Genomic DNA, 65,785 nt, shown 5'->3' with positions numbered 1-65,785 from the left:
GCAGACAAGACATCGTTTTCTTTCAGATAAGTTATTTTTATTTTTTTTATCCGACTCATTATATCGTCTAATCTGGAGTCAATTTTGACATTAAAATGATTTTTGCCCCCTTCTAATTGCAGTTGCGGATGATCGAACCGTAGTTTTTCTTATCAAGTTTAATGTCAATTAATACTACTAAACTAACTAACGATCGGTGAGTTCAGTTGTTTTAGCTTCTCAGACCGATTGAAAGCAGCTCTCTCAAAAATAAGTTTCCCCAAATAATCAATGTGTCCATGCCGAGCAATAATTGTATGTAATCAGAGTATCTCCATCATATGGCTGGTCTTTGATGGTCCAGTATGTGGATGTACCTTTAGCCCAGTCCAAATTGTTGTGTGAAGCTGATTATGTTTTATAATTTTAACATGTCATATGCAAGACAAATGCAAAATACCGAAACAACTTGGTATCAACTATCAACTACGCTGCTGAATCAATGACTCTGAGAAGAAGGAAAACTTAAAATGGTTTAGTTACTTTTTATGAAAGAAAAAAAATATTTACATATTCATTATAGTATACTATTGTATTTTTTTCGAAAGGTGTTTCTTATAAAAATGATCGGAGAGAGTATTTTTTTTATATATGCCTATGACAAATAAGAGACATAATGGAACGGGTCATATATTAATGAAGCTAGAGTTATTTGTTTAAGTATTATTCTTGTATATAAAATTAAATTTTAAAGATTTAGCTTCGTTTCTATTTTATTCATAAATGCTTGCAAGATAAAATTAAGATAGATGCTCTAGGAGCCACCATTGTCATAAAGCCATCTCTAAATAATACTCTTGGCCAAGAATTTTGTATAGCTATATAGCTATAGGGTTCAATTTTTATTGTTTGGGCTGAATGTGTAACGTTTTGGGAGTATTCCTTGTACAACTGTTGTAAGAGTTTAAGTTTTATTATCCTTTAAGTTTTCAACTATTGTTTATTAATCGAATTTACGTATTTTGTTGTTTTATTATCCTTTAAGTATTTTTTTTATGCAACTACTCTTTATTATCCTTCAAGTTTTATTTAGATATGTGAGTTATTATTTGTTTTGAGAATTTGAATGTAAACTCTAGTTTCAAGAACATAGTTCATGTGTTTTGTTGATTAATATGTGATGCTTTTGGATTTATTTATATTATTAAATTTTTATGTGCTGCAAAATTCTTCTCCATATTAAAAAAAAAAAGTTGACAAGAAAGGTGGATGTATTTGTATTTGATGTATTAAAATGTCTTTCAATAACATTTTTTTTTTATTTTTTCCGTCAAAATAAAAAAAAAACTCAGATTACTTTTAATTAATTAATTATAATGAAAAGACATCCATCAGATAAGGTAATTAAATTAATTTATGGTTCATTAATTAGATAAGGTTATTAAATTACTTGATGGGACACATACACATTACAATTGCTTAGCAGCTTCTTGATTAAGGTTGTTTTGTTCAACTAATTATATAGTAATAATTTTCATAGCAGATAAGTTTGAATAATAGGTTATCTAAAAGATGTCATATAATAAGATGCAACTTTCTTTATCTAGTTCGTTTGTTTGAAATTGAATTTGTAGAAAGTGCTCATTCTTTCCAATTTCCATATGTAAGACTTTTAATTAATTTTTAGTGTTTTGCTTTGTTATATATTCAACTTGGATAATCCAAGGATTAGGATTAAGGTTCTCTATAATAAGTATTATTAAAATGAGAATCGTGTCATTGTTTGGTTTGCAACTTGAATGAGATTGTTTGCTATGAAAAGAAAGAGGACTTCAAACGGACTGCAACGTCTCTTCTAGGCGGATAATGAAGATTATATTGCGGTTTGTTTCACTTTATTTTAAACAATTTATAAAGATATTTGCCGTTTCACTTTATTCTTTTTTAATACAAAAACAAACATTATTTATAGTCTCAACAATAGTGATTAATATTGACATAATAGAATAAGCGAACAGCTGAAGTCATTTAATGTCAGAATTAATTTCTGAACTAAACTAGTTAAAAGATCTCGCATTCGCACGGGTTTATTGACTTTTATTTGATATTTAAGTTTCTCATTATATTAATAATATAAAAAATTGATTTAGATTAAAATATTTAAAAATTTGTTATATAATATTGTTAAAATATAAGTATAATTATTGTGTTATTTCTTGTAAAACTTATTAAATGAATAAATTATCAATGACAAATATTCATCCAATTTTTTATGTATCATTGACAAATAATGGTCCCGTGTATATTTTTTAATAAAAAATTAGAAATTTGATTAGGAGTATTCAGGGTAATTTAGTAAATTTGATAGTAATTAACTTTATTATTATTATATTTTTTTAATAACTTTATTATTATATTATTATTATTATTAATAGTTAGTAGTAAATTTGGTAGTAATATTGTTTATTATTTTTTTCAAAAATATTGTTTATGTTTCTATTTCTATAACATATTCATCTTATTTTTTTTATATTATTTTCTATAATTTTTTTATTGACTAAACTTTTTATAATCTTTTTATTGTTTTGTTCTTATTTTTATGCATAGATTCATATATACTATTTTTTTTAGTGAAATTTTTATGCGTAAAGATTGTTCTGTTTTGTTCCTATTTGTATGCGTATCATCTTTTTATTGTATTTATATATTCTTTCTATATATATATTTTTTATTTTTTTTAGTGAAATTACAATGAAGGATATAAAACTTGCAACGTGGTTAAAAGTAATAAGAATAAATTAGTCACTTTGGTGGTAATCGATTTTAATATATTAGTAATAGATTAGGTGATCCAGTAGAACTAGATATTGGTGGTGAAAAAAACGAGTAAGTGAATTGATCAAGTAGTCAAACTTTGAGAAAAGATCATTACTCCCTCCGTCCCAATTTGATTGACACAGTTGACTGTTGTGCACTATTCACACATATTGCTTTGACCTTATTTTTCTACTAATAAACAAAAATAAATATTAACATATAAGATGTTGTTTGATTCGTCTCGATGAGTATTGTCAAAATATCAAATTTTTATAATTTTTACTATTATACAATTAAAAATATTAATTGTCAAAGTTATGGATCGGCATGCGTGAAATAGTCAATTGTGTCAATCAAATTGGGACGGAGGGAGTATTTATCTTCCAAGACCATGCATATTGAACGTGCAGCTGTGTTTTCTCAAAATTTGTAGTTTTGCGCAAGGCGCAGCTGGCAGATGCCTAGAGTTCAAAAATCATCGAGACTTCTATAATGACCATGTTCCAAGAGAATCGCTTGATTAATTCATCGTATAATAAACATAGTACAACTACAAAATTGTCTGGTTAAAGTGATTTTAATATGAATTAAGAATCTTCTACGTATAATAAACATTTTTTCAACTTCTTGCAAACTCAATTAAAGCATTCCTAAACTGACTCGATTTGACTCAAAATGATACTAAAACACGCTAAAAAGACTCTAAAATATAATATGATGGTGAGTCATCATTCCGGTCAAATGTAATGGGACCAACGTCTTCTTCGCTTCCCTCGTAGATGCTGAAGTTGACGTGGGTTCATCTTGCAGTTGGGGAGTTCAACACATTATTGGTGTTGAGAGGTTATGCAGCTGTTATAAGGATGAGTGCGAAGTCCCTTTGTACGAGTTCCTCTTTAAATATCTTCATGTCCGGTTTTCTCTCAATTCTAGCTTGGGATCAGATTAATTCGTTCCAATATTAGTGTGAATGGGCAATAGTATTCCTGCCATTCCCTTCTTTTTCAATATTTTCGTCGTGTTAAGCAAAAGAAAACGTTTCATTCACTCTTCCGTCTTTATAGATCATTCGTTATGTTTTTTATTTGTTGGGACAATTTACTTAGTTTGATACTAGTTTATGAGTGTGAAACTTTATTATGGTGATTTTCTATATGTTTGCTTTATAATTGAGTTGAAAGTTTGAATTATTGATGTATTTATAGAATTATATAAGTATATCTGTCATATATAAATTAATTTTAATATTATTTTAAGTTGAGATGAATTCGACAAATTTACGTAACAAATTTATGTGTCAAATATACCTAAACAAAACGAAATTAACTTAAATTTTCGAATTTGACAACCTTGGTATTAGTAAGTACCATATTTGAATGGTCCAAGTACCATATGAGAGTGATTTTGTACCATATTTGAGGATGTACTTCTAGAACGGATCTTATCGTACAGTAGGACTTTGATACAGAGTTGAGCTATTTTATCTTGAGAATGATGTGATTGATAGTCTACTTGCACAATTTTAAAGATTGTCGCGAAATGCCATAAAGAGAGCGACATAATCCACAACTCATCCTAATAACATATTCGATTTTATCTCGGTAACAACATAAAATGATAAATCATTATACCCATACTATCATATCTTGTAAATTAAACTGATATTTATTTGGACATACTGTTTTCTGACATTATTTCTATATAAAAGATATAAGACACAACGAGAACAAACAACAACATATGATGAAAATTAAGAAGACAGACCAATATAAAACTTAAAATTAAACCATATAAATATATTGTGTCATAAAAACATTTCTTCAAATTAAATCTGTTTGGAAGGAGTAGTTACAAATTTTAAAGGATTTAAAATTCTAAGCAACTCAAATGATTGTATTTGAATTATCTTCATTTATTTGTTTTTGGATAGAGTAATATGAAATTTCATTATCAACAAATTTGGGTCACTTTTATAAATTTGAAAATAGGAACCAATTTGCGATGTCCAAAAATTTAAATGACCAATTTGAAAATTTGTAGGGACCAATTTGCAATATTTAAAAAAATTTAGGGGTCAATTTAAAATTTTAAAAAACATTATTGGGATCGATTTGAAAATTTTGAAATATATAGGAGGAAAGAAATTTCAAATTCCTAACTTTTTGATATCATTTAAAAAAAATAAATAAATTGGACAAAATACTTAATAATTTTTACAAATTAATCTTCTAAACAAAAAACTTTCGACCGAATAATTTAAATTCCCTAAAAATATTACTTTTAACTCAAAACTTTGCCCCATCTAAATACAGTCTAAAAATATGGCGGCTTCTAACATGGACCATGAAACCAAGTGGTCCATGATGGACTATGAGCACTCATAAATTCTCTTTCAATTTCAACCATTGGATGCAAGGAGTGCATAGAGATTATCATAGGCTTCCAACATTGAATAAAATACTATTTGAATTTTAATTATTTTATACACAAAATTGAAAAAGAAAAAAACATAATTAATTTTTTATTCCCGGTAATTTATTTATTTTAATTTTATATCACTAATCTAACAACACAGTTTGGAACAACCACCTGCACCGCGAGACTGTTATTACGATATGTTTATGCATCCGGAGTTCGATTATCAAAATTCTTTTTCTCATTTGTTTGTTTAGTCCAATTAGGTGATATTGAACGACCGGATTGATAAAATTCGAAATCTCGAGTCAGAATCAGTAGTTTTAGTCAAACTTCATGACCATTTCATTAAGACTAAGTTTCCAATGAGACCGTTATTACGATCTGTCTATACATCTGGAGTCCTATGATCAAAATTCTTTTTCTTATTTGTTTGTTAGTCCAATTAGGTGATATTGAACGGTCGGATTGATAAAATTTGAAATCTCGAGTAAAAATCGGTAGTTTTAGTCAAACTTCATGACTCTTTCATTAAGACTAGGTTTCCAATGAGACTGTTATTACGATCTGTCTATACATTCAGAGTCCGATGATAAAAATTCTTTCTTTCATTTGTTTGTTAGTCCAATTAGGTGATATTGAACGGTCGGATTGATAAAATTCGAAATCTCTAGTCAAAACCAGTAGTTTTAGTCAAACTTCATAACTATTTCATTAAAACTAGCTTTCGAGTGAGATTGTTATTACGATCTGTCTATACATCCGAATTCCGATGATCAAAATTCTTTTTCTCATTTGTTTGTTAGTCCAATTATGTGATATTGAACGGTTGAATTGATAAAATTCAAAATCTCTAGTCAGAATCGGTAGTTTCAGTCCAATTTCATGACCCTTTCATTAAAACTAGCTTTCCGGTGAGGCTGTTATTATGATATGTCTATATATTCGGATTTCGATGATCAAAATTATTTTTCTAATTTGTTTGTTAGTCCAATTAGGTGATATTGAACGGTTGGATTAATAAAATTCGAAATCTTTAGTCAAAATCGATAATTTTAATCAAACTTCGTGACATTAATACACTGGCCTATATTTTTGTAATTTATACGCATAAAAATAGGAACAAAACAATAAAAAGATTATAAAAAGTTTTAGTCAATAAAGAAAAAATTATAGAAAGAATATAGAAAAAAAAAATATGAGTATGCAAAAAAATAGGAATATAAAAAAAATAATATGAGTATACTCATATATTAATACAAGGTTTATTTTTTGTAATTTATACTAAATTCTATATTTATGCTCATATATTAATATGTACGAGGATCAATATTTTAATATCTCAATTATTTAGTTTTAATACGTGAGCTTATATACTCATATTAATACGAATGCCTGTTTTTGTTTTGTTAAATATATTTCACTAATAAATTAAATAAATTCAACAAAATAAAACCAAATTAAAATATTCAAACAAAAAAAAGTCTTTTAACCTAATTTGGATCCAAAAAGTTTGCACAATTGAAATAAAAGGTGAATGCTTAAAATTGATGAGTATGATCAACATTATAGAAGATTTATAATTTAAATACATCTTTACATGTCGTTTACTACAAAATTTCTATAAAATGAGGTAATAACCTAATTGTTTTTACACATATTTATTAAAAAAATTGTATTTATTTAAAAGGAATCGGTTAATAATTTTTTTGTCTTTACAAAATTGAACTAACTCGGTTTTAATCCCTATTAATAAAAAGATCAGATTTTATCACGTAAATTTAAGTCATTTGGTAGGAACATCACATATATTATGTACGAGCTGAGATTCGAACCTTAGACGCTACATTTATTTACGTTTAAGGTAAAATTTCTAACCACCAAAATTATTAGGAAAAAAATGTTTAGATTTTTTTCTCTCTAATTTAGTCAATGTATAAACCGAACATTCACACGTTTCCACTTGATATTTTTTCACTTAATAATTATTTAAAAATTAAAGTCCCGTCATGACAAAAAATAAATCAACAAAGTCTTACGAGTTTAGTTCAGTTGGCTGACACATTACATTATATATGTAGAGAATGAAGTTTGAATCTTGATCTTCCCAAGTGAAATTTTTAGTCAATAGATTACTTGACAATTTTTTTTATTTTCAAAATAAAATACATTAATGGTGTTCCTATCATCTTCATAGTTTTCCTTCAATTCCTTTCCATGACATGTGTTAAAAATGACAATTTAAATTTTTAAAAAATGATATTTAATTAATTTCATTAACTAAAACAACAAAAAATGAAACGTGAAATTAAATTTTTAAATGAAAAAATATTACAAATAATAAGTGAAAAAGTAAAAAATTAAACTCAACTGTTCACAATCACAAACCCAGAAAAACGATGAGTTCCCACTCACACGACAATTTCACAAATCACAAACAACTTGATGTTCAAACTCTTCTTTAAAAAAATCGAAATCCGATAGGCTCCATGCTCATCCAATTCCTCATGTTTTCTCTTCAACACCTCGGCTGAATGCTTTGTGGCTTGTTATTTAATTTTTTTCTTTGTCGTCCTACATCAACAACAAAACTTCGATTTCAGGTATCTTAGGATAGAAATACAATATTAAAGCTTCATTAAAGCCTCCACTTGATGATAATGATTGGGTGAAAAGTGGGGTTGAAGAAGATAAAGTGATATTTGAGATTTATGGGTGTGTAGAAGATGAAGATGTAGGAAATATGGGTTTATGGGTGTACAAGATGATATGAAAAACTAAAAAATGAGGGTACATTTTTTTGATTATAAAATTATAGTAATACTAAATTTTATTTATCTACTAAATTTTTTAACAAAATTTTAATTTTCAAGAATGAAACAGAGGAGAGAGATGAGTGATAGAGAGGAGAGAGAATTATTAGAAGAGCAATCAAGTATGGAGAGTGTATAGTATTGTTGTGGGTGAAAAATCAATCCAAAGGTAAATAATCATTGTGCATCATGGACCACTTGCTCAACCAGTCCATATTAGAATTAGTCCTAAAAATATATCTATCGGTTTAAAACCGACAATGGTTCATTGAAACTTTTACTTGTGGGGTATGAAACATAATAATTAGCAAATAAAATAAGATATACTACTAATAAGGCCACTCCCTAATAATTGCTCAAATATAGTAGTAGTGTTTTTTCTCTACAACAGTTTCCATCTCAATAATGCTGGGTTTCACACTCTCACTTCACACTTCACATTTCACACAATGACCCTCTCAACCACCTTTACCTTTGTCACTATCATCTTCCTTTTTCTCACACTCACTACCAACCCAGTCCTTTCTCAGTTATTACCTCCATTTGCTTGTGATTGGTCAAACCCATCAACCAGATCCTACCCATTTTGCAACCCAAAACTTCCCATCTTACAAAGAACAAGAGACCTTGTTTCTAGACTAACATTGGATGAGAAACTAGCTCAACTCGTTAACTCAGCACCTCCCATTCCTCGACTAGGTATCCCTGGTTATCAATGGTGGAGTGAAGCACTTCATGGAGTTGGTAATGTTGGTCGTGGTATCTTCTTCAATGGTACTATCTCTTCTGCAACTAGCTTCCCTCAAGTTATTCTTACTGCAGCTAGCTTTGATTCCCATCTCTGGTACCGAATCGGTCAGGTACAATTAGCTCAAATTCACAACAGCTACGTAAGTCGGTTTATATTATTTGACTTTATTTATTTGAGTTTATATAAACCGACTTATGTGTATATGTCTAATATTTCGATCACAATTAGTCCCATACCTACGGGTACCTGCAAAAATAATTCATAGGGGTAGGATGAAGACCTGCATTACGAGAATGAGTACGGATACAGATAATTACCCGCAAAATTAGGTTGGTATGTGTGCAGGGTAGGTACGGGTACTCTAATACTCACCCCGCACATTATTAATATAAGTTTCTTTATTCTAAAATATAAGGAAAAATTGATCAAATAAAATTGATGTATTTAGTCCAAATTTCTAATCAAATACATCGATTTTAAATATAGAATGAGAAATATTGTTATTGATTTAAGGAAATGGGAGGTAATGTATTAGGCTTGCAATGATGTAGAAATGAAAGTGTATTTCTAATTGTTTTGAATGTGGAAATGAATGAACTAGGCAATTGGAATTGAAGCAAGGGCAATATACAATGGAGGGCAAGCAATGGGGATGACATTTTGGGCACCAAACATAAACATATTTAGGGATCCAAGATGGGGTAGAGGACAAGAAACAGCTGGAGAAGATCCTCTGATGACTTCTAATTACGCTGTTTCCTATGTTAGAGGAATTCAAGGTGATTCCTTTCAAGGTGGTAAATTAAGGGGACACCTTCAAGCTTCTGCATGTTGCAAACATTTCACTGCCTATGATTTGGACAATTGGAAGGGTGTTAATCGCTTTCTATTCGATGCTAAAGTAAGTAACTACACCTAACTAGCTATGTTTCTGTTTTGACCTTTTGACTAAGGACTCAATTTAAACGTGGCCCAGTTTAATGGTACAAAATTATCAATTTTTTTTATTTTTCTATTTTTTATAATTTTCAATCATTATCTGGCTTATTGGACTACCTAATTTGATTTGGGGTCAGTTTTGACATTAAGTGTTTTCAACCCCCTTTCGATTGCAGTCGTGAGGAATCGAACCGCGATCATTCCTATTAATTCAGCATCAATCATCACTGAACTAACTAACGATCAGTTAAAAATTATCAATTTAGTCCTACAATTTCATAGGAGTGACAAATTAGACCCTCCATAAAACCAACAATTTTGATCTTTCAAGAACTATTTAAAAAAATAAATAAAAAATACAGATACGAAAATTAAAAATTCACTACTCCCTCCATTTTAAATTGAGTGATCCAATTGACTATTGTACACTATTCATATATTTTGTTTTGACCATATTTTTTTACTAATAAATAAAAATAAACATTAGCATATACGATGTCATTGAATTCGTCTCGATGAATATTTTCAAAATATTAACTTTTTATAATTTTTACTATCATAAATGAAAAATATTAATCGTCAAAATTATGCATTAACATGATGCAATTACCTGTATCACTCGTTAAGGGAGTAACTTACAGGAAGAAATTAGATATTTAAGTTCAATCGACATTGTGTCCACTAAAAATGATAACATGTCAGTTCCATTTATCAACCGGAAAAAAATGCTAACATGTGAATAATTTTGACCAAATTAACCCCTCAAATGTACTTTTGAGTTTTGACTTTTGACCGGGTTTCTCACTAATTTGGCCCAAAAATTATTGGATCTGGATTACCTTATTTATTTTTATTTTTTGGAGAAGGTTAACTTGTGCCTTTAAGGACACGTCACACATGTTAAGGAAGCAAAAATGAAAATTATTAAATGCTAATTTGTGCATTTTGACTTTTGAAACATTAAATTTATTGTATCAGTTGAATTTCTATTTAGGGCACATGTTAACAAGACCCTTATTTTTTTTCACGTCCCTATTTCTAAAATCACACGGTCCCCACAATAATTAATGTTAGCTGTTGATTGGAGAATAGACGGTTCAAATTACATATCACCAAATTAATTATAAAACATATTGTCCATCAATTCTAGATCAGACTGTCTATGTCTAAGTGAGTAACTACGTCACAGAGTTATTGCACTAAATCCATTTCGAAAATTATTTACACCTTTCGTATTTTTTCTTCACATTAACATGTATCGGAGACTAATCTAATAGTAATACATATGAAATTATCAGAAACTAATTTGACACTGAGTTAGTGACCACATTATAATTGTGAAAGACTAAATTCGGTCTTTAGTCTTACCTTTGTATTTTATGATTACTAAATTACCTGAATTTTATGATTCTTGAGGTGAGTTTGCAAGATTTAGCAGACACATATCAACCACCATTTCACAGTTGCGTAAAGCAAGGACGAGCTAGTGGGATAATGTGTGCTTATAACCGTGTAAATGGAGTTCCAAGTTGTGCTGATTACAATCTCTTAACTGAAACAGTTAGAAAACAATGGGAATTCCACGGGTGATTATTTATTTACTTTTATCTATTTAATTTGAAGTAATGAATGGTTGGTAATTAGTTTAGTTGTTAATTAAGTGTAACGTTTTGGGGTGAAAATAAATCAGGTATATTGTGTCAGATTGTGGAGCTGTTGGGATCATACATGATGAACAAGGATATGCAAAATCTGCAGAGGATGCTGTAGCAGATGTTCTTCATGCTGGTAACCCTCTTGTCTTTTTAGAGTGTTACTATTATCTTTTTCTTACTTTGCTTTGTTATGTTGATTAGTCCCTAAGTGGTAGTTCAACAGATAATGCAGATATTGTTAGGTTAGATTTTTTTTATTTAAAAAACCCGGTATCTGGTTCAAAGACAGACTAATTTGAGAGGATTGCGGGATTCTATTTAAAGCCATAGTTTTTTTGCTTTTATGGACTAGTCCATCGAAATTGACAAATCGAACCTGAAACCTTGAGAGCAACACACTCCAAAGTTACAAACCAACATGATATCTTAACTCATTGGAAATTAGGACTTTGCAGTGGATATGAGTTTCAGTGATATTAAGTTGATTATGAGTGATGATATCACAAGCTATGTGTCGCTTATGAAGCATTTGTCACTCTTTCTATGTCGGTTATAACATGCATGGCTTTGAATAAAAGAATTAATTATAGTAGGCAAAGTCATACGGTTTGGACCACCTGTAGTCGTGTACCACTAGCCATGTGGCTCTCAGTCTCAGCTAACCATCTCCTTCAAATTCAATTCTGTTTTTTATGCTGATTAAATTATACAATCAGATTATTTTATTTATTTATTAATAAAGAGTAAATTCTTTAATATAATTGTATTGTATCTAACTATAAGTTCTTGCATTTAATTGCTATGCACTAACAATATGAAAAAAACTACATTGAATTTCAATTTTGGATTTAACTACTGCGTAGGCACTAACAATATAAAAAAAATTACATTGGATTTCATTGCTTAGTTAGATATTTACACAATTTTTTTGAAGAATAATATTATGACATTATCATGGTGAAGTCTAATTCAGACCTGTATATAAAAAACTATACTATCAATGCATAATTATCAAACTCTAATCTTTTGGAAGTGTTTAAGTCTAACGATAATTTGCTCAAATATATCTTAACTATATTTATTTTGACTTCCTTTACTATAGGATTGTCGTTGTAATTGTAATTTAGATGAATCATAATGAACTTGCTATGTAATTTTGCAGGGATGGATTTGGAATGTGGAACTTATTTAACAGACCATGCAAAATCAGCAGTGGAGCAGAAAAAACTACATATATCACAAATTGACCGTGCCCTTCACAATCTATTTTCAATCAGAATGAGGCTAGGTCAATTTGGCGGAAATCCAGCCAAGCTTCCATTTGGCATGATTGGTTCCAACCATGTCTGTTCTGAAAATCACTTGTATCTAGCTCTTGAAGCTGCACGAAACGGCATTGTTCTTTTAAAGAACACTGCTTCACTTCTTCCGCTTCCCAAAACAAGTACTATTTCCTTAGCAGTGATCGGTCCTAATGCCAATGCTTCACCTTTAACACTTCTAGGAAACTATGCTGGTCCTCCTTGTAAATACATTACTATACTCCAAGGGTTTCGGCATTATGTTAAGGACGCTGTTTTTCATCCTGGTTGTGGCGGTGGACCAAAGTGTGCTTCGGCACAAATAGACAAGGCAGTGGACATTGCAAAAAAAGTGGATTATGTGGTTTTGGTTATGGGATTGGATCAAAGTGAAGAAAGGGAAGAGCGTGATCGCGTTCACCTTTACTTGCCAGGCAAGCAACTTGAACTCATTAACAGTGTTGCCAAAGCTTCTAAGCGACCTGTTATTTTGGTGCTTCTTTGTGGTGGCCCGGTAGATATTAGTTCCGCAAAATATAACAATAAAATTGGAGGTATCATTTGGGCTGGTTATCCGGGTGAACTTGGAGGCATTGCACTTGCACAGATTATCTTTGGTGATCACAATCCGGGTGAGTTTTCATCTATAACTTGCACTCATGAACCATCGAACAAACATTGGGAGATGATATATAAATTTGGTTCATGAAAATGAGAACTTTAAGTTGACATATTTAGATACTAATTTGTATACACCACCTTCTTGAGGGACTAAAGAACACATGTTGCAATTTTCAAGACCAAATTATACCAATTTAAAGTACATATACGTTGGATTGTGTAAAACTTTTTTAGCCATCCAATTTTTACTTTCCACATTCATGTTGTAGAGATATTTTAGGAACTAATATAACAAAGTGGTGTCATGATGAAATCCGATTGGACTGCATAAAAATGTTTTTCTATTAGTATTTTAGTACATAATCTTCAGAAAACCGAATAGTTTGTAGATTTACAATTTTTCCACTCAATTTTAGTCTTCAATGCAATGTAGGAGGAAGACTACCAATTACTTGGTACCCAAAAGATTACATCAAAGTGCCAATGACAGACATGAGAATGCGAGCTGATCCCTCAACCGGCTATCCCGGAAGAACATACAGATTTTACAAGGGTCCTACTGTGTATGAATTTGGCCATGGACTAAGCTACACAAAATATTCCTACGAGTTTGTTTCCGTTGCACGCGACAAACTTCATTTCAATCAATCATTCACTCATTTGATGGTTGAGAATTCAGAAACCATACGGTACAAATTAGTTTCAGAGTTGAGTGAAGAAACCTGCAAAAGCATGTCGGTCTCAGTCACAATTGGAGTTAAAAACCACGGAAACGTGGTTGGGAGACATCCTATATTGCTGTTTATGAAACCACGAAAACAGAGAATTGGAAGTCCTGTGAAACAATTGGTTGGTTTTCATAGTTTGTTGTTAGATGCAGGGGAAATAAGCCATGTTGGATTTGAGCTCAGTCCTTGTGAACATCTTAGTCGAGCGAACGAGGCTGGTTTAAAGGTCATAGAAGAAGGGTCTCATTTGTTGCTTGTGGGAGAAGAAAAGTACCTAATAGATATCATTGTTTGATGCTTCATATTTATTCTTCAACAAGGTAAAGCTAATGTAGTGAACATGTTTATGAAACATGATTTATTTGGGGATTACTAGACCAAAAAATGTACTGTAATGTGATACCAGATTCATGGTATATGTATATGATATTTATTAGATGATCTTTTTCAAGTTCTTTACATTACTTTCACTTTAAGTTGTGTTATTCAGTTAAAAATTTTGAAGTCTTTAAAACTTTTAACATTTTCAATTTTGTAGTATTTAATTGCATTTCTTCATTTTTACAATATTTGTCATTTATATTTACTGCAACTTTTACCTTTCGTTGTCATCTAAATACTATCATTTGTTTCCAACCAATGCAACCATCTTCCCAACCATCTTAATATGTCTTACTTTAAATTTTTGCACATTAAGTTCTTGTATTGTCGTACACTTGCTTTGCAAGTTTGTGACACGTGTTTCATAACACAATTATTTATTTCTAGTTTCTAGTTGAAATCCAATTACATCGTTAATAATTGGTACGCCCTTTGAGACAAGTTTACAGCAACCCGTTATTATCAAAAATCATTATAGGACAAGAAAATTGATGTGTTTTTTGAGGAATGGGGGAGCTCGGGGAAAAACAATTTGATCAATGCTCCAGGACCACAAGAGAGACACGTTACATTTTCATCCAAAATTTTAAGTCATTAGGTTAATTGATCATGATGACATGATGGAAGAATTTATTTGAAGAGAATCTGTCGGCATGTATCGTGCCACGATGAGCTTATCTGAGATATCGTCCCATGATGGGATATATCGTGGCACGATGAAAGCATATCCAAGCCCCCAAAGAAGGCTATAAATTTCAAAGCTTCACCACCATAATTTATGCATCTCAGAATTGGAGAAGGAAGGAGAGCAAGGACTCTCGAGAAGGAAATCTCCCACCATTTGGAGTAGTTTTCTTAACGCTTTATCAAAGTTACTTCGTATGTGTAATTTTCTAACTCTTGTTATAATTATGTTTATGGGTAACTAATTACTTAGGTTAGGTCGAGAAGATGAACTCCCATCGGAATATTTGATACATGTAATTGATTTGAAAAAGTTTATATTACTTGCAATTATATTTATTATTTTTAATTATCTTCTGTTCATTCATGTTATATTCATAGGTAGACGTATTTATGAATTGTTATTAAGAATTATATGTTTTCATAACAAAATTGGACCCCGAGGCTAGAGACAATATAGGTTAACGCTTACAAAATTAATGCTCGCATTATTTTCTAATGGTGTTAGTGGCCGATGTCTTCAATTGCATAGAGTGATTTTAGTATGCGAAAACACATTTCACCATATTAGAGTTAATTTGTCATGATAATAAAAATAATTGCAAGGAAATATAACGCCATATTATCAAATAAGAATAGCGGAGAGATTCGAAAGCGCCTAACCATCTTTCTCTTCTTGAATTCTCCAAATTTATCAAAATCTATCTTTATCAAATTTATAAGAGAATGCAATATTTTACTTTTCTATTATTTTCTTAAATTATTACTAGTTATCTTCGACGATCCCCATGGAGACGAATCTTTATAAATATAATTACGCGACGATAAAACTGGTACACTTGTTAGGGGTCAGTCAATTACCAAATTGCTTATTCTAGATATTGATCAAATTCTTATCTCAAGAAATTTGAACAATAATATTATTAGCTTCTTAAATTCATCGAATAATTCATAAACGGTTTATCACGCAAATAATCCTCTTTCGATAACGTTTGGGAAAGACAATTAAGTCAATTTCAAGTTGCTTCCACAGCCGAAATTTTTTTAAAATTCAAAATTTAATTTATATTTTGACCTATTATCACCCCCTCTAGTCGCTAGGGATGGCAACGGGCGTCCATGGGTGCGGGTTTGACACTTACCAAACCTACACCCGAAATCATCACCCAAACCCAAACTCAAAGGCTGCTCGGGTGGCAAAACAACACCCACACCCATTGGGTTCGGGTTTTTTCCACCCAAACCCGCAGCACATTTGAAAATAATTTGCAAATTTAAGAAATTAAATTCCAACATAGACTTTGAATTAAATTACAACTAAAATTAAGGTCTTCCAAGAAAATTCAAACATAGACTTTCAAGAAATTACAACATAGACATTCAAGAAATTAAATTACAACTAAAATTTAAGGTCTTCCAAGGAAATTGAGGGAGACTATGGGGGTAATTAGGTAATTATAAAATATTTCGGGTGGCTGTATGGGTTTCGGGTGTGGGTTTGATTGATACCAAACCCACACCCATATTATCGGGTGTCACCCAAACCCAGTCAAATCGGGTTTCGCCCGTTGACTTGGATTTCTAACAATTTGACTGGGTTTAACCCACACTCAAAGGCTGTTTGGGTTCGGGTGACACCCGATAATATGGGAGTGGGTTTGGTATCAGTCAAACCCACACCCGAAACTCATACACCCACCCGAAATATTTTATAATTACCTAATTACCCCCATAGTCTCCCTAAATTTCCTTGGAAGACCTTAATTTTAGTTGTAATTTAATTTCTTAAAAGTCTATGTTGTAATTTCTTGAAAGTCTATGTTTGAATTTTCTTGGAAGACCTTAATTTTAGTTGTAATTTAATTCAAAGTTTATGTTGGAATTTAATTTATTAAATTTGCAAATTATTTTCAAATGTGCTACGGGTTTGGGTGGAAAAAACCCGAACTCAATGGGTGTGGGCGTGGGTGTTGTTTTGCCACCCGAACAGCCTTTGGGTTTGAGTTTGAGTTTGGGTGATAATTTCGGGTGTGGTTTGGTAAGTGTCAAACCCGCACCATGAACGCCCGTTGCCATCCCTAAATGTGGGGGTATGAAATAAAGTTCTCTCGATCAAATGGCAATACATAAGTAGAGGTGTTCAAAAATAGATGGAGAATAGGTGTTCAAAAATTAAGATATATGAAAATTTTTGCTCAAAAATAAAAAAGATATATGAAAATTTGTTAATATAGTTCCTATCATCTTATCGAGGACTAAATTGACAGAGATTTTATGTAGTTTTAGTTTATAAACTACTTATTTTTATATAGTTATAGTTTAAATTAAAGGAAGAGTTATAGTTTAGAAACTAAACTGATAATTTTTTTTTACTAAAACATAATGATATTCATTCATTTAAATTGGCATAATACATCGATCAAAATTATTACAAATTTAAATTCGCTAAAAATTAAAAAAGATGAATTCGTGAACAAGCTCACATCATCCGAGTTAATAGCATAAAACGGCTTAATGTAGCCTACAATTGATATGACAGAATTCAAATGTTCAGAATAGTCGTGCATCCGGATCTGACAGGACAAACACCGTACAAGACGGGAAATCAAAACAAACAACTTCGTACAAAGACAGGATTAAAACAACACCAAACAAAGAAATCACAAAGAAGAGAACTCAATTAAAACCTAAAACTATGTGAAAATCACTTATTTAAAGTAAACAGAAAATAAAAAACAATCATGAAAGGTTATTTCGGATCAAAATTAACCATAAATCATCCCTCTAATCTAATTGATGAACATGACGAAGAAGCAAAGAAAAAATTAGGGTTATGGTGTTGTGCGGCTGCTAGAGAGAAGTGCCAGTGTTATTCTAAAGCAATTCAATTCATTTTTATCTTTTAACTACACTGATAATTTATTCATACAATAATTTAGAATGAAATTGACATTTCAAAACTATTAATTTGATTTGAAATATATGTATGAATTTAAATAATTCTTTTGTAAAGTAGAACTACTTTATTATTAAATTTGTTTTTACTCTTTTTTTTTATCTGCTAAACAATTTTAAGAGATCAAATAGTGCATGGTTCCAAAAATTAAGAGATCAAAATAATGCATATATGGTTCCAAAGAAAAAGAACATATAAAGCAAAACATAATAAAACCATGACCATATATGATGATATACATCTCTTCAATTATTTCATAGCACACATAATAACAAACACTACCGTCTAAAAAAACACTACACGGGGCTTGTGGCAGGTGTGGACCCGATGATTTCAAATCAGTGATGTGAATTTATTTTTTCCAATAGACCAAATTAAAAAATATATATCATTTTTTTTTTGTAAAAGTGCTATTTTTTCTCTTGACTAAAAGTGTTAATTTTTTATTGTACCAAAAAAAATTATAAATTTCTTTATTTTACTCTTAATCATAATTAATACCTCTTTATATTCTTCAATTCTTGTAATTAATCAAAGGAAAATGCTAACGAGTGTCTATGAGACAATCTTTAAACATTTTAAATAGTAAATTTTTATGAAATTTTTAAGAAAATGTGTAAAGTTAATACGTCGGAAATTGAATATTAAACATTTTAAATAAATAATTTCTTTAAATGAAATGCTTAAAGAGTGCACTTACCATAGGCACTTGTTAGCAAGACGACCGTATTTAAGGCAGAGCGAAGAGGAAATATTAGGTGCCCAAAATAATGTTTTTAGGGAAATATTAAGATTTTTCTCTTCCCACCCCCACGTTTTTTTTTCTACCCCACAAAAAAAAAATCATTGTGGCCATCTAACGAGTATTTCTTTAATACACCGTGTGAAGATTCAGCTCTATTAATTCGTGGCAGTATTGCCAAAATGCATAACACGATTTGTCCATGCTTTCACAACTTTCTTTTCATCGGTGTCTAGAATGGTGGTTTGAACATAATTCATAAATCTAGCCTACATTTCACATACCCTCCTAAACTTTAAAACAGGTTCATCATATTCCTCCTCAGTTGGGGAGTCCAACAAATCCTCAAAGCAATCCATCACGGACTTCACCACGTCTGAATGCTTCACATTCTAGCCATATTTTATTTTGCAATACGTCTTGAACCTAGTTGTCACATTTTTGATAATATGATAATGATAAGCCAACAGTCAACACTGCTGAGCTTGGAAATACTTGGGCAACAACATTCATCAGTGAAACATCTCAGTCAGTCACAATAACCTTCGGTGCGATGTCTTCACTCCTTAAAACACTCTGACATTGTTGTTAGGGCCAAGTATAATTGTCCTCTTTTTCATTACTTAGAAAAGCAAACCCAACACCAAATGTCTTCTCAGTCGACCTGACACCAACTATCTCAAACAACGGCATATTGTACCCGTTGGTTTTGTATGTCGCATACATCGGCAAAACATTAGGAAAACTATTGAACAAGTTGACAGATTTAGGATGTGAAAAGAAAATATCTTGAATAATTATAGACCCACCAACTGTTCTAACTTTGAAAACATAGTTGTTATCCTTAAGACATTTCAAAAGTTGTTGCATTTCACTCCTTGTAATTGGCCCCCTAGCGGCAAGTTTTAATCTATGACGTACAGTGTACACTTGCTTTATGTTTGACACATTGTTTGGATTTCTCTCTTTCGATGTGGAAATAATATTTTTAGGCGACACAAGATTTCTTGTCATTTCGGCAAGTACCTCCTTCTCTCCAGGTTTCAAACGTCCCACAACTAGTTGACCTTCTAACTCGTTATTCAACACATGGTTGTGTAAGCCACACACAACCATAAAATGTCATTCCTTTAATGCATGAAAATAACCACAAAGTCTAGATGAACATCTAAACTCGTCTAAAAAAATGACAGCACATATCAATAATAACACAAAATAACAGTTAAAAATGATAAGCATAACATTTTTTTTTTTGACAATATGATAAGCATAACATGATTACTATGCATACCATCAAAATTTATTGCTATGGACATGCTACATTTATGTAAAAATAATTTCTATGAACATGCAACATCAAATATGTTTTTTCCAAAGTAAATTGAACTAGTGCAGTAAGCGTCACATGGAAAAATTACCTGGAAAATTCGGAAAGTGTTTTTCAAAATATTTTGGAAAAATTTCGGAATCTGTTTTTCTAACGATTGTGTGTCAGAAGGGCTACGAATAACAGCCTATGAGCCTCAACAACAAAAAATAAACTGTTCAAATTAAAAATTACCTTATGGTTGAGCCTCAATGAATGAACAAAACGTCTAGCCAATGTTCCAGTGTTAATTTTAAGCATCTAATCCAAAGGAAAACAAAAAGTTTTGGAGGAGAGTGTATATGAAGAAGAGAAAGTGAGATACCTTAAAAATTTAGTTCGTAGCGCACGGAAGATACCTTTGATTTACAAAAAAAAAAAAATTGGTTTGTAGATTTTGAAGTCAACCTTCTAGGGATAAAAAAGGAACTTTGGGTGGTTGAAAAGAAACTGGGGGTTGGGAAGAGAAAAATTCGATATATTATATATATACCAAAAAAGTAAAATAAATTCTTGAATGTTGAAAATAATATGCCTAAATATAATATATTTTAGAAGATTTTAAATTTAAATATATTTTAGATTTATATTTACAATAATATATTGTTAGAAATTATTGTTTATATATTTATAATAATATATTGTAAGAAGTTGCGATCTAAATCAACGTCCGTTGAAGATACAATGAAAGAAGTGGATGATATAATGTAGAACTTTGAGTATAAGGAAATGTTAACGAGTGCTCCCGATGTTTTCTTTAACCATGTTAAAAAGTAAGTTTTTGTAAAAGGCTTATGAAAATATATGAAGTCGCCATATTAAGAATTGAAATGTTTCACTTCTAAAATAATTTTTTTAAATGAAATATTTTTTAATAAATGTTTCAGAAGTACTCGTTAGGAAGACCGTAAAGATAATCGGAATACTTTGACATTTTCTCTCTATTCATCTCATAGAGAGCAAAGTGACTATCATTCATATATATATATATATATATATATATATATATATATATATATATATATGGGGAGGGATCAAATTACACCGGTGTAACATTTGAGTAATGTTACACAGCTCAATAACGCTTTAACGAATACAAATTTTACAAAATCCACCGTTGGATTGAAAACTTATATCGTATAGATCATCTATGTTGAATTGTATAAAAATCTAAAATCGTTTTATATGTTTTTGAGATAGATCAAGATTAACGGTATTCAATGAAAACGCATAAACCATTAATCTTCATCGGTCTCAAAAACATATCAAACGATTTTAGATTTTTGTAAAATTCAACATGGATGATCTATACGATATAAGTTTTTAATCCAACGGTGGATTTTGTAAAATTTGTATCGTTAAAGCGTTATTGAGCGGTATAACATTACTCAAATGTTACACCGGTGTAATTTGATCCCTCCACCGCTTAAAAATTAAAATACATCACTTAAATTCCACATGCACATTTAATTAAAATTTGAATTTATTTTCCAACAACTCAAATTTCAATTAAAATCTACACCACATAATTTCTTCCATTTTATTTTACTACCGTCGCTTGTCCTTCTCATTGCTTGCCTTGATGTTGGTCTTTATTAAAACCAATCAATCTCAATACTTCCACCACCAAAAAAAAATCTCAATACTTTGATATTTATTCTCAGCGTTGCACGCATAAAATAACCTGATATATAAAATAAAAATTAAAGAAAGAAAAAAAGATAGATTAGTGAAGAAGTGGTGTTTTGTTTTTCCACATGCAACAAAGCATTAATTAGCATCACATTGATGTTGAGTTAGGTGAGTATGTAAGTGTGACAATAGTACGTGTTTATAAACCCCACAATAACAGGTATCTTCAAGCAGTGAAGAGGTATAATAGGTGTGTATCTTTATTTGTTTTTCATTTTCTGGGGTCTAGCTTTCAACCTAGCACTCTATCTATCTTGTGTTCAGGTAATTAGATTTCCATCTTATCTTTCTATTTCTCTTTATAGTTTACATTTTACTTGAATCTACTAACTCCACTTAAATTCTCAATAATTGGTCTCTGTATGCTAGTTTAGTTTAGTCTTCAATTTATTTATTTTTTGTCTCTGAACCATGGTCATGGTGTTTTTCTTATGTTGATTGCAATAGATGCTATAGTTTCTGTGATTTAATTTGGTCGGGATTGGATATAACACAATTACCACTAATGAATTTGAACCGTTCGATTACAAATGAACGGTTGAAATTTAATACTGCATGAAATTATCAAAATTTGAATTGTATAGTAAGAACAGTAGAATCGTATATGGACGGCTGAAATTCATTACTACGGTAAACTGTATGAATTTGCAACAACATCCAGGTCCAATTTGATCATCATTTTCTATATTGCCATGTTTTATTTAAGTTGCATAGTACTATATTGAAAAGAAAAAAAAAGAATATAGTACCTTATTAGTACATAATGTGAAGAATCACAAATAGTAGGATTAGTTCAATTTAATGAACCACTTGTATATCTGTCAACAACAACAATAGTACTCTTTGTAGAAATGTTTTTCTGACATAGATTTTGACTCAGACATCATATAAATAAGAGGTGAATTATTTGAACAAAAAATTTGGAACAACTTTGAAACAAATTTTATTTTCAATATTTTTAGTGGACAAAAACAATAGTGAGAAAAAAAATATTATGTGAATATGAGAGATAAAATTATAAAAAATTACATCATCCGTCCCAAAATATAAGAGTTAGTTTGACTAATACACGTATGTCAACGCACAATTTTGATCACTAATATCTTTAATTCTCTATTAGTAAAAATTATAAAAACTTGATATTTTGAAAATACTCATCAAAACAAATCAAACAATATCTTATTATATGCTACTTCCTCCGTCCCAAATCTTTATTCTTTTTAGCTTTTTAATTTTGTCCCAAAACTTTAATCATTTTAAGAAAGCAATGCACATTTAATGATATTTTACCATTTGTACCCTTACAAAAGTTGAAGCATTAATTAAATATATTTTTTCTTTCTTAATAAAGTAAGGGTAAAAATGACTTTACGTATCATTTTTTAATCTCCATGCAAAACTCTAAAATGACTAAAGTTTTGAGACAGAGAGAATAATATTCATATCTGTATAAATGAATATGTCATTTAGTCAAAATAGTTATTCAAATAACATTTATTTTGTGATAAAAATAACATCTCAAACTCTAAGGTCGGTGAATGTGTTTAATAATGAGATTTTTCTTCCTTTTTACTACCTACTACTCTGACAAGATCACTACAAATTAATGAATCTCTGTCTTTATTTTGTTTTGTTTGTCTCTCTCGCATCATGCTTTTTGAATTTTGTTCACTTCTCTAAATTTTATCTGAATTAAAAAGTAATAGTTGTATTATTAAACTTTATAACCGAAGTAAAGTATAATCATGTTGTTTGCAAAAAAAAATAAAAAAATACACTGTTGGAAAACGTTACATGGTACTGGAGAGAAGAGATAAATTAGGAGAAAATTCTATTGTCTAAAAGTGGACAAAATAATGCACGGAATAAATTGTGTAGAAAGAAAGTTTTAGTTTACTTACAGCATTACATAATGAAAGGCTTAAGTTTCTAACAAATGAAAATAACTTTATAACAAAAAATTGAGTTAACTAACTAATCAATTGTGTTAAGGCACCTATAGTAATGATGACTAATAACCAAAGTGGTTATAAAATGAATGTCATGTTTGAATGTAAAAACCAAACTAAACTATATCCCTTTATTCACTTTTGTTCCCTTAAAAGTTAGGCTTGTGCTACATCATTGGAGTACATAGGTAAACATAAATATGTTCATGATTTATAATTATACTAGACTACTATATATGTTCATGGTAAATTGTTAGTAATCTTTGCAGTGTTCATTTTTAGTGTCTCTGCAAATATGAGTGAGGATCTGAAGAAAACCGCCTGTAATGGCCAAGAGAAAATGTTAGCAGTATCACTGTCACAAGAGCAACAGAAAAAGGTATGTCCAATAATTGAACTCTTTGGTCCAATAATTAAAATTATAATAATTTTGAGTGAAGAATGTTGTAGCTAATAATAGTAATAATATATATAATTTGGTTCATTTCAGATCATTGAGGTGAGAAAGTTGTTAGGAACATTATCAGATAAAGAATCTGTGTATTGTTCTGATGCATCCATTTCAAGGTATTTGAAATCACAAAATTGGAATGTGAAGAAAGCATCTCAAATGTTGAAACAAAGCCTAAAATGGAGAAAGGAGTACAAACCTGAAGAGATCCGTTGGGTGAGTTACTGCTTCCTTAATTGTCTTCTTCACTTTTAATCTTTTTCATGCCGCAGCTGCGCGTCTATGACTGATATTTCCGTAAAAAATGTAAAGCTACTATTTGTTACTTCAGAGAAATGCGCGTTTGGTCTTACTTCCACCGCGTTTCCAAACACGCTGTTAGTTTCTTTTGGTCTTTCTAAGAGAAAAATTTACCATGTGTCTTAGTTGTTAGGGCTGTGTCTGGTTTAAGACCTTAAAAGAGAAGTGTTCATAGTGAATTGAAAGATGAGAATTGTTTTAGTTAGTTAAAATCATATGAATGATCTATTTTAAGGACTTAAACCATATGCACTGACAAAAATTTATTATTTTACCACATCATTTTATTCTTGTAACTGCATTTAAAAGTGTGATATATACGACAACTCAGATAACTCATATTAGATGACGGTGTAAAACTACTTTACAGTGACATCATAGTCATATCCGCTTGTCTATATATATATATATAACATGAACTAGCACAGACTATGTTGAGAATTGTTTGCAAGACCGATTAACTGAATCTAGTTAAGGATTGTCACATGTAAAATGTGTTTATGGGAGGGACATGGTTTAGATTTCCTTTAAATTTCACACATTGTGATGTTATTTTAATATGTATTTTTTTTTACTGGTATAGGACGAGGTTTCTAATGAAGCAGAGACAGGGAAAATATACAGACCAAATTATTTTGACAAGCACGGAAGACCAGTGCTTATAATGAGAACAAATCGCCAGGTTTCTTCTGAAAATCAATTTTAATACTATCATCATCATCATCGTGTCTATTTTAGAATGACTGAAAATGGAAGAATGATTTGATTTCTGATTTCATTTGTGCTGCAGAAGTCGAAAACATTAAAAGAAGAAATTAAGCATTTTGTTTACTGCATGGAGAATGCAATTTTAAATCTTCCACCTCACCAAGAACAGGTGATATGGCTGGTTGATTTCCATGGTTTCAATTTGTCAAATGTATCATTCAAGATGACACGTGAAGTTAGCCATATATTACAAAAATATTATCCTCAGCGCCTCGGATTGGCAATCATGTATGATGCACCTGGGATTTTCCAACCATTCTTCGCGGTAACTAATTAACAAAACACACTTTATTATCTGTTAGATTGTGTTTTTTATACATGTTGCTTTGGTTATAAACCATACTTTATATATCTGCATTTTGTTTTAGTAAAATTCTAAATGCATACTGCAAAGTAAATGTTAAGTTTCTAGTACTATTTTGTAATGGAAAAAATGAATGAATTGTTGCAGATGGTAAAGGTCCTGCTTGAGCAAGAGAGTTATAATAAGGTAAAGTTTGTTTATTCTAACGACCAAAACACAAAGAAGATTATGGAGGGTTTGTTTGATATGGATCAACTTGAACCTGCATTTGGTGGGACTGATGACACAGAATTTGATATAAATAAGTATGCTAAGAGAATGAGAGAGGAAGATAACAAGATGCACTCCTTATGGACAAAGGCAAACCCTCTATCACCAGTTTCACAGAATGTTCCTTCTGAATCGGTCGGGTTAGAAACAGATTCTAATGCTTCCAACAATGACAAAATATCAAGTTCCTCTATTCCTAACCCTGATAAATATATCTTGGTTAATCGTCAGGACAAAAATGCTGTGGCATTAGCATGAGAATTTACTATATAGATCGCTATGAAAGTGACGAGTCAACTGTAATGCAGAATGAGCTATGATATTCTAATTTGAATCCTAGATTTAAGATACATGGTTTACACTTTATGTTGGAATTATGATGGTAAATGATTTTACCTTGTAACTAGTTTGAAGGCTTTTGACCTTTATAAATAAACAAAGACTACATACTTGCATTCAGCAGAATTTCCGTCCCCATCATATGGAGCAATGCTTGTTTATTGTTGAAAATACTTCAATAAGTATTACAGTATTTCCAAATTAAAACTCTTTTTACAACTATAATGATGTACTCAACTGAACATAAATGTACCTAAAATTGGAAACCGGTCTACCAATAGTAATACACACATGTTCAAAACTATACTAAAACAACCTAGCTTTAGGATGTGAGCTAATAATATTCCAGGTATCTAGCAGTAACAATGAGAAACCTCCCCCTCAAGGAATTCATGTGTGAAGCTTCTGATTAATAGTGAATGTATTTCCTGAAAGTGAAACAGTTCAAGAATCAAAATTTAGACTATTAATAGAGAAGGAAAAGGAAAACACAAAAAGAAAACAGTGTTTACCTAAACAATATTATTATTATTATTATTATTATTATTAGAACATCTCATCCAACTTCTGCTTGTAAAGAGCCAAACGCTGTAACCGAGTAAAATCGTTAGTGTTCATTGTGAAGTTAGTTCAAAATAAGATTTAAGAAATGAATAACGAACATAATTCCAATACAGCATGAACTTATGATTTCATCTATACATTGAATTTTTTTTTGTTTCTTCACAGATTAACAAGTATTGCTCATGCAAACTAACCACCTTAGAAAGCCAGAGGAAAGATTTTGATCAAAAAAATTTACTGCTTGAAGTTTTTTTTTTTTTTTTTGACGGCTTGAAGTATTAAAACTCTCTATTAGGATTAAATTTATCGGAGTATCAAAGAAAGAAAAAGGGATCATGATAGATGCATAAAACTTGATATTGCTATTATATAAGCAGACACATTAAATTAAGGAATCATGCTTGGTAAAATTTCAAACTAAACCCATCAATCATGAAATTCAATGTTCCAACATAAGATCCAGTCTCTCAGTAGTAGTTGATTACAAGAAGAGTAGCATACTGAGTTTAACAATAATAACACGTCAACAATATAATAATACCATTTTGCATATACAGAAACAAATAAAGAGATGTTCTATTTTTTTATATTGCTAGTGTACTTCAAGTGCCAATTGAAGACAAGCAATATATATTCTCAAATCAAAACTTCTACTATTCCGAAAAAAACACATTATAAATGGGATGAAATATTAAAGCCAATATAAAATGCATACCTTGGTATAGGCATAAACTCCAGCTTCAGTTGGTCCTATGGGGCTCCCCCTCCTAATGAATCTTCCCTCTTTGAAAATATAAAGCATTGGAATTCCGGTCGACAGTTCTAAACTAATGACCTGTCAAAAGATAGGAAAAAATCACATCTATGTAGTTCATATGCAAATTAAGAGCAATAATAATTCTGAATAGTCCAATCACCTCCTGGGAAGTTAATTTGTCGAGATACATGATAATGGATCTCAATGAATTCCCATGTGCTGCAATCATAACATTCTTTCCAGTTAAAAGTTGGGGTTCAATCTGCACCATCAATATCAATGGATCAATTCTGTATCAAATTTGACCTTACAGGTTACAAGATATATGAAACTTCATGAACACCGCTTACCTGGTCTCTGAAATAGGCAACTGCTCTTTCTGCACACATTTCCAAACTTTCACCATTGGGAGGTGGTATGTCATAGCTTCGACGCCACTCATGGACTTGTTCTTTCCCATATCTGTCTGCTGTTTCTTGTTTATTGAGACCCTGTAGTTCTCCATACCTGAAAGGATAACAATTATGATATACCAATTATACGGGTCCGTGTTATTCATGATCTTGCAAAGTAGAAGTTTCAAACATTAAGAACAGGAAAAATATTCCTACATTCTTTCATTTAGTTGCCAAGCTGCTATGACTGGAATGGACTGCTTTTTTGTATCTTCGCTAAAAACTTGACTCCATGCCTTTGCTTGTTCACTCTCGTTGTGCATAACGATAGGCACCTGCAGAGAGGTTGATGGTTAATTTTCGAAGATGACATTTCAATAAATTGCAGCAGATAATCTTCAAATGGTGTAGACGGAAATTTAGTAGGCAATTATGTACACGAGAGCAATAATAATTATAACAAATGACTAATTTTCTGTCATTTCAGTTGAGTACTGGAGATTTGGAATATAGCATGTTTACGAAATATTCTCTAAGCTTTGGAGAAAAAAAAAAGTTAGTTACATATTGCATCACTAATTGACACGTGAAGATAATTTTCCATTCCTGTTACCTTCTTACGGCGGTGCTGGGTCATGGCAAGCATGGCAGTCATTTGTGCACGAATCAAAGCAGATGTAAATATTAGATCAACTGGAATGCTACTAATTCTTTTTCCGGCTTCAATTGCCTCATCTATACCCTTACTGCTAAGTGGTACATCAACACAGCCTGTGAACAAATTCTTCTCATTCCACAACGACTCACCATGTCGAATAAGGATCAAAGCTGCTTCATCTGAGTTGGAAAGATAGAACAGTAGTTAGATAACAGCCGGTCAACTTCAACTTGTCAAATGTCTAACAACCTAAAACTAAAATTCAGTGTTAGAACAGCAACTCCAGCTCAAAAGAATAAAGAAACGATATACACAAACAAAGAAGACATGGTGTTTGGTAACGAAATTCAACCGGTTTTGCCTATGTCTCCGACTGCAGAGCGGCTGCAGTTCCTTTGTATTATGATTTCAAACTTAGGGTTTACCGTGTACAAATTGTACATAAATACTATGGTCCAATTTAAAACACTTGGCGATCCAACTTCAACAAAGCAATCAACAAAAACATAATTGACACAGAATTGACAGGAAAGTTTATCATACTTGATTTCTTGGTAGCATCACTGGTGTTGCTTCTTGAAGGGGACAACACCGGATCAACAACCGACGTCTGAGAATGAGTAGCTGAAGATCGAGTAACAATACAATTCCTCTGGCCAAAGTGACTACTTCTTCCCATCGACAAGCCATTACTACAGCTAAAATCCTTTGTCACCAATCTTAGTGAATTGCTCCTGAGATTTTGATGCTGATTCAAATTACTAAGATAAGAATGAGACTGCAAAGCCCCAATAGCATTAGCATGGTGACATACTTCAGCTGCCATTATCTGAAAGATTTGAAAACAAAAAACTGAATAAGGATATACAACTCAGGCCTTGTTTGAATAAACAACTTAATCTGCAGCTTATCATGCCGCAATTATGAAATTACACAAGATATCATAAGTCAAAATCAAACTATTGTCGTATAAGCTGTTTTCATAAGCTATCATAAGTTCTCCCAAACAGTCTCGCAAGTATGTATTTATGCCGGTAGATAAGTTCACATAAGTCAATCCAAACAGGCCCTAAAGTATTGCAAATCGATGATCAAGTCCAAATAAGTTTCATAATGTACCCTAAAAATCACATACTAGTTTGGCTTGCATATAACAAACAATTTGAAACAAAGTGATTACAGATCTATAAAGAAGAGAAGAATGAAACAAGAAGAAGCCTACATAGAAATAATATACATATATTAAAAAAAAAAATCCTTTTTTAATTAATTTATTTAGTAATTTTGAGCAACAAATACTGAGTCGAAACCGAAATCGTGAATGTACAAATGAATCAGCATACCGCAGATGCAAATAGCGAGAGAAAGAAAGAAAGGAAAATATGAAGGAAAATTTATATACCTCGTTTATATATAATGTGGTTGTGGCGAGAAAAACGAGATGAGAAGAGTAGAAGACGGAGTAACAGAAGAGAAGAAAAGGTATTGATTCGAAAGAGACGAGAATTTTGAAGAGGGAAAGTGAGTTGTTGTTGGTAGTTGTCGCAAAATTTCAAGTGGCGACACAACACAAGCAAGGTTTGGTTTTGTTGTTGTGTTGTTCAAAAACTTCGTATTTATGCACACAACACCACCCTCCCAAAGACCTGTCACACTCAGGTAGGTTGTTGTATTTTTGTTTTTATTTTTTTATATATTTTTTTGGGTAAAGTTTTATAATTTGTTTTTATTTTGTTTCTTTCAGAATATATTATATTTATGAAAGAAAAAAAAAAATATATATATATATATATATATATATATATATATATATATATATATATATATATATATATATATATATATATATATATACACGAATAATAAAGGGAAAACTTGAAATTTGGTGTAACTTTTTTATAAAAATCCTAAAATACCCTTATCAATTTTTTCTTAATTCACACTCTTCTTTTATAACTTCCAAAAACTAACTACTCTTCCAAAACCAAATAATAGAAAAATTAATTTTAAAATTTGTAGGATTGAAATCAAGGAGAGACAAGAAACTACGTGAACAATTCTCACAATGAAATTAACGTTCCAAACAAATTTTCTTTCTAAATAATCTTTCCATAGAAAACGTGGACCACACAAATGGGCACGGAACATGCCCGTTTGACCACTAGTTAATAATTATATTTAAATCAAATACTTTCTACATTTTCCTTCTTCTGTTTTTTTTTACATTTTCCTTTTTATATTACACTAGTTTAAATGCGTAAAACAAAAAGGCTTAAATGAATTTTTGCCTCATGTTTTGATTAACTCAGAATTTTACCCCCTGGTTTTAAAATCTAGACTTTTACCCCCTATTTTAATTTTTTTGGATTTTGCCCCTACCATATTTTGCTTGTGTGACAGTGCTGATGTGGAAAACAATATTACACATCAGCACTGTCACATAAGCAAAATATGATATGGGGCAAAATCCAAAAAAAAAAAATTAAAACAGGGGGTAAAATTTTGAGTTAATCAAAATAGGGAAAAAAACTGCATTTAAGCCACAAAAATAACACTAGTTTTTTTTTTGATAATAAAAAATTTATTATAAGGAGTACAAATGGGTACTCAAACCCGTACAACAAAGAACACTAAACTAAGTACTCAGAACAGTGGCGGAACCAGAAAAAATATTGTGGGTGGGCCGAAAATAGTCAATCTATTTTCAAATTGAATTTTTTGTCTTCTATTTTCATATGTTATAGTTTTTGTACCATCAATCTATATTTTTACTATAAAAATTGTGATTTTTGCCATAAAGGTTATTTATTGTCTCCAACATTAAATCTAAAGATGAAATATCAAATTTGAGACCAAAATTCACATTTTTTTTGACATTAAAATTCACTATTTTTACGGGAAAAAAAAAATAAAAAAATTGAAATATGACTAAAATTGCAACAAATGTGAAAATACGGGACTTAAATATATGTCATTATATTTATATATGCTAGTTCAATTGCTAATTTTATCTAATACTATAAATGAAATTAATTATGAACTAATATTTACACGAATACTTGAACTAATATGTGTACCGAGTTACTTATAGTCATCAATAATAAACTATAAATTAATATTTACATTAATATTTGTACAAATATGTATACCGAGTGATTTAAAATCATTAATAATACATTTCAATTAATACTCTACATATAAAAAAATTATTTTTTGGGGTTGGGGTGGGTCGTGGCCCACCCCTAGGTCCGCTACTGACTCAGAATACAAGACATAAGATTTAAACACCAAAAAGGAAAAGGAGTACAAGTCCTACGCCCATACCGACTAGTGAACCACAACCAAGAATAAAGTTTGATTGTCTCCAATAACGACGAAACATCCGTAATATTGCCCTTAAAAATAACACTAGTTTAAATACACGTGCATTTTTCTTATTTCTATACTCTTTTTTTTGTGAATGAATGATACAAAACTTGAAATATGGTTTAAAATTACTATGTATAAATTAATAAATGGCCTAATTAGTTAAATGGTCCCTTAAAGAAATTTTAGGTTTCATAATGGTCCCTTAAAGAAAAAAAGGTCTGAATTGGTCCCTTATTGATATCACGTTTGCCACATTGGTCTCTTCCGTTCATTTATTAACACCAAATATATTAGGTGAACCAATACTACATGTGGTCCACCATAGATCTTAATAAATCATTTAATCTTAACCTTTGATTCTTTTGTCAAAATAGTAACAATTGGATTTTGTATGTCTATCACATTTAGCAATACACCATCAACAACTATTTTTTCTCTCCATTTCTTCATCTTCTTCAATTTACTCACCATGAACACACCATTGAAGCTTCAATGGAGCTTTCACAAAAAAACTCAAATCGGCTTCAAAAATCACAAAAGAATACACAAATTCGCTTGATTTTTAGCACTGGTCATGAATCTATGCTTAGATTTCACAGTGGAGGCTTATATTTTGAAAATCGAAACAACAACTTAAGAACATAAAAATGACCAAAACATGATTCAAGCAAACCCACGCAAAATTAACGATTGGAAAAGCTTCAGAACATGATATTGAACATAAATCAACCAATACTTACTTGGTTTAAGCTTTAGAAGGAAATTGAAGAGACAAATTGAGGAAGGTGATGTTGGAAAATTGAGGAAAAAGATGAATTTTTGGGTTTGTTTGAAGGTTGATTGAAGATTTGAGTATATTTTTTATGATGTTTATGAAAAAGATGAAGAAGAATGGAGGAAGAAGATGAAGAAGAGAGGAGGAAGAAGATGAACAGTATTTTTTTTGCACCATTTAACATTTTTTGTCAAAAACTAACAGAAAGGATCAAAATGACTAACGGAGATGTCTTTAAGGGACCAATCTAGACCTTTTTTTCTTTAATGGACCATTGTGAAACCTAAAATATCTTTAAGGGACCATTTAACTAATTAAACCTTATTAAATTCGATAGTAATCAATTTTATTATATTAAAAATAGACTTGGTTTCTTTTTTCTTTTTTAATTATTTCTAATCATCTTCATCTTCTTCTCTCTCACATGTTTTTCTCTCTGATTTCTAATTTCCACAACTTTTAATTTCCATTCACTAGTTTCTAATTTCCGTGACCCCCATTCTCCTATACCACAACGCCACTAAATCCACAACACAATAAACTACTAAAATTAACCAATAGGACATTGTTCATAAAGATAAGGTATCTAAAGAGCGGAAAAAATAAAAGGATTTAATATAACAAATAAATAAGATAAATGACTAGTAAATGACAAAATATAAAGACTCGTAATATAATTTTGCCAAAATAATAATTAAAGAGTAAAATGGAAAATATCGTTTTATAGCTTTCATTTTCCAACTCAAAAACATAAAATAAGAAGGAAATAAAATGGAAAATGTGGTTTTAATGCACACCTATGCATGAATCCCATATCAAAATGAGACAGTGGGGATTATTTTAACACACGTCAATTTGATTATGAACAACCCTTGCCCTTTGGTGAAGTTTAGGGGACACTAGAAAAAAATATAAACAGTAGTTGTGTTATTTAAATATTAAAATATTAACATTATATATTTTATATATTTATTTTTATCTTTTTAATATTGATTTATTTTATAAAATATGTTTCAAAATAAACAAAATTGAAAATTATTAAAATATAAATAATAAATTAGTTTGATATTAAATTAAAAATAAAATAATTAATTTTTAAATATATACACAATTTTCTCACAAGAGTAATTTTGTAATTTCTATAATTTAAAAAATCAAAATTTAACTAAAATTACAATATTGAAAAGTAAAATAATTATTAAAAATTGTAAAATAGGGATATTAATTTAAATTTGGATTAAATATGTTTTTTTTTATTTTTTACAATGAGCTGAGGATCGAACCCAGAACCTATAACATACTGCTCAAACCCCTCACCACTAGACTAAACCTAGTGACTTGGATTAAATATGTTTTTAGTTCCTATATTTTGCGCTATATTTAAAAATAGTCCCTACATTTAAATAATTGTGTAAACAAATCTTATAATTTATTTCCGTTCGCAAGTTTGGTACTTCCGTCTGTTTTCTGCTTAGTGACCAAACGGAACACTGACGTGGCGAAATGTGACAAATGTCTACACATTGGCATATATATTATTAAAACAAATAAAAATTGTTAAAAGTAATTAAATTATCATATTAAAAATTAAGTTGGAATTAGATGTTGTTTGCTATTCCTTTAATTTATTCTTTTATTTTTTTGACTAAAAAGATAACGATATTCATTCATTCCAATAATTGATATAGTACATCAGATCCAAATACACATTCAACATCGCTAAAAACAAAAAGGATGAATCTGCGAACAAACTCACAGCATCCGTGTTAATAGCATACAACGGCAAAATGCCTACAAATAATAATATGATAAAACTAAAGTCACCGAAATATCCATGCTTCCGGATCTGCAACGTTGATGTCCAAATCATTGATTGAATCTGCAATTGATTGAAAATGATCTTTCAATATGAACTAAACGAACACCGTAACAAGACGGAGAATTCAACAACGTCGTACCAAGACGACGATCAACACAAACGTCGCACTCAGACGACGATATCACACAAATAAAAAAGAAAAACAACTAAAAAACTTAATCTATGTGAAAAATCACTTATTTAGATTGAAAACAACAAGAAAAAAGGTGAAGAGGGGTGATTTTAGGCCAAATATAACCTAAAATCACCCCTAACTAGTAGAGGAAGAAGAAACTCAGAGAAAAAGAAAATAGGGCCGGCTAGAGAAAGAGAAGAAGGGTATAAGAGATCCATCGGATCTTTTAAACCATTATGTTTGTTCAATGTTTCAATTATATCTTCAATTACTAGAGATCCATTGGATCTATTACTCTATGATGTCTCACTCAATTAATTGATACAATAATATTACAATTTAAGAGTGTACGTGACTTTAAACCTAGCCGTATGTCTAACAAGGAACATCTATAGATGAGTTTACTTCAAATTATTTACATAGTTTTTTTTATGTCTAACAGTTTTTAAACTAAAAGTTCAAATTTAGATTCTGTTTGGTAAAAATAAGCCATAAGCTAGCTGATAGCTGATAAGCTAGCTTATAGCTGATAGTTGATGGCTGATAGCTTATAGCTGAAAAGCTAGTAGAATAAAATTAAAGTGTTTGACAAATTTAGCTATTGTAAGTACAAAATGACATAAAAATACATGGTTAGTGGGTAGTTTTTTTTTTTGGTAAGTGTTAGTGGGTAGTTATTATAATTTTTTTTTAAAAAAATTAAATTAATGAGGGTAAATATGGAATAAAATGAAAAAGCTATAAGCTATAAGCTCATACGCTACTTGAAATAGCATGTCAAAAAGCGCTATAAGCTAGTTAGAGAAGCTCGTTACCAAACACTTCACATTTTTTTCAAACAAGCTTATAAGCTAGTTCAATAAGCTATAAGCTAGCTTATTTGACTTACCAAACAGTGCCTTAGAGTTTAATCATCGAAAAAATATTAAGAGCATAACTAAATTATCGATATAATGAAATAAATATTATATGTAATTAGTCGAATTAATAGTTTACAATTTACATCAATATCATAGCTAACTAAACTTAATTAATTCCATCGCATAGAGAGAGATTAGTTATACATATTAATGAAATCCAATCTCCAATACCCTCCAATGGTGTTCTTCTATACCTTGAGATTTTTCCCCCTCTATTTTTCAATCAATACAGTAGGATAAGATGTCTGCAAAATGTTTCAAAACTCAATTTTTTTTTTTTACAATAACAAAATGATATTCATTCATTCAAATCGATAGATTACATCAAATACAACCACATAATCAACATCGCTAAAAACATAAAGGATGAATCTGCGAACAAAACTCACAGCATCCGAGTTAATAGCATACTACGGCAAAATGCCTACAACAAATAATATGATAAAGTTAAAGTCACCGAAGTATCCATGCCTCCGGATCTGCAGCGTTGAAGCTCAAATCATTGGCTGATCTGTAATTGACTGAAGCCGATCTTTTCAATAGAAATCAAATGAACACCGCAACAATACGGAACAACAAAAATGTCGCACAAGACGACGAACAACACAACGCCGCACTCAGACGGTGAAATCACAAAAAAGAAAATACAAAAGAAAAACTTGATCAATGTGAAGATCACTTATTCAAATAAAAAAGAAAAGGAAAAACAATTATGAGGGGTGATTTTAGGTCAAAAATTGACCCTAAAATCACCCCTTGGTAGATCAAGAAAAAAAATTAGGTTAAGGTGGGGGTGGCAGATATGAAGAAAAGGAGAAGAAAGTTTTCAAAACTCAACTTATATAATTTAGAAAAGTGTAATTTCGCTTAGGGATTTGTTGATCGCTGAGTGAATGGATGTTTCTTCAAGTGAGGAAAATGTCAACTCATCCTTCATGCCACTAAGGCTGCTATAATTTTCTAAGCAGAGTAATGTTATTTCCTTCCAATTCCAAACACTCCTAGATGGCTTCAGCTTCACCTAGCGAATTGACTTGTTCTAAATTTCCTTGACATTTTATCTTGAATAGCTCATTGGTCGTTTAGCGGCTTATACCTTTTTTAAAAAACTAGTACAAACTTCTGAATCAAAATCATTGCATTTTATTTTCAATTCATGCATTTTGAACAACTAATCATACAAAACATATGCAAATATGTTAAACTAGCTATACAGATACTAGTCAAGGCCATTTATAACTAATATTTTCAATAAATTGGAAATTTTTTTAAGATTACTTTGTAAAAGAAGTTAAAAAGTGCCGATAAAAAGATATGTAAAAATACATAATTTTGACAATTATCATAGGCGAAGTGCCAAACAATGTTGAAATTTATACACACAACTGTGAGATCTCGAGTCCAATCTCAATTGAAGATATCTTGCCTAACAATATCAACATTTATCAATTGAGCTAGAATTTGTGAACTATCTCTTTCATACTTACATTATGTATATTTTACAACAAACTTTTATTTTTTAGTTTACAATGAAACTAATAAGAATCAAACATAAAACCTCATATATATACTACTTAAATCCGACGTCAAATCCAGTGGCTTAGCAACACACTTTTTATGTCTATACATCCTTTTTCAAACACAACAAAGACCGCTTTACCCCAGAAAAAAGAAAAAAAAAACCAACCCCACGGTAGCCTTTTTCTCTGTCTTTCTTCCCACTTCATTTTCGTATGTTTTCTTTCTCCATACATTTTTGTTGGTTGTAAAATCAACAGAGAACGAACAACACCTAACAAAGCGAACCTTCAAGGGATCATTTAACACCACCAAACACAATTCAATAATGCATAAAGAGCCCGACATTATGAGTTTATATCTTAGTCCCATAATAATAATCGCCATATTTACGAGGAAAAAAAAAATGTCATCCAAATTTTGTTTTAGAGAAGTAAGAGAAAAACATTGAGTCAAATGTTCAAGATCACAAGAGATGGAAATATCATATCTTTATCTATAATTTTAAGATATTAGGTTAATGACTCACGTCTCTTAGAAATTCAATATATTATTCTTTTCATTCATACTTGTTTGTTTATTCTCTATTTTTCTTTTTAAAATGATATTTTTATTTATATACTCAAAACATGAGTAATTAAACCTTCTATTTTAAGATCCTTAGTCAGTCCCTACCCTCCACCAACTAACCCCTTTGTTTGGTTTCACCGTTTCAATTCAACGAAAATATGGTCAAGGCTTAGACATCGAAAGTTCCGAAAGCCATGTGTGAAACACAAACATGTCAATGAGGAGTCCCATTCACACAACCAACAACCACCACTATACATGTCTACATTGCTCCTTGTAGTTGTAACATCAAAAGAATATGCTTTCATTGTGCCAAGTCAATGCCTTAAGGCTTGAAAGGAAAGTGAATTACCACCATAACGATTCCATATAAAATTAGTTACATATCATGAAGTCCATATCTTATGTTCTCCACCAACTTCTTCCTTGTCAATATAATCGTCTTCCATTCAATGGACCATCAAGTGTTAGATATGGGCAAATTAGATTTAAAAAAAAAAAAAAAGATTTTGGAGGCGTTTGAGAATAGAGGGGATGATATATAAATTTTCCAAGTACAATGTGCAAAGGAAAAATATAGGAGAATTTTTTTTTCGCGCCACCTGTGTTTCTCGCGCATCCTTGCATTTTCATTTTTACTTCTACTACTTAAACAACGGACATTATGAAAACTGATCAAGAAAATTTGGAAAAATCACCGTTCACTATTTAACCAGCGAACAATGTCCTTACATGTCTGGTGGATGAAGCTAACACAAAAATATTAATAGAAAACATGAAATCTTCAATAAAAACAACAACATATTACATTGAGATGAAGATCAACAACATAAACATAAATTAAACATCTACGAGACTGGATCAAATAAAGCAACTACTTCATCTTCATAATCCTTGATAGCACCGAAATATGTCTATTATTTACTCGTATATATTTTACCTAAATAAATTATAAAAAAAAAATATACCATCCGAATAAGCAATGATGAATTTCAAGAAAATCTTATTCGGAAGATACCATCCGAATTATAAAAAACAATGATGAATTTCCTTCAAAATGTGCATGTTTCTATAAAAAGTGCACTTCGGAACATACATTTTGAAATTGTGCAATTTCAGATTCTAAAATCTAAAATATCCTTAGGGGTAATTTGGTCATAATGGAGGGTTGGGAGTAGAGGTGGGAACAGGCCAGGCCGGCCTACATGGCCTTAAGGCCTAGCCTACATAGGCTCAGGCCAGGCCAGCCTATTTCTTTAAATAGAGCAGGCCAATGCTTTTTTATAAGCCTATTTAGTTAAAAAGGCCAGGCCGCAGGCCATTAAAAAAGCCTTTGAGACCTACTAGGCCGGCCTATTTAAGTTAACATGAATAATATTTTTATTACGATTATTATTTATATATTAAAATTTATACTTTGATTAAATTATAAATCTATTAACTTTTTAAGTAATTTAAGTTTATTAATCTACATTAGTTTTTAACATATATAAATGTATTATTATAAACTAGAATTGAAATATGATGACATATATAGTCAAATTCTCTAAAATATCAAATGGAACATTATTTTATGAATTTAATTTATATGCACCGTCAGTCTAAAGTTATTTTGCACATGCGTCCAATAATATACCGACACATCATGTATGGTAATTAAAAACACATGATGTGTCACATTCATTAAATGATTTGGCAACACGTCATTGGATGTACGTGTAAAAAATATTTACACCGACGGTGCACATCAATTAAACTCTTATTTTATTAGTTCATAAGTATATTTCAAAATAAATATAATTATTTATTTAAATATGTTCATATGAAATAGGCTTTTAAACAGGCTAACAGGCCACATCAGACTTTCAAAAGGCCAGGCTCAGGCCTAGAATTTAAGCCTATGATAGGCCACAGGCCAGGCTCAGACCTTCGATTTTTTGACAGGCCAGGCTCAGGCTTGGCAAAGCCTAGCTCGGCCTAGCCTATTCCCACCTCTAGTTGGGAGCAATATTGAGGGGCCAAAAGAGCAATTTTTGAAGGAACATGCCTCCGTCCCTGCCTGTAACCCAGAAAATCTAAATGACCTTTTATGGGCCAGACTAAAAAGTCCTAAAAAAATTCGAGCTAATATTTTAAGGCCCAAACCCTACATTATTGAAAATTATTTTGGTCACCCTACTGATTCTACGGCGCGCCCTACGATATTATCAACATACCTCTGTCTGCTACTTAAGTTGTGGATGTTATAAGTATATGATTTTTGACAGCTAAATCAAGGTGTAGTAAATAGAATTGATGATAATTATGAGAATTGATTTGATTTACTAAATGAAATAAAAGTCAGTTTTCTTCTCACTTTGGCCAGGAGTGATCAATGAATAATAATAATTAATGACAGCTAAAAAGGAGATAATGACCTATGAATAATAATTAATTAAGTTAATGTGCTATGAGACCATGTGCAATGAGAGTTGAATGGGGTGTTGAGAGTGTTGCATGATTGGAGGAGATATGTTGAAGATGATGTGGAGGAGGGAAGAGTTGAAAATATTCAACACAGTCTACACTGTTAATACATTGCCAACTCATTAGATCTGTGAAATTTGTCTAGTCCAAGTTCAATAAGATGAATTTCAACCCCAAGTGTTATAAAAATTTATAACATCCTCATAGTGAACGTTATAAAAATGAGAAATTTTCATGTTATGAGGTGTTGTCTCATTTATTTTAACGTCAGCTATTTAAGTCGCGGATGTTATAAAACATTTTATCCTTCCACACAAAGGTAAAATAGAAAATACATAGAGCGCGTAAATAACCGGTAGAGTGACAAAAGTAAATATTTAGGTAATTTGAGTTTGGCAGGCCAAGTCACACGGACTAACTCATTTTAAGTGTTCAAAATTGAACACATAGCATAGAAGGACGCGTCAGAAACAAAAAATAAAGTCCAAATGATAAATATAAGCAAAATTCATCATTTAAAATTTATTGTATAGTTAATATATCTGAAGTTTGGAAAAATGAAATAGTCCACAATCCATGTTTGCAAAAGCATTTCAAAATTCTCGTTCGCAATCCATGTTTGTGTAAAACTTGCCTCATTATTGAACACTTAAAAAAAATCCAAAGCCAATTCAAGATTGACTCTATGCAACAAATTATTCTTGCAAAATAAAGGTCATCCACTGAATAAAAACCATTCTATGAACAAATACATATATATAAAAAAACATAGTAGTAACTCTTCTAGTCCAAGACATATAATCTTAAAGAAATAATATAATTTAAGATGGTCCATAGCATAAGCATATAAACTGAATGCTGAGTTAACACTCCATCATCAAGATTAAATCAAATAGACATTAGGAAATCCAAAGTAAATAAACTAGGATTTCATTATTTAATTGTCTTCTTCCAACTCCTGCATTTGCTTGAGGATCTCAGCACACCCAGAAGCAACTTCATTTGCCCTGAATAGCATGGCATTGGCATACCTATCATTAGAGGCAATGCCGTTGTATCCGGTGAGAATAACACGTGCTTGGTCACGTCCTGGTACGACTTCGTTACAACTATTCTGAGGACTGCTTACTAGCTTCACATCACAGACCTGGTCTTTATGATCCTCATTCACATAGATTGTGTATTCTCCAGTTGAGTCAGTCTCCGCTTTCGTTGTGAACACAACCTCAGCGCCAACCCTTTTTTTGCATTCCAGGAGAACCTCAGCACCTAAAAGATTCATTAATCAAACATAATATTGTGTTAACAAACTATCAAAAACAATAATACAAGACAAAACAACGTTGGTTGATTTGTATAAATGTGAAATTGAAAATAGAAACAGAAAGCACTTAAGGCCCTAATTGGACAAACACCTTAATTAAACATTTATCATTTAAGTGTTGATGTATAAGTTATTACTTTTCTATAAGAAAAATATATAAAAAAAAGTCCAATTGATTTCATACAAGTAACAATTTGTTTTTCACAAATTAAGCATTTATCATGTAAGTGCTGAAAACAACTTATGAACATGACATAAGCTGTTTTTATAAGCTGTTTAAGTCTCCTAAGTATGTATGAGAGTAGATAAGCTCATATAAACAAATCCAAACGAGATCTTATCTTAGTCACTTGATTTTTATATTTCACTAGTCAGATTATTATTATTATTTAAAATAAGCTGGTTTGAAGATTACACACAGCAAGGGAAACCATTTAACATGATAATATTAACAAACTATTTTTTATATATAAAGTAAAATTATGGGACTAAATTACTAGATCCAACACACTACACAATGAATGGATCAAACAATAGCTTAAATTCTAAACCAACTATGTGTAAACAATCTCAGATCTGATTATCAATTATCTCAAAAAGAAAACCACATTTCTCAAAACTAAAGCTTTTATCTAGAATAATGAAATTAAAACAAAAGGGTAAGCAAATTTGAATGAAAAACTTAAACTTGCAACTTTAAGAAATAGATCTAAGAAAAGGGGTTAAAAGTTACCAGCAATGTGAGTGACAGCAGAGGTTTCATAACCAGCACGGCAAGGATCACATACAACATGACCCTTCAAACAGAAAGGATTCTTTGCTGGACGAATAGCTGAAACCATAGCAGGAAGAACACACAAAAACATCAACAAAGCTACTCTTGAAGCCATGATGAGTGATGTAGATGTTGGAATAGAACAATAACAATGAGAAATGGTTTATATTTATGTTGTTGTGTGGTTATGAAGATAAAGAGCAAATTGAAATAATTTGGATTTAGGAATTTTCAATTATAAAGTGTCAGTGGAGTAAAGTTGGAGGAATGGGAAAAGAAATAACAAAAGCGCGTGGTGTATGATCACCTGTGGTGGAGTGTATTGTAAATGAAAGTGGTCTCGCTATTATAACGTGCCACCTCATGATCATCGAATCTTGAATAATGTTTCATTAGCCGTTAATTCTTTGTTAATATATATTCTTAACCTACCGACCTCACCGTCTCGTAGATGATGTCCGCGAGAGCAACTCCTTGAGTATCCCTCGTTGACGCGCCGGTTCTTTGACATGCCGAGGTGATCCCTTTTGACTAAGTGATAAAAGTTTCAATTCAAGTGAAATTTTGTCCAAGTTCAGAAAGAAGTGAATCGAGGTTTAAACTTGTACCTTTTTTGAACTGACTTAAGTATCAGAGTGTCTGTAGATAAAAATTATAAGGGAAGTATCCGAAATTCGAACACATATAGTGCAATCTCCTTATTAATTGAGATAAACTCACGGAGACTCTTATTTATTTATTTTTGTCAAGTAGACAAGTAGTGACTAGAATACCAACTATTTTAAAATAAATAAATATAAGTATTAGAATTTATATCATAATTCTTGCAATAATATGCAATGTCTGTAACGATTGAGCTATGCTCACACGAACTGACCATTTCTTATTTTATGTAACATTTCTTATTTTATGTAGCGGATGAAACATATCATGGTGTAAATACTAATTGTGATATGCTTTTATCAAAGGTTAGTTGTAAGAGAGGATGATGGTGTGTAGAGAAAGATGTAAAGCAGAGGATAAAATTAAAAACAGTGGCGGTGTAATTATTAGTATAGTTGTTTGTAGCTGGCGTTGGTTGTCGGTGTTACAAACATGTGACTCCAAGTGGACCTATGAACCGTTGATTTGGTTTTAGTCCTGTAAAAAGAGAGTGCATCTATGAATGCCGCGTGACGTGCCGATAATCTTGCCTTCATCACTTTCCTAGAGTTGAGATTGGGAAGCCTTATAATCCAAGTGTCCTCTAATTAATTACTAATCACACACCCAAATTGGCTTATCTGTTTTGTTTAGAAGCATAGTAGTACTACTTATTTAATTTTTTTAAGTAGGTGGTTAGAAATTTCATCCGTAATTGAGATGGAAGTGAGATGATCGATGTTCAAACTCCGTCTCATATATATATAATGTAATGTCTCTAATAATATATTTTAATATATTTTACTGATTGGTGCACAAAAAAATGCATTCGTAAATTTATTGATTTTTTAATATATTTTACTTTAAAGTAAAAAAAAAATACTTTATATTGTATAATTAAAATTTTAATTACTATTGGAAATTAATACTATTTAATACTAATTAACATGACACTATCTGATAAAAACAAATAAGGAATTATTTAAAATTAGAAATATATCAAATATGAGACATTCTTGCCTAGACACATTATTATAGAAATAAATTAAAAAAATAATAATAAATTCTTTTCTAATTTCCCCTTCATCCCTACCACGATAACTTTCATCATTCAACAAGAACAACAACATCAACACCACCAAGAACAACAACAACATCAACAAAATCATCAACACCACCAAGAACAACAATCCAAAAAGAACCCAATTTTTTTTCTTCCAAAAATCAATCTCGGTAAACCCAGAAACATAATCATAAATTTCTTTTGTTCTTCTATTCTTCATCCCTTTGCAACAACCCAATTTTTTCCTAACCCAAAAACATAATTCTTCTTCCCAATTCTTCGTCCCATCAATTCAATCCCTAACCCATAAATTCAAAAACCCAGTTTCTGCCTTTATAGAAAATCCGGTTCCTAGTTCCTGCCTTTGTTCTTCATCAATCATTTGTTTCGACGAATTCGGCGGAGTGATTCGGCGGATTTCTAGGTTTTATTTTAGATAAAAAGGATTCTGGGATTCTGAGTTTGTGTTAGAGAAAAAATAATTTTGGGTTTTGAGAAGAAGAATGAGAAGGAGAAAGATTTGTGTTATGTTACAGGAAAAGATTGTGAGTTTTTTTTTTTTTTTTTTTTTTTTTGCGTTAGAAACAATGAATTAACATATCTTTTTGAATTAACATATTTTATTTTTAATATTTTTTTTTTGACACAATATTTTTTATTTTTTTAAAACTAATTAAGTAGAATTTTTTAAATATTTGTCACCAATTTATTTAATAATAAAAATGACATGTGCAAATTAAAAAAAATAAAAATGAAATAAATGCCACATATGCATGCCACCTCATAAAAAATAAAGATTCTATGCCAAGTTGTCAAGCAGGGGGTAAAAAGAGAGAATCTTCATATTGCAGGGGGTAATCCCAAGTTTTTTTTTTGCAGGGGTAATGCAAAATTGGCTTATTTTGCAGGGGGTAAAACCCTATTTACCCTTTTTTCTTTTTTATAATAAGAGAGTAAAATTCATGTACAAATAAAAGGAGAGATTCAATGAAATTCTTTATTTCAACGTCATAAGTGCATTATACCAAATAAGACAACAAATGTATGGTTTTTTTTTTACAATATAGAGGTACATGGTGTTGTTTCCATTTATTTATGATATTTTATTTGAGTCCAATCCTTTCTTTAGTGTAATTTTATCATTTATTGTTTATGTTTCGTTATTTTAGATTCACTCAACTTGATTTATGGACTTCAATACAATATTTAATTAAGTTAATTTTCAATTTGTAGTTCAACTCAATAAATTTAATTAATTTAATACAAGAATATGGTGGGAGAAAAACTGAAAAACTCCCGTAAAAAAATGGTGAGACAAAAACAATAAAAATTGTCACTTACCTCAAGAGAATTATTCTCTACAGTTGCGCGTGAATGATACATTTAGTTTAAAAAAAAAAACAGTAAAAATTAAATACAAAGTTGAAAAAAGTTGAAAAATAAACGACATTTTTTAGAAGTTTTTTTTTTTTTTAAAGATTTTTTGTTTTTGATATAAGGACTAATATTTTTTTTAACAAACCAAAATGAGATATATTAACATAGAAAACCTCCCCAACACAAGACGTACCGAGGTAGACTACAAAAGTTTACAAAGAGTAAGAGAAACAAAACCATAAACAAATCACACAAGAAAGATATAATAAGAAAGATATGACTTTCGTTCTTATGAGATTTTTCTATGCGGAAGAAAATTATTGGAGAAAAAAAAGGACTAAAATATTATGTTGCCTATTTTTTTAAATAATTTTACGGGTTATATTCAAATTAATACGGGAACCTAATTTTTTTGGATATATCTACGAGTCTTATATTTTTACTCATATATTAGTAAAGTTGTTTATTTTTTTTTATAATTTTACAAGTTATAGTCATATATTAATATGGGGACATAATATTTCGTGTGAATTCTACGGGACCTATGTTTTTCTTTTTTTTTTAGACTAACAACAAACAATATTCATTTATTCAAGTAAGTAGAGTACGTGTGAATCTGCACTGAATCTGAATCGGAGCAAATCTGCAAATCTGAACAAAACAAACATTGTACTACAACGGAATTAAACCGGACACCGTACCAAGACGCGAACTCAAGACAAAAAAACTCTGCACTAAGACGGGATTAAAACAACATCAGACAAGAACAACAAAAGAAAACTCAAATGAAACATAAGAATGTGTGAAAAATCACTTATTTAAATAAAAAAAATATAAAACAATCAAAAAGGGGTGATTTTAAATCAAAATTGATCCAAAATCACCCCTCTTTGAAAGATGAACAAGAATAAAAAGCAAAAAGTAGGGTTTACTATGTTGTTGTTGTTGTGGGGCGGCTATGAAAAAGCAAAAAGTGGCATATGTTTTTCCTCTTATTAATACGATTTCATGTTCTTTAATAATTTATGTAGGACTATATATATTTATACTCATCAATTAATAAGATAACCTTTTTTTTTTGATTTGTACGAGACTTATAATTTTAATCATATATTAATAAAGTTGTTTATTTTTTTATAATTTTACGAGTTATACTAGATCAAATATTAATACAAGGACCTAATTATTTTGTTCATTTTTACGAGCCATATATTTTTTTTATTAATATATTAATAAGGTTGCTCATTCTTGACATATATTTATACTCATGCATTAACAGAATGATATAATCTTTTGTGTGATTTCTGTGGTGCCTGTTTTTTTTTTTTTTTGAACAAACTAAAATGAATTTTATTATTAATAATGAGTCCTGATTGACACAAGGTGTGCCAAACAAAACAACAACAATTTATATCATACACGTACGCAGGGCCTATGTTTTTACTCTTATTAATAAAATTTACAGTTTTTAACTATTTTTTGTGAACTTATATTTATACTCATATATTAATATACGATTACCTGATCTTCTATGTGGTTTATGCGGGACCTATGTTTTTTACTCATATTAATACGATTAATACGTTTGTCCGTTCTTTTATAACATATTTTACGGGTTATACTCATATTTAATACGGTTACCTAATTATTTTGATGATTTTTGTGAGACCTATATTTTCACTAACATATTAACAAGGTTAACTATTTTTTAATAATTTCAAAAGGATATATTTATACTCATATATTTAATACAGGGACCTAATTTTTTTGTGGTTTTTACAAGGCCTATGTTTTTACTAATATATTAATAAGGTAACCTATTTTTCCATAATTTCTACATTATCATTTATATTCGAGGGTTAAATATGCAAAAGGTCCCTGCACTTACGAGTCATTTGAGTTTTAGTTTTTGCATTTTAAAAACATTTCATTTTGCCACTGCACTTTCATTTTACTTTAAAAATGGTCCCCATACCTTTGTTTTTTTGTTAAAATGGCACATTTTTTGTGATCTGTCACTGTTGATTGGACTTTAGAGTTGATGACTCATTTAATTTTGCAGTGAATCGATCAAAATACCCTTAAATAAGTAATTTTTTTAAAGTAAAATAAAATTGACACATCATAAAAAAATGTGTCACTTCAACAAAAAATAGGTTCAGAGACCATTTTTAAAGTAAAATGAAAGTGCAGTGGCAAAATGAAAGGATTTTAAAATGCAGGGACTAACACTCAAATGACCCGTAAGTGCAGGGACTTTTTGCATATTTAAGCCTATATTCAAATATTAATACGGAGACATAAGGTTTTTTTGTGATAGTTTTACCATTGTTCTTTTTCTTTTTTTTTTACCAAATATTATATATTTCTATTTTTTTAATCTTTTAATCTACTTCCAAATAAATTACTATTTTATGTTATCAAGTGAAGTTTTCAATTTTTTACTATTTTTTTTAGACCTATATTTATAATTATATATTAATACGAGATCCTAATCTTTTGTGTGATTTCTGGGGACCTATGTGTTTTTTTTGGGTACATGGGGACCTATGTGTTTTACTCATATTAATAAGTTTGCCCATTCTTTTATAACATATGCGGGACCTATATTTAAACTCATATATTAATATGGAAACTTTTTTGTTTGTGTGGTTTCTACGGGACTTATACTTTTAATTATATATTAATTAAGTTGTTTGAAACAAAAATAAAATAAAAATTAAGTTGTCTATTTTTTTTACAATTTTTCTGGTTATACTCATATTTAATACGATGACCTAATTATTTTGATGACTGTTGCGAGACCTATCCTATATTTTCATTAACATTTTAATATGATTGCCTATTTTTTAATAATTTTTACGGGACTATATTTATACTCATATATTAATACATGGACATAAGTTTTTTTTGTGATTTTTCAACACCTATGTTTTTACTAATATATTAATAAGGTAGCCTATTTTTTTTCTTCATAATTTCTACATTATCTATATTTATATTCCTAAATTAATACGGAGACCTAAAGTTTTTTTGTGATGGTTTCACCATTGTTCTTTTTCTATTTTTTTTTTACCAAATATTATATCCTTTCATCTTACCAAGTAAGGAGCGGCAACGCCGCGACTCCCGTGCGGACGCACGGGTGTCCTGCTAGTTATTATAAGGAAAGTAATTAATAAAACTATGCATATTTTAGAGGTATCACCTACTCTTGGCACATTTATGGCCCGTTTGTCCCAGTTTTTTTAGAGCTTATGCAAACAGTTTAAGCAATATAAATTAGATTTTATGTTATTTTATAAGTTCACAATAGTGAAAATTGTATTTTTATAAGCTAGTTTATCATAAACTACCTTGAAAAACTTATAATATATAAAAATTGCATAAGCTATTTGCATAAGCTCTAAAAAAAGTTGGGTCAAACGAATCCATAGGATTTGATTAGTATTTTGCATATATTTCACTTTTAGAAGAAAAACAACAAGAGTATTTTGCATATATCTTTCTGGTAAGTTATTAAGTATAGTGTGTCTGATATGCAGACATAAAGATACATCCATGATCCATGCACATTTTATTGGTTATTTCTATATTTAATCATTTTATATATTGTTATTCTATTGATAATTTAAGTTCAAAGATGAAGATGTGAAATTGAAGCTTCTTTTTGTAAAAGAATAAATTTTCTTAGAAATGATATTGGGTCTAACTCAACCTTACAAAATCGGCTTGTAAGGTGAGGATTGCCTCTAGTATATAAACACTTAGGCAGACCATCTCTCAACCGATGTGGGACTCTTAACACACCCTGTCGTGCCCAGCACTATCGGGCTTGGTGCGCGGATATAAACGGTGAGCGGCCCGAGGCCCAACGGATTGTGGAGAGACTTTGTTACCATCTTAGAAATGGGTATTAGGCTTAACTCAACCTTACAAAACCGACTTGCAAGGTAAAGATTATCTCTAGTATATAAACACTTAGTCAAGTCATCTCATAACCTGAGACTCTTAACAAATTCATTAAGAAAAAGAGATGATGATTACAAAGTTAAAAGGATAAGAAAACCTCCTTGAAAAAAAGGAAAACAACAATATAGAACAATAAAACATGAATGAAGATATCGGAAGTTAAAATTGGTATTGCTGTTGTATCACTAAATTAAAGCATATGGATATTGTATTGCTATTGTAGTGTTGGGACTGGAAGCCTCGTTTTCGAATTGCAGGTTTTGTTGTGTGGAAGAGGAATAAGTTTACTGTCGCACTAATATGTTTTTTATTTTATAGGCAGAGATTATATTTCTTGCACAGCTTAGACATCCACATCTTGTCAAGCTAATTGGATATGGTTATGAGGAGGAGCAGAGGTTATTGGTGTATGAACACATGGCAAGAGGGAGCTTGGAGAATCAATTGTTCAGAAGTATGTTGCATTTTCTTAATTTAATTTTACCAATACTATATTATATACATATATTAATCATGTTTTAAGTCATGCTTTCTTATTTTCTTTTGTGATACATGTAGGATACTCTGCAACCTAACCATGGTCAACCAGAATAAAAATTGCATTAGGTGCGGCTAAGGAACTAGCCTTTCTTCATGAAGCAGATAAACCTGTAATATATAGGGATATCAAAAGTTCAAATATATTGCTGGATTCCGTATGTTCTCTTCTCAACTCAATGATAATGTTGCATCAACTGATAGCTTACATCCTGTAATATTATTTCTTTCCCTAGATCCAGGATTACACTGCTAGAATGCTAGTTTGAACTTTGATGGTTATAAACATTATCAGTGCACAAGTTGAGGGAAAGTGATCCTTAAATGATCTAGTATTTTCTTACCTAATTTATTTTTACTTTATAACTTCATATCCACATTGATCCATTTTTATGAGTAGTTGTATGTTAAATTCTGATTTAATGCAAAACCATTGGGGGCAATTGTAAATTAGTGAACATGGCCAAATGACGTCCAAGTAGTTGTATAATTGTAATTGTAAGAAATCCTTTATAAACATGATTAACTGTCTTATAGTTATAGTCTTATTCATAGTGTTGTGGTTTATGTCTTGTTTTGCAGGTCGATAAGTCCTTTTTCAATTTTCAAGTTTGGCTCCTCATGTTTTAACCTTATTTCAGTTTCAAATTACTGTCTATTATTTTGTAATATCTATAAATAAAGCACATATATTTCCTTGTTGTTGAACACTTTCAGTTCATCTGGTAATGCAGGATTACATGGAATATCTTTGCTTGATGAAAAATTTGAAAGGGTTGGCTTTGTACTTTAAAACCCTAAACCTTGGCCTGAATGATATTGATAAAACTGACATGATACTTCAACCATGAGTGAATAATACTGGTGGATTGTGAATTTATTGATTGAACCCTCGCAATAATCTTCCAACAGAGTTATGTTTCAAATGAGTTGCAAAATAACTTAGAAAATGAAGTTCTATTGTAAATGAGTTCATGTTTACAAGTTATATTATCATGCATGAACTGGTCTGGGTACGTATTTATGTGAAATTGTCTGTGTATACAGTATACATACATGAAGGAGAAAGAGAAATCTGCATAGAGCATATAATTCTAATTGTCTGTGTATTTTGTCTGGCTAGCTTATGAATGAACTAATCGTTTAAACTAATTAAATCTTTTTTTTTTTTTTTTATTTATTTTCAGCCTCATGTTGCAAGCACGTCTGATTCACCTTTGAATGCAAGAGGATCACATGGTGGAAGCAACATCCGATGGTTTGTAGATTATAATTAGGATTTTATTATCAAACACCATTTTGTTAGGAAACCTCAGTTTTTATAACCTTCATCATAATCCTCATCAAAATCAACTCTGCCCTTTGTGCCAAACACCATTGTTTCAAGAGCATAATATTTTTTTTTTTAATTTCATTTTTAATTATGTGGCTTCTTTATATTTTATATTTTAAAATTAAAAAAATACACACATGGCGTCTTAGTCAGCTAATTGAATTGCCACCTATGTATTGACCAAGTCAAAATTGAGGTTTTGCAAGAGAGACTAAAGTTAAGGGGCCAAAACTGCTATTTTTAAAGTTAAGGGGCTAAAATTGCAACTTTGTGGAACTTAGAGGGCCGAAAGTGCATTTTAGCCTTTGTTTTAAATGGCACCCGCTAGTGGGAGGTGAGATTGGTCCCCTCAAATTAGTCGGTTCTTGAGTCGGATATTGAGTTTTTTTTTTAAAAAAAAACTATATTTTGTTTCGATGAATTTTTTGCTATTATGAATTATTAGTTACATTAGGGATCAAATTACACCGGTGTAACATTTGAGTAATGTTACACCGCTCAATAACGCTTTAACGAATACAAATTTTACAAAATTCACCATTTGATTGAAAGCTTATATTGTATAGATCATCCATATTAATTTTTACAAAAATCTAAAATCATTTGGTATGTTATTGAGACCAATCAAGATTAATAGTTTATGTGTTTTTATTGAATACCGTTCATCTTGATCGATCTCAATAACATATCAAACGATTTTAGATTTTTATAAATTTTAACATAGATGATCTATATGATATAAACTTTCAATCAAACGGTGGATTTTGTAAAATTTGTATTCGTTAAAGCGTTATTGAGCGGTGTAATATTACTCAAATGTTACACCGGTGTAATTTGATCGCTCCCATATATATATATATATATATATATATATATATATATATATATATATATTTAAATTTAAAAATTAAAGTATAAAGATTAAATTAAATTTAAAAACAAAAACAAAATCCAGCATTGATATTCACCAAAAAAAAAAGCAGCACTGATTTATGGGAATCTATACACTTCATAAAAAAGAAACGGGAAATGCATACCGTAGATTGCAAACAATGGCCCACGTCATAACCTTTGGTGGATTTTTTATTTTTTTGGCTTCTTTTCTATTTTGTCATTTTCTGTATTTGTTTGTGGTTTATTATCTCTATCTCTGTTTCTTTGCTGCATTGAACCAAATAGCTATATAGCAGACCTATATTTCATAGTTTGTAATCAGCTATGGTATGGCATCAGATTATTCAGTGTATTTAGCCATGTTTAGCAATTTCCTAATACATTATTCTATTGTTTAATTAATGTCATTTAACTCAGCAGTGTAGGCTTTAACTGGTGTTGGCTCTTCTTGTGTAGGCTCTTCTCTTCTAATATATGGTCCAGATGCAGTGTATATTACTTAAAAATAATAAATTATATTAATACAATACTTGAAGAGCAAGTTTCAGGTACAAATTCTCAAAAATAAATAGCTCATCTTTGCTAGACAACAAGCTCCATGACCAATCTTCCTTTCCTTTTTGTTTGCTTTGCATTCATTTCTTGAGCTTGAAAATGGTTATCTGAATTTAATTAGATCATCATGCACAATATTTTAGTGAAACATGAATATATGAACAAAACATCAGGCCAAAGACCATTTCTCAGTCTAATTTATTATGTTACTTTGTTTGAGACTTAAATTTTGTGATTATTTTTGTTCTTTGTTGTTTGTATAGGTGAACCTCATTTCTTTCAAGGATCATGCTTGTGTTTCACCAAGGTAAAAGAAATGTTTTCAATCAAGTTTAATTTGGTATTTATTTTAGCTTGTTGTTTTCTACAAAAACATAATTACATGAATATGTCATTCCTAAAAGAATTTAGGATCATACCAAAAAAATTGTGGTTATTTACTTTTGTGCAAATAGACAATGAAATTCATCGGAATATACATAAGCATACAAAATTCATAGAAGTTTCTAATCAGTTATATTATCTGCTCATTAGAGACATTGACATACACATCAATAAATAATCTTAATGAAGTGGAAACTCCAATTGTATAGATGCAAATATTGCTTCAACATTTATAATTCACTCATATTCTCTAATAGGCAAGTAAATTTATAGTTTCTATTTGATATTTATGACCTTAACTGAAAAAGAAAAAAGAAAAAAAAGAATAAGCTCAAAGGTGTGCCAAGAAAATTCTTTCAGGATTGGAGTGAAAGATGTTTACCTGCCAAGCACCCTGCAATTCAAAAGAGATGTTCCCAAACTGTCCAAAGCATTGGAGCTACCCTGTCACACAACAGAACCACTCAATACAATCCTTTATGAGAGAACATAGGTCACATGAATGATGAACTCCCTTCACAAGGCATCATCAAGGACCAGGACAAATTGAAAGAAAAAAAAAAGGTTTTCCTATCCAAAGTTGACAAAAATGCATGTTGGGAATCATTAAAATGAAATAGGATTCATGTTGAAAATTGGGATCCATGTCTGAAAATAAAATAGATACACATAAATTTGTATGAAATGAGGACTATACACTCCTCCCCCTTAACTCAGACAAAAACATAGAAAATTTAGATTTCTACACTTAATTTTGATCAATTTCCATATAAATTAATATGCTCAGTAAAAAATATTATAGACAAGAACTATTATAGACAGATAATAATTTTGATCAATTAGAATCATTTGATGAGAAACTCACAAATGAAAAAAGTTAAGAGATAAATTTTATCTTTAGAAATAGTTTATGCTTTGAAACTAATTTTGAGATAAATTAAGCAATAAATTTTATCTTTAAAAATACAAAAATCTTCAATATTTGTTCTCACATTCCCTGTATAAGTCATTCAAATGCTTCAACTCAATGTAGTTTTAAAGAAAAAGGATCTCACCCGACTCTTTGCATATTCAAAGACCTACCTGTTCAACATCTTCTGCATCATGAGCATCTTTCTTCTTTTTCTCCTGCCAAAAACAATTGAAACTAGATCATAATCCAATTGCATACAATCAAGTTCACATGGTTCAAACAAAGAACAATGAAAATCTCCTAGAAATCCAATCTAAGAATTTAGCCAAACGATGAAAAGAATTGAAATCTTCATGACAAGAGGAATTGGATGTGTTTCCACACTTGATTCCTTGTTTGAATCCACCTTCTTGTTACTTGAACTCAGCTCCAAAGATACACTTTGATCCAAAATTTCGTAACCTTTGGCCAAAAAATGAGTTTCCAATTTATATTTTTCATCCTGCCAGATCTGCCACGCCCCGCGTGACAGGATGCCACCCCCCGCGTGAAGACCAACAACTCAGGCCAAGAAAATACCAGGTAATAACGGAGTTATCAGTTAACAAGGAAAATTGTGAAAATCACAAGATATACAAATATATTTCCTCTAAAAAAAAATAGAACCATATACAAAAATATATGGGTTAGGGTTTCTACATACAAATAGAACCTTATAATTTATTTGTTATGAACTCATCGATAAACTTTTTTTTTTGAACTCATCGATAAACTTGTTTATCAACTATCCACTATTTCATTTTTACAAAACAAAATCATAATAGTTTGCAGTCCGTAAATTTCCCAAAAAATAGAGAAAAAATAATTGAATGAAAAGGGTTAAATAATTTTCATATAATGTACTAAACTTGACCGCAGAAAAAAAAATTAAAATTTTGAATGATATGCATGAGTTGAATAAAGTAAGTAGGGACTAAAAACCTTGAGTGAGGAAACTTCCGGGACTAAAAAGTGTGAAAACAAACTTCAGGGACTAAAATGAAAATTCTGTGAAACTATAGGGACCAAAAACATATTTAACCCTTTTCAAAATACTACACCAAAAAATATATATGTCCAAAATTTATTTTAAAAAACAAAGTTATTTAAATATAGATTTGTATTGTTGAACTTTAGTTGATTTTTGAATAATAAACTTAAATTTATCTTTTTTTTTTTTTTTTTTGTAACTTCAATTTATCTTATTTGCTTTGATCTCCCATCGGGTTTTAATTATCATGGTCATTAGTCTTTCTTTACAACCAATTTGTTTTGTTTCTTTATTTTTTTTAATGTAAAAAAATACATATCTAAGCATGGCTAAAGGATTAAAATATAGTTAAAAAAATTGTTAATTGGTCTTTCCATTTAAACGAATAAGAAATGAATTATCTTTTGTATATATGACCTATTTTTACGTATGGTCAATTGAATGTTGCTATTTTGTGATTTAAACAGGAACTGGATTGAAAATTCTTATCACATATGATAACGAGAAAACAAAATGTTAATTGCATATCCTATGAAGTTTTTCAAAGAATTCAATAAAAAGTGGATTTATTTTATAGTCATGTTTAGCATTCACAGTATGGTGTGGTTTTGTTACATAGGGGCGTATTAAGCAATTTATTTTTTTCTTTTAATTCGGTTGTTGGACCGTAATATATATCTTGGTTTTTGATTAATGGGTCTGGGAAATGGTTAGTCTCTAAACCCATGTTTGATATTGTTTAAAAAAACAAAATAAAGAGTTTAATTGATATGCATTGACGGTGTAAAATAGTTTTACACGATCGTCCAATAAATAAGCATCATTTTGCCATGTCATGTCAAAAAAGTGGGGAGATAGGGCGGAAAACATTGTTGATATTGGTTGACAGTGTAAAATTATTTTACACCGTCGGTGCATATCAATTAAATTCTAAAATAAAACCCATGTTTGATATAAACAAACCGTGCCTTTAAAAAAAACTTAATTCGTGCGAGAGCCCAGGTTTAAAAACTAGTTATTAAACACATCTAGAACTGATTATAAGGTGATTAAAAACCCCAGCAAAATTTATACACCAAACTGCGTCGGTTTCAAAGCGTGATACCAGAGGTTTAAAATCATTGTCGCGTTTATTTTATGGAATCGATTAAGTGACAGTCTCAAAAACTGCCGCTAAACATATTGCGGAGGTTCGAAACCCCGGCTAAATGGACCCAAAACCTATGAAGCACTGACACCTCTATGATTAGGCATGTTGCGGTGTCCGACACACATATGACACTCGCTCAGACTAGTGTCCAAAAAAACTTAAGTTTTTCTTTACTTTGACACTCATTTGATCGGTGTCCGATACCTGTAAAACACTCGTACAACACGTGTCGGACAAATGTCCCAAAAAAAATTGTTTTTCTCTGCTTATACTCTCATTAGGCACATATCAGACATATCTACAAGTGTTAAAGATGTGTCAAACAACAATATTTTTAATTCTTTTGATGGTAGATGGATAAATAAAGGTAAAATATTATCATATCTTGTTTTAAAACTTTGTTTAAGACATAATTTGCTTAACTTAGATTTATGTGTATATATTTTGATTCTCAATTTATATCATTTATAAATATATAGCGGTGTCGGTGTCCTATATTTTTTACGTTAGCGGTGTCGCTGTGTCCGTGTCGGTGTCTTGTCAGAGTCTATGCTTCATAGCCCAAAACCGCCGGGCACTTTTTTTTTTTTTTTTGTAACGAAGAGAGAAAGTATAATTTTTATTGCATTTCATGTTGTATGGTTAAGGTCTCATACTATTTGGCATAGCATGGCATGATTTTGTGTTTCTTCGTTGTTACTGTAAGAAATATTGGCCTTGCCTTTTCATTGCTTTGTGTTGGGTTATATACAAAGAGAGTTTTCATACTATGTTTCTATACAATTATGACTAATCAAATACAATAATTGCTAATCAAATACAATTATTGACTAATCAAATAAAATCATAGTCTAATAGTTACGAGAATAGGATGTTTTGATGAAAGTTTGAAAGAATTTTAATTGATTTGACAAAAATTGTGAGAATTTCGTACATAGCATGGCATATATAGATGTTGTTTGAAGACCAAATGAGACGATTAATATTTAAGGTCAATTTGGACAATATTCGGATAATATATTAAAAAATAAGTTTATAACAGACCACATATTAGGTTCAGGTCTTCAAGTTTTTAACATGTCAGGCTCAGACTTAGCAAAGTCTAGCTCCGTCTGGCCTATTCTCAACCTAATTATTATCTATTTTATTTGTATTTGGCTTTTGACTCTTATTTGGAGAGTGTTTTGCTATTCTTCTTTTTGAACAATTTTGCTATTCTTCTTATACATTCTCTTTCCAAAATTACAACGATACATATTCCAAAACAGACAATCAACCGAGATGTCCCCAAGATGAAATAGTCCAATTCAACTGCACTGATCGACTACTACACCATAACGATTGGGAAGGAAACACCTTCTTGAATGATACAACAATATCACTCAAAATTGATATTTAAGTGATACAACAATATCAGCCCACAATGCGTGGATTAATTGTCATTGAAAAGTAAGATGTTGTTGGTGGTGAGTCAGCGTCTACCAGACCTTACCAGTGTTAATTAACAAACAAAAATTTAATTAATTTTGTGACTAAAAAATAATACATCACCTAAGCTCGAGTCGGCTGGACAGCGACGGTGCGTGATGGTCGACATGGTGTGCGAAGTTTCCGGTTTACAAAACTGGGGACCCCTTAGGGTGTAAGTAGTCACCTTAGACATATATACACTACTAAATAGAGTCTTCTTACCAATGTGAGACTTTTCCCCACCTTTTTTCAATTCACACTCCTTAGTTTCAAGTCCTACAGACCAATAGTGTTCACCCCTTTTCATTTTCAATCACAATGTTTCAACTTTCACACATTAAATGAACATTGATAAGCTCATATTTTCAATAAATAATCTGACAATTGGTACTCCAAAAAAATAATCTGACAATTGTATTTTAATTTTTTTTAAATTATTTAGTACGTTTAGAAATGCGAATTTGGATTTTTCCTTTGATAGAAGTCTCGACTAGTTTCAAAAGTATCTTTTTCTTGTAACTTAAAAAAATACATTTTTGCTTATAAAGTGTTACCGAGGGAGCAACTACTATTTATTTTATGAAAGCAAGTTATTTTCCAAAATAAATGAGGAGAAAGATATTTTTTATTTATTTAATTGGTGAATCAATAACTACACATTTGATTCTTACGTTTATTTTAGGTTTCAATTTGGTCCCTTACATTTCCATTAGGTTTCAATTTAGTCTTTTCCGTTAATTTTGTCACTAACACCGTTTGAACTATACATGTGTCAGTGTGTCCAAGTATCCACGTGTCTGTCCACATATGAAAACTGGTTGTCAATGTGACAAAGCTGACAGAAAGAATTAACTAATGCAAATGGTAAAAACGTAAGGGACCAAATTGATACGTTTTAAACATAAAAGACCAAATTAAAACCTAAAATAAACGTAAAAGATCAAATGTATAGTTAAACTAATTTTATTTAAGAGCTCTTAATATATTAAAAAAAAGTAGCGTTTTACTAAAAAATAAACTAGGAGTAATTGTAAAAAAATAAAATAAATTAGGAGTAATGTATTGGACCAAAATCCAGGACGTTACATACCACCATGTCCTTGGAATGCTAGTACTTTGTTTTCAAGTGTACCTTTGAAGGTACGACCTCCAAGTTGGTTTTCAAGTGTACCTTTGAAGGTACGACCTCCAAGTTGGTCTTCTTAGAATGTACTCCCTCCGTACCATAATATATGTTACTTTGGAAAAAAAATTGTACTATAATATATGTCGTTTTATATTACCAATGAAGCATTTAATGCTATTTTTCCTATTATACCCTTTAACTATTTATTATTCTTTCTTCTTTCAGTTCTTCAATTTATTTTTTTCATACCATAAATAAATGACAATTTTGAAATCAACTAATAATCTCTCTTTTTCATACAACAATAATTACCTTTCTTGATATGTGTAAAAATGTCAAAGCGACATATATTGTGGTACGAAGGGAGTAATAATATATTGATTTAAACGAGGCCACAAAGAATTGTATGTCGATCGTCTTCTACGAGCTAGTGTGTGTTTCCCCCATCTTCGAAGGTGACGAATAGGACGACAAAACCCTAGGGATGTGTGTTTTTCTTCATATTCATCAAATAACAAATATTTGTTCAGTGGTTTCTTTTATGTATCAATGACAAATATTTATCTTTTGTTTTTTTGTTTATAATTATCAAGGATTACTATAATTTTGTCATTTTTATGTATCAATTGCAAGCATCTATCATATCTTTTGTTCTTTTTTTTTCTTATTAATTATCAAGGATTACTATATTTTTGCAATTTTTTAGGTCATTTTTGTCATTTTTGACTCTAAACTTGAAGAATTTCTAAGATACAGACAATGATAAGAAATTCTCAATACAAGATTACGCTTTTGAATTTTTGACAGAGTTTCAGTTCAATGTATTCAGGGTCGACACCAATCTTCAAGACTTTAGCTCCTTATAAAGGCAAGTAAAAAGAACGTTGGTGAGATCTTGCACAATCTTTGAGTCATTGAGAGACTTGATCAGAGGCGTTGGAATGTTGCTTGATATGGATAATGTCGCTGAAAAGACATTTGAAATCCATTACAATATATAAAAAATATTTGTTCATTCCAATTTTTTGTGAAGGACTTTTTAGGTTTCTTCACGTGATCAGAAGAAGACAAACTTGACTTCTGACTTCGAAAGTTACATTACATTGGCTTCTGATGTTGACATGCCACTTCAGGTTTGACTTTACGTTCTTGGACTTCAGAAGTCAACACTTTAAGCTTGACCACTTCATCTTATAAGCTTTACGTTCTTAGACTTAAGCTTCTCTTCATAATTGACTTTTAGCTCTCTCTGTATGTTCTTTGACATATTAAATTCTTAATTTTTTTATAAGAAATTTAGTCTATGATCCTGCACACTTGAACATGCATATCCAATTTGTACTTTAATAATTTGTTATCATCAAAACCCAAGAGTTAATTGTTTACAAACCAATTTTGTTCCACCAAAAATAGGCACGCACAGTAATATATGAGTAGAAATATAGGTGCCCGTTGGAATTATAAAAAATAAACACTTGTATTAATTAATGAATAGAAATATAGGTCTCCATAGAAATTACTACCCCGTCCCTAAATATAAAACTCTCATGAGATTTTTATATCCCTCTTTATAAGACACCTTCCAAAGGACAACCAAGGACAAATATTGTCCCGGATAGAGATTATATAAAGGTAGGCACGCATATTATGAATAGATGGATAGAAATATTGGTCCACGTAAAAATTATAATAAAATAGACACACATATTATATATGAGTAGAAATATAGATTCCCTTAAAAAATATAGGCCTCCATAGAAATACAGGTCTCGTTGAAATTATAGAAAATAGACACTTATGTTAATTAATTAATATATGAGTATAAATATGGATCTCATCACGTTTTGATCCCCCGCAACTGCGATCAGGAGGGACTGAAATCACTTGATGCCAGAACTGACCCTCGAACCAGATTAAACTGGTGGTGAAAAAAAAAATAATTTTTTTTGAACAAGCCAAAATGAGATATTTATATAAACAAAAGTCTACTCAGCACAAGACGTACCAAGGAAGACTAAGTAACGTTACAAAAAAGTCAAAATACAAGGACCAAAAGAAACTATACAAAACCCAAACAAAGCATAGGACTAGACCACCAACTATGGCAGTTCAAAGCTAAAGTACTACTCGTCACTTTCAACCACCTAAAAGAAAAAGTCTTGATCTTGTCCAACATATGATGCACTGTGTTTGCTGAGCCTCTGAATAAACTGGAATTTCTTTCGGTCCACATAATCCACACACAAGCCAGCCATATAAGCTGCATGAAAGAACGTCGTGCTCGAAGTGAAAAAAAATAAAAATAAAAATAAAAAAATAAATAATAATAATATAGATCTCATAAAAATTACTACATCCGTTCTAAATATAAGATTTATTTTTTCTCGATTTGTGCGTGTCATCCTTGCGCAGAGATCATGCTAATCTTCTCTGTATCGTTCCAATTTTATCGGTAAACATACAATCAATTTAAATAATAATAATAATTTGATAATTATAGAAAAAAGAATTATTATTTTACAATTAGTTGAATTTCCCTTAAATTGAAATGTGTCAAATTTTCACCTATGGCAAGCAAGAGCGGTAAGAAATTTTATTATGTATCTCTCTTATGATTATAAGTTAATTTTTTAAAACCCATTTGGGTTGGTACGGTGAAATTGATTTGAGACTTGAAAGTGTGCTCCTGCTTAAAGTTTCAGGTTTAATTTTCTCTGATGCCAATTTGAGTGGTTTATTTAACTTAAAAAAAGAAGTTAATTTCCCTAAAAAAAATTATAAGCTTCTGTAATTTATGGACTTGGATTTGATGCAGGAATTGCATTATGCAGTTACTCTCATTTTAACCATCTAATTTAAAATTAACGATTAAAATTAATTTTATTAATTAATATAATTTGAACTGTTGGATCTAAAATTAAAGGGTAAGGTTAAGTTGTAATGAGTAATTTATTAACCTTTCTAAAAGACTCGCTGTAGATTCTCATCTTTCGTACAGTCAATGATGCGAATATTTGGCTATCCAATGAGATTCACACAAAGTGACTTCTATTTTGGACACTCGAATCCAAAGAATATCAAGTCCCGATTTCCAGTACAATTGGCATTAAAAAATTAAAAAAGAAAATTAACACACACGACACAACAATAATATTAATGCAAAAAAATAATACTATTATAATAATAATAATAATAATGCAAGCTCAAATAAAATAAAATGAAAAAGATTGGTATAGCCTGGTGTATAGTACTGTAATTTGAAAAAGAAATGTTTAACGTGAGATTTCATTTCTAGTTAATCATTAACATCACTCTTATCATCTCATAAATCAACGGTTCAGATTCATTCCTCAGTCTTGGGCTCTTGTTTTATCCCCCCCTTACCTTCACTCTTTTCTTCCCTCACTCTCTCTCTCTCTGGAAAAAACCTTCTTCATCAATCTTCTTTCTTTTTCTACTTTTTCAAGCTAAGTAGTAGTAACAAAGAAAAGAAGAAAAAGTAAGAAGATGATGTTAGGAAAAAGACCTCGTCCTCCAATGAAAAGAACAACAAGCTTGTCAGAAATAACCTTCGATCTGAACACAGTAATTACTGCAGAGGATGACCCTAACAATAATAACAACCTCTTCAACAACCTTCATGGACCTGCAGGTGTTGGTCCGTACGGACTATATCCACCAACTTCACCTGGAATCAACGGTTCAGATCAGAGCAGGGGTTTGCCCACAGTTTCACCTAGAAATCATAGAAGAAATTCCTGTGACATGACTCACCCTGATTTTTTGCGCTCTTGCTTTCTCTGTAAACGCCGTTTGGTTCCTGGCCGTGATATCTACATGTACAAGTATACCATACTCTCTCTATCTCTCTCATATATATTATATATAAAATAATTACACATAAATATAGATCGACAACAAACTGCGCTGCTAAATAATAGGTGTAGAGAAGTGAAAATTTCCGAGCTCGAATCTTAAACCTCCACCGACTATATCAAACGTTTCTCTAGTTTGTTAGTATCTATGTTGTGCTTAGGATACTAAAATTTGGTCTATTTCTCGATTTGCGTCTATGTGTATATTAATTTTCTCCGTATCGTTTCAATTTTATTAATTGTAATTTTGATATGTAGTTTTTTATTATTAATACTTTTATTAATATGTGGAAATTGTAGGGGAGATAGTGCTTTTTGCAGTCTAGAGTGTCGTCAACAACAGATGAATCAAGATGAGAAGAAGGATAAGTGTTGTGTGGTATCATCAAAGAAAAAACTTGTGGTTACGGCTGGGTCTCAAGTTACCACAAATTTGTAACATAATATCCAAACAAGGATTTATTGATGGCATGCAATAATAATTAGCCATGTGTCCGTAAATTATTATTTAAATATGTTAAATATTTATATTTACCCAGCTTCCTCTTTTTCTCTATGATGATGATCTCTTGGGATTTTTTTTGTCCTTTTGTTCTGGCTTTGTAATTTTCATCTTGGCTAGAGTGGTTAATTATCCACTCTTCTTTGCTTGTTAGTATAGTAGGCCAGTATTTTTGAAGAAAAGGTTCGGTTGTATTTTCCATTGGATTTTGGATCATAATATGTATAAAGAAGAAGAAAAAAAAATTAATATTGTAATTCATATTTCATGTAGCCAGTTTATGTAGTTAATGAGTTTATTGCTGAATCATTTGAAAAAATTCGAGTTTAAGTTACCAAAATAAATTTCTGTTAGACTTTATTTTCATTTCGATTGATCAAACTTTAAATTATTATGACACTTTCTCGTGGAAAGAGAGGGTTAAGAAAAAAAAACTTACATTAGTGACCAATATTTTTTTTTGAAGGATACATTAGTGACCAATATTAAGAGGAATGTATTCACATCTTAGCAATTTTCAATGGTGGATTGTTCACTTATATTTTGTGTAGAAATCAAGGATAGTGATGGGTTTAGGAAGTCTTTATATGGTGTCATCACTCCAATGATCTTCTTTCCTTTTTCTTGTGAGTTGAGAGTTAATTAACAATATTTTTTTTTTTTTATATTTAACAGGTAAGTTGCGTAATCGTCCTGACCCCAAATTTTTAATTTAAAGTTTTTATTTTTTTATAATTCTTGTTCAATCAATAATAATAAATCCACATGGTGTGCTTAACACACCGAATCTTTCAGCTATTTATAATTAATATAAGCATGTGTCATAATCTTAATGTTGATGCTTACTTAAGCCTATTATTTTTAAGAAATAATTCATGAACATCCAAATTTCTATGTAGGATTGGGATCAGGCCAGGCCAGACCTTGATAGGTCTGAGCCTGGCCTATCATTTTTTTTAGGCCTGAGCTTGAGCTACGGTCTATCAAATGTTATTTATTTTGGCCTGACTTGAGCATTTTTAAAGTCTGGCCTAGCCTTGTAGCCTATTTAAACGCCTTTGTTACATAAAGGTCTCTATATAGTCTTTTTAAATAGGCTAAACAGACCTTAAAAGCCTATTTCACATTTAAATTTTTATAATTTCTTCAACATTAAGAAAAAGCTAATAAAATGATTAGCACAATAATTAAAAGTTAATAAAATAACAAATATGATTAAATAATAATATATTTTTTGTTTGGCAAAAAAAATATATAAATAACAATAATGATTAAATATAAACAGGCCGGCCTATCAGGCTTTGTAGGCTTTTTTTAGAAGCATGAACCTGACCTATTTATGTAAACAGGCTTTTTTCAAAGCCTAAGCTTGACATTTTTAATAAACAGGCCAGACCAGGCCAGACTTACACAGGTCAGGCCGAAGGCGCCTGTAGGCCGCCTGACCTATTCCCAACCCTATTTCTATGTACTGTGTTTTTCGTTCTTTTCTTATATATAGAATGTGTGTAAATTATTTTACCCAAACAAAAAGTGTATATTATAAACAGGTGGTAGATATTATAAAGATATTTCAGTTGGTAAAACTTTGTTGTTAGAGTTCATTAGGTTTGATCGACATGTTATTTCATTAGGTTTGATACAAAGTGAGATTGAACACAATATTTTAAGGCAATAAGTTATGGATTCTCTCACTTTAACACACTTGACATAACATCTTTCTCAAGTGTGAGTATATATGTGATCAACCACTGGGAAATCTCTCTTGCTCCTCATCAAGTCGAACCGGAATATGATATTAATTAATGTTGGATCATGATGAGAGAGCTTCACTATATAGGTTGAGTTATCACACTAGAGCAGCCGGATAATTGATGTTGGGCACCACATCTTCACAAAAAATCATTAGACATTAATTGAATCTATTGATCATCTCACTTATGTTACTCATTGAATTTGTGAATACTCTTACTAATATGTTGTTCAACATTAACTCATCTCCTTTACAAAAAAAGAAAATCAACTCGTCTATCTAATGTATGGAATTTTAATTCACACTTGACACACTAGTACAAAAATACCTTTGTAGCAGAGGTTCTTAAGTCAGCTTGCCCGCCACCTGACCTAAAAAACAATGTGGTGGCAATTCCGTAATAATTTTAACTTTATTAGGTCGGTTCCGTTTTGAACCGACTTAACATAGATTAAAAAATATTAAATTTGAATAAAATCCCTTAAGTCGCGTGTGTGTTGGCTAACTGACCTAAGAAACATTTTTATTAAGTCAGGTGTCTCTTACCTGACCTAAAAGGGCCTATTTATTTTTTATAAGTTAAATTTTTATGTGTACTAGGAGAGAATTGAACCCGTACCGTTAATATATATATAAAAAATCCTAATAATACTTTATGAAAAAAAAAATACTTAATAGAAAAATTTGTCAAAAACCCTTCACTATTCACACAGTGCAAACGATCTGCTTCTTGACAACGAGAGAACAATCTTCTTCTTTTTCTGCAAATAATAATCTCTCTACAATCAAACTCATTCTTTCTCTTCGTTAACTACTTGTTAGTTTGAATATAATAGAAATTAATTAAACTATACTTGTTATGTGATACTTTGATATAATTCTCTTAAGGTTTTGAAATTTCGT

At 30.6% G+C, this 65,785-nt stretch overlaps 6 protein-coding genes and 1 non-coding gene across 10 annotated transcripts; 3 read left to right on the top strand and 4 right to left on the bottom strand.

Moving 5' to 3' along the window:
* Positions 1–8,374: 8,374 nt before the first annotated feature.
* Positions 8,375–14,478, top strand: LOC123896957 (probable beta-D-xylosidase 7). Its single transcript, XM_045947410.1, has 6 exons — positions 8,375–8,884; positions 9,377–9,676; positions 11,131–11,300; positions 11,405–11,502; positions 12,532–13,302; positions 13,725–14,478. The coding sequence occupies exons 1-6, from the start codon at positions 8,474–8,476 to the stop codon at positions 14,312–14,314; spliced, it is 2,340 nt and encodes a 779-aa protein (XP_045803366.1). The 5' UTR covers positions 8,375–8,473; the 3' UTR covers positions 14,315–14,478.
* A 4,892-nt stretch (positions 14,479–19,370) lies between these two features.
* LOC123895843 lies at positions 19,371–19,898 on the bottom strand. Its single transcript, XM_045946320.1, has one exon. It carries the CDS (start codon positions 19,896–19,898, stop codon positions 19,371–19,373), a length of 528 nt encoding a protein of 175 aa, XP_045802276.1.
* A 1,824-nt stretch (positions 19,899–21,722) lies between these two features.
* Positions 21,723–26,347, top strand: LOC123896956 (phosphatidylinositol transfer protein 3-like). Of its 4 annotated transcripts, none has more exons than XM_045947406.1 (6): positions 21,723–22,104; positions 24,072–24,168; positions 24,280–24,456; positions 25,124–25,222; positions 25,331–25,573; positions 25,760–26,347. In XM_045947406.1, the coding sequence occupies exons 2-6, from the start codon at positions 24,085–24,087 to the stop codon at positions 26,138–26,140; spliced, it is 984 nt and encodes a 327-aa protein (XP_045803362.1). In that variant the 5' UTR covers positions 21,723–22,104; positions 24,072–24,084; the 3' UTR covers positions 26,141–26,347. The 4 variants fall into 4 exon arrangements, with proteins under 4 accessions (XP_045803362.1, XP_045803365.1, XP_045803363.1 ...); XM_045947409.1 differs by having other exon boundaries at positions 21,746–22,104; positions 24,059–24,168; XM_045947407.1 differs by lacking the exon at positions 21,723–22,104 and adding an exon at positions 23,559–23,977.
* LOC123896955 (2,3-bisphosphoglycerate-dependent phosphoglycerate mutase 1-like) lies at positions 26,348–30,196 on the bottom strand. The gene is made up of 9 exons (XM_045947405.1): positions 29,998–30,196; positions 29,139–29,424; positions 28,551–28,774; positions 28,154–28,272; positions 27,893–28,049; positions 27,703–27,804; positions 27,501–27,620; positions 26,734–26,809; positions 26,348–26,649 (listed from the first exon to the last, which is right to left on the bottom strand). The coding sequence occupies exons 2-8, from the start codon at positions 29,419–29,421 to the stop codon at positions 26,768–26,770; spliced, it is 1,047 nt and encodes a 348-aa protein (XP_045803361.1). The 5' UTR covers positions 29,422–29,424; positions 29,998–30,196; the 3' UTR covers positions 26,348–26,649; positions 26,734–26,767.
* A 10,807-nt stretch (positions 30,197–41,003) lies between these two features.
* On the bottom strand, positions 41,004–42,581 carry LOC123896954 (major pollen allergen Lol p 11-like). The gene is made up of 2 exons (XM_045947403.1): positions 42,265–42,581; positions 41,004–41,476 (listed from the first exon to the last, which is right to left on the bottom strand). The coding sequence occupies exons 1-2, from the start codon at positions 42,419–42,421 to the stop codon at positions 41,145–41,147; spliced, it is 489 nt and encodes a 162-aa protein (XP_045803359.1). The 5' UTR covers positions 42,422–42,581; the 3' UTR covers positions 41,004–41,144.
* An 18,537-nt stretch (positions 42,582–61,118) lies between these two features.
* LOC123900249 lies at positions 61,119–61,223 on the bottom strand. The gene has a single exon (XR_006805899.1). It is a non-coding gene; the product is annotated as a U6 spliceosomal RNA (small nuclear RNA).
* A 738-nt stretch (positions 61,224–61,961) lies between these two features.
* On the top strand, positions 61,962–63,390 carry LOC123896953 (FCS-Like Zinc finger 5). Its single transcript, XM_045947402.1, has 2 exons — positions 61,962–62,597; positions 62,928–63,390. The coding sequence occupies exons 1-2, from the start codon at positions 62,260–62,262 to the stop codon at positions 63,064–63,066; spliced, it is 477 nt and encodes a 158-aa protein (XP_045803358.1). The 5' UTR covers positions 61,962–62,259; the 3' UTR covers positions 63,067–63,390.
* Positions 63,391–65,785: the final 2,395 nt, after the last annotated feature.

This window comes from Trifolium pratense, linkage group LG7, assembly GCF_020283565.1.
Source record: "Trifolium pratense cultivar HEN17-A07 linkage group LG7, ARS_RC_1.1, whole genome shotgun sequence".
NCBI classification, from domain to species: domain Eukaryota; kingdom Viridiplantae; phylum Streptophyta; class Magnoliopsida; order Fabales; family Fabaceae; genus Trifolium; species Trifolium pratense.
Note: the sequence above shows the minus strand (reverse complement) of the source record. Positions and strands in the feature narration are given on the sequence as shown.

What these genes read in the sequence shown, in the direction of transcription:
- LOC123896957 (XM_045947410.1), top strand. Translation starts at nt 8,474, where the DNA reads ATGACCCTCTCAACCACCTTTACCTTTGTCACTATCATCTTCCTTTTT. An exon ending in AGCAGATGTTCTTCATGCTG is followed by an intron (nt 11,503 to 12,531) that starts GTAACCCTCTTG and finishes GTAATTTTGCAG; the next exon opens with GGATGGATTTGGAATGTGGA. An exon ending in CTTTGGTGATCACAATCCGG is followed by an intron (nt 13,303 to 13,724) that starts GTGAGTTTTCAT and finishes AATGCAATGTAG; the next exon opens with GAGGAAGACTACCAATTACT.
- LOC123895843 (XM_045946320.1), bottom strand. Translation starts at nt 19,898, where the DNA reads ATGGTTGTGTGTGGCTTACACAACCATGTGTTGAATAACGAGTTAGAA.
- LOC123896956 (XM_045947406.1), top strand. Translation starts at nt 24,085, where the DNA reads ATGAGTGAGGATCTGAAGAAAACCGCCTGTAATGGCCAAGAGAAAATG. An exon ending in AACCTGAAGAGATCCGTTGG is followed by an intron (nt 24,457 to 25,123) that starts GTGAGTTACTGC and finishes TTACTGGTATAG; the next exon opens with GACGAGGTTTCTAATGAAGC. An exon ending in TAATGAGAACAAATCGCCAG is followed by an intron (nt 25,223 to 25,330) that starts GTTTCTTCTGAA and finishes TTTGTGCTGCAG; the next exon opens with AAGTCGAAAACATTAAAAGA.
- LOC123896955 (XM_045947405.1), bottom strand. Translation starts at nt 29,421, where the DNA reads ATGGCAGCTGAAGTATGTCACCATGCTAATGCTATTGGGGCTTTGCAG. An exon ending in TGATGCTACCAAGAAATCAA is followed by an intron (nt 28,775 to 29,138) that starts GTATGATAAACT and finishes TTTCCAACTCAG; the next exon opens with ATGAAGCAGCTTTGATCCTT. An exon ending in GAGTTTATGCCTATACCAAG is followed by an intron (nt 26,810 to 27,500) that starts GTATGCATTTTA and finishes ACTCGGTTACAG; the next exon opens with CGTTTGGCTCTTTACAAGCA.
- LOC123896954 (XM_045947403.1), bottom strand. Translation starts at nt 42,421, where the DNA reads ATGGCTTCAAGAGTAGCTTTGTTGATGTTTTTGTGTGTTCTTCCTGCT. An exon ending in TGCTGTCACTCACATTGCTG is followed by an intron (nt 41,477 to 42,264) that starts GTAACTTTTAAC and finishes TGAATCTTTTAG; the next exon opens with GTGCTGAGGTTCTCCTGGAA.
- LOC123896953 (XM_045947402.1), top strand. Translation starts at nt 62,260, where the DNA reads ATGATGTTAGGAAAAAGACCTCGTCCTCCAATGAAAAGAACAACAAGC. An exon ending in CGTGATATCTACATGTACAA is followed by an intron (nt 62,598 to 62,927) that starts GTATACCATACT and finishes TGGAAATTGTAG; the next exon opens with GGGAGATAGTGCTTTTTGCA.